Consider the following 70,163-nt stretch of genomic DNA (forward strand, 5'->3'; position numbering starts at 1 on the left):
AGAGAGAGAGGGGGAGAGAGAGAGAGAGAGAGAGAGAGAGAGAGTGAGACAAGAGAGAGAGAGAGAGAGAGAGGGAGAGAGAGAGAAGGGAGAGAGAGAGAGACAGAGAGAGAGAGAGACAGAGAGAGAGAGTGAGACAGAGAGAGAGCGAGAAGGGGAGAGAGAAAGAGAGAGAGAGAGAGAGACAAAGAGAGAGAGACAAAGAGAGAGAGAGAAGGGGAGAGAGAGAGAAGAGAGAGAGAGAGACAGAGAGAGAGAGACAAAGAGAGAGAGAGAGGAGAGAGAGAGAGAGAGAGAGAGAGAGAGAGAGAGAGAGAGAGAGAGAGAGAGAGAGAGAGGAGAGAGAGAGAGAGAGAGAGAGGGAGAGAGGAGAGAGAGAGAGAGAGAGAGAGAGAGAGAGAGAGAGAGAGAGAGAGAGAGAGAGAGAGAGAGAGAGAGAGGGAGCGAGAGCGAAGGAGAGAGAGAGAGAGAGAGAGAGAGAGAGAGAGAGAGAGAGAGAGAGAGAGAGAGAGAGAGAGAGAGAGAGAGAGAGAGAGAGAGAGAGAGAGAGAGAGAGAGAGAGAGAGAGAGAGAGAGAGCGAAGGAGAGAGAGAAAGAGAGAGAGGGAGAGAGAAGGGGAAATGGAAATGGAGGGAAGAAAGGATAAATAAAGAGAGAGCCAACGAAGGCGAGGGAGACAACTTTTCAAACGTTCTACTGGTTCATCAGACTCCGTACTGACTGTTGGTTGTGTGGGTCTTTCTCGTTGATTTTCTCCAGGACATTGATCTCCAGTTTAGCAGCTTGTCTGTACTTCTCCATGTTCTTAATGATCTTCAGAGCTACACGTTCCCCAGCCCTGAGAGAGAGACAGAGAGAGTAGCTAGCTAACAGTGGAGGCTGCTGAGGGGAGGATGGCTCATACTAATGTCTGGTATGGAGTCAATGGAGTGGTATCAACCACATGGAAACCATGTTTTTGATGTGTTTGATACAATTCCATTGACTCCATTCCAGCCATTATTATGAGCCGTCCTCCCCTCAGCAGCCTCCACTGCTAGCTAACTACCAGCACACGCTCCACCTGATGCTCTACGAGTGTGTGTGTGTGTGTGTGTGTGTGTGTGTGTGTGTGTGTGTGTATTTTATAAATGCCTCTCGTACCTGCGCCGGTCCACACACCGCACCACCTTCCCAAAGGTGCCCTCTCCCAACGTACTGATAATCTCATCTGATGGGGAAGAGGGAGAGATAGAGGGATGGGGATGAAATCAAAGACTGGTAGAGTAGAGGAGTCTACCTCACACAACAGAACCAATAAACGGTTTGACTCCAATGGCACTAACAGAGGAAGGGGCCAGAGTTTATATTCCGACCTATACCCCTCTTTGTGAGAGTGCTCAAAAACATTCACCTATCCGGTCTTTTCAATGTGTGAAGACTAGACATAAACATAGAAGATAGACATAGAAGATAAACATAGCCTACATCTCTCTTGTAGAACGTCTCCATTCTGGTAGGCCAGGTGACCATCGTCAGGGGCATTCTCGTTCTTCCCTGGCCCCTCACTGCTGTTCCGCTAGGGGTCAGAGGTCAGGGGTTTAGAGGAGGGGTCAACAGGGCAAAGGTCGTCAAGCATAGTTGGACTGAGCCTCTCAATAACACACACACACGCACAGATGCAACACACACACATACACGCACGGGCACACACAGACACATAGCTGACATAACAGCTGCTTAATGATCTAAAATGCTTGTCAGCTGAGGACTAGTGTTGCAAGCCCACGATGATGTTATCCAATTCCACAGGCTCTTTCTAACTCCCTTTTAAGAAAACAGTCGACTCCTGATTAATGTAATGACTTGGGACTGCCACCTGTAGCAAGTAAAAATTGTTTATTTTTATTTGAACTGGTGAACTGAACTGCACTTAAACAGAGTATGCACTAGTGGACTATATCAGTAGTGGACTATATTATCTGTACTACATTAGAGTGGATCCCTAAACCCTCTCCCTGTCCTGTCCTGTTCTGTCCTGGTGTAAAGGGGCTAAATGAGAAATTTCAAGTGACTGGCTGGCCTGCATGGAGCAGCTCTGTGACTATTTCCATCTACATTCTAAGACTGTTATTAATATCAGAACATCACAAGGAGAAAGAGTGCTGAGAGAAAGAGAGAGAGAGAGAGAGAGAGAGAGAGAGAGAGAGAGAGAGAGAGAGAGAGAGAGAGAGAGAGAGAGAGAGAGAGAGAGAGAGAGCTGAGCAGGCAACGTTCTCTGATTTAGGGTGGCTTACAGACTGAATGTAGATCACACACACACACACACACAGACTCTCTCTCTCTCTCTGAGGTGTGGTAGAGAGGCAGAACATAGGTAGAAAGAGTGAAGGGTTGCCAGGAATAAAACTGCACTGTATCAAGCTTCACAAAACAAAACAAACTAAATGAATTGAAACATAAAGGAAAAAGCCAGTGAACATATGAACAGTGCCTAGCATAGGAAAGGAGTGGAGGGAGGGAGGAGGAAAGGATGGAAGAGAGGAGGAAAGGATGGAAGAGAGGAGGAAATGAGAGGAGAGGAAGGGAGAGAGAAGGAAAGGAGATGAGAGGAAGGGAGAGAGAGAGAAGCAGACAAGGAGGAAGAGGAGTGAAGATGCAGATGGGTACTCACAGAGAGGCATATACAGTCCAGAAAGCTCTTATATACAGAATACAACTCTGTCTTCCCCATAACTCAGAACAGAGAGAGAGAGAAAGAGAGGGAGAGAGAGAGAGAGAGAGATAATTAAGAAGATAGGGGAAAAGGAGGGGAGAGGAAGATACAGGGTAGGTAAAGAAGACAGCAAAGAAGGAAGGACAAAGTCCACAAACAGTGAAACAGGAAAAGGAGAGGTAACAGAAGAGAGGAGACAGGAACTAATGACAGAGCAAAAAGGAGTGCAGAGAAAGACAGAACTAATACTAAGAGTGAGACAGAATAGACCAAAGTAAACAGAGGGAAGACAAAACAGCAAAAAGAAGAAGACAGTAACAGAGAAGAGACAAAGGTAAGAGAGTAAAATACAAATGAAACAAGATGAGAAAGACAGATTAGATGGAACGATACAGACGGAACAGAGAAGCAAAGAGACAGACAGAGAAGGAGAAAGTAGATAGGGAAGGGGGAGGAGAGGGAGAAAGAGGAGAAGGAGAGATATGAGAAGGATACAGGAGAACGAGAGAGAGAGCTGTGACGGACACTAATAATAACCTTTGGTCACACCCCCCTGGGAAAGTCCTGAGACCAGAATCAAGATGTGTAGGTGTGTGTGTGTGTGGGGGGGCATATTTAGTTTCCCTCCCTGACACTCCTGTCACCTCCTTAACCCCCACACTCTTGCATAGTGTTTTTCTACACCTGTCCTCTGTGTATACTGTTGAAGAAAAACTCATTCCAAGTATCAAGCAGAGCTCATTTGCACGTTTTTAAGAGTTTTTCAAGCAATTGCAAGGAAGTTAACTCTCCGGATGTACCAGGGAGGAACTTAAAAATGTACAAATTACCCAGTCATTTATATACTTCACCTACACAAAGAACTGCTTACATGAGGGAGGCAAGCTTACATGAGAGATAAGGGGTACTGAGCTCTACTCCCTTAAAGCGTTAAAACAAAAGCAGGTTCTAACCAGTTCTCACAGCCTACAGTTGAAGTCGGAAGTTTACATACACTTAGGTTGGAGTCATTAAAACTCGTTTTTCAACCACTCCACAAATGTATTGTTAACAAACTATAGTTTTAGCAAGTCGGTTAGGACATCTACTTTGTGCATGACACAATACATTTTTCCAATAATTGTTTACAGACAGATTATTTCACTTATAATTCACTGTATCACAATTCATTAGGGTCAGAAGTTTACATACACTAAGTTGACTGTGCCTTTAAACATTTTGGGAAATTCCAGAAAATGATGTCATGGCTTTAGAAGCTTCTGATAGGCTAATTGACATCATTTGAGTCAATTGGAGGTGTACCTGTGGATGTATTTCAAGGCCTACCTTCAAACTCAGTGCCTCTTTGCTTGACATCATGGGAAAATCAAAAGAAATCAGCCAGAACTCAGAAAAAAATGTGTTGACCTCCACAAGTCTGGTTCATCCTTGGGAGCAATTTCCAAACGCCTGAAGGTACCACGTTCATCTGTACAAACAATAGTACGCAAGTTTAAACACCATGGGACCACGCAGCCGTCATACCGCTCAGGAAGGAGATGCGTTCTGTCTCCTAGAGATTAAATCAAATCAAATAAAATTTTATTGGCCACATGCACCGAATACAACAGGTGCAGACATTACAGTGAAATGCTTACTTACAGCCCTTAACCAACAGTGCATTTATTTTTAATAAAAAAGTAGAATAAAACAACAAAAAAGTGTTGAGAAAAAAAGAGAAGAAGTAAAATAAAATAACAGTAGGGAGGCTATATATACAGGGGGGTACCGGTGCAGAGTCAATGTGCGGGGGCACCGGCTAGTTGAGGTAGTTGAAGTAATATGTAGATGTGGGTAGAGTTAAAGTGACTATGCATAAATAATTAACAGAGTAGCAGCAGCGTAAAAAGATGGGGTGGGGGGGTGGGGGGGGGCAGTGTAAATAGTCCGGGTAGCCATGATTAGCTGTTCAGGAGTCTTATGGCTTGGGGGTAGAAACTGTTGAGAAGTCTTTTGGACCTAGACTTGGCACTCCGGTACCGCTTGCCGTGCGGTAGCAGAGAGAACAGTCTATGACTAGGGTGGCTGGAATGTTTGAAAATTTGGAGGGCCTTCCTCTGACACCGCCTGGTATAGAGGTCCTGGATGGCAGGAAGCTTGGCCCCAGTGATGTACTGGGCCGTACGCACTACCCTCTGTAGTGCCTTGCGGTCGGAGGCCAAGCAGTTGCCATACCAGGCGGTGATGCAACCAGTCAGGATGCTCTCGATAGTGCAGCTGTAGAATTTTTTGAGGATCTGAGGACCCATGCCAAATCTTTTCAGTCTCCTGAGGGGGAATAGGCTTTGTCGTGCCCTCTTCACGACTGTCTTGGTGTGTTTGGACCATGATAGTTCGTTGGTGATGTGGACACCAAGGAACTTGAAGCTCTCAACCTGTTCCACTACAGCCCCGTCGATGAGAATGGGGGCGTGCTCAGTCCTCTTTTTTTTCCTGTAGTCCACAATCATCTCCTTTGTCTTGGTCACATTGAGGGAGAGGTTGTTATCCTGGCACCACACGGCCAGATCTCTGACCTCCTCCCTATAGGCTGTCTCATCGTTGTTGGTGATCAGGCCTACCACTGTTGTGTCGTCGGCAAACTTATTGATGGTGTTGGAGTCGTGCCTGGCCATGCAGTCATGGGTGAACAGGGACTACAGGAGGGGACTGAGCACGCACCCCTGAGGGGCCCCCGTGTTGAGGATCAGTGTGGCAGATGTGTTGTTACCTACCCTTACCACCTGGGGGCGGCCCGTCAGGAAGTCCAGGATCCAGTTGCAGAGGGAGATGTTTAGTCCCAGGATCCTTAGCTTAGTGATGAGCTTTGAAGGCACTATGGTGTTGAATGCTGAGCTGTAGTCAATGAATAGCATTCTCACGTAGGTGTTCCTCTTGTCCAGGTGGGAAAGGGCAGTGTGGAGTGCAATAGAGATTGCATCATCTGTGGATCTGTTGGGGCGGTATGCAAATTGGAGTGGGTCTAGGGTTTCTGGGATAATAGTGTTGATGTGAGCCATGACCAGCCTTTCAAAGCACTTCATGGCTACAGACGTCAGTGCTACGGGTCGGTAGTCATTTAGGCAGGTTATCTTATAGTCCTTGGGCACAGGGACTATGGTGGTCTGCTTGAAACATGTTGGTATTACAGACTCAGTCAGGGACATGTTGAAAATGTCAGTGAAGACACTTGCCAGTTGGTCAGCACATGCTCGGAGTACACGTCCTGGTAATCCAGGGGGTGCCTTGCAAGCCAAAGAACACCATCCCAACCGTGAACCGCGAGGGTGGCAGCATCATGCTGTGGGGGTGCTTTGCTGCAGGAGGGTCTGGTGCACTTCACAAAATAGATGGCATCATGAGGAAGGAAAATTATGTGGATATATTGAAGCAACATCTCAAGACATCAGTCAGGAAGTGAAAGCTTGGTCACAAATGGGTCTTCCAAATGGACAATGACCCCAAGCATACTTCCAAAGTTGTTGCAAAATGGCTTAAGGACAACAAAGTCAAGGTATTGGAATGGCCATCACAAAGCCCTGACCTCAATCCTATAGAAGATTTGTGGGCAGAACTGAAAAAACGTGTGCGAGCAAGGAGGCCTACAAACCTGACCCAGTTACACCAGCTCTGTCAGTAGGAATGGGCCAAAATTCACCCAGCTTACTATGGGAAGCTGGTGGAAAGCTAACCAAAACGTTTGACCCAAGTTAAAGAATTTAAAGGCAATGCTACCAAATAATAATTGAGTGTATGTAAACTTCTGACCCACTGGGAATGTGGTGAAATAAATAAAAGCTGAAATAAATCACTCTCTACTATTATTCTGACATTTCACATTCTTAAAATAAAGTGGTGATCCTAACTGACCGAAGACAGGGAATTTCTACTAGGATTAAATGTCAGGAATTGTGAAAAACTGAGTTTAAATGTATTTGGCTAAGGTGTATGTAAACTTCCGACTTCAACTGTATGTGTCTAAAATAGGGGAGTGATAAGATCTTCAGAGCCTAAACAGACAGAACAAGAGTTCGGCCAATAACAAATCAGTCCTTTAAGCGGTGTATGAAGAGGTTACTGGACAGCAGGGACAATTACCAGTGAATAGCACTATTCAACTCAAGCATTTTCATAGCATTTAGACTGTAACAAAACCATTTTGCCCCCACAATACTGTACATATACACTATATATACAAAAATATGAGGACACCCCTTCAAATTAGTGGATTCTGCCATTTCAGCCACACCTGTTGTTGACAGGTGTATAAAATCGAGCACACAGCCATGCGATCTCCATAAACAAACATTGGCAGTAGAATGGCCTTAATGAAGAGATCAGTGACTTTCAACATGGTCAGTTCGTCAAATTACTGAGAGCAATATAGCTTTAACAGGCTAAATGGGATTATATTGTCATTAACCAGAGAAAGAATGAAGTGGATGTGATTTATCATTAAAACATTCACTTCAGCATAGTAATTCATCAATTTATGCTTGAAATTGTCAGTTAAACTGACTCAATTATACATATGATCTGGACGGTTATTTGATTCTGTCTGTAGTTGCCCTAAAGTAGTTACATACAATAAATACATTACCACTCTAACCCCCAAAGCTGACCCTGTGCCTTCCACCCAAAATACTGAGCTGAATAACATTAATCTATATCATAGTAAATACAGTCAAACGTCAACAGAAAATAAGATGTTAGTCATTTTATTTTACCTTCATGTTTCATGGAATGTTATAAGAACAGTTCAGACTTTTTATTATAGCTTTTGTGGTGTTCATCTCACATAGGGAAGAGTAGGAAGCCACTGAAGGAGCCATGTTTATCTGAATCATCATAGATCCTGTAGCCTGATGGGAGGCACATGTAGACCAAGTCCCCCTCCTCCAGTTCTAGAGTCAAAGAATTGGATAGATACTGTCGCCTTTGTTGACTACTGTACTGTCCATTCCACATTATACCCTGGTCATTCTTGAACAAACAGAAGTCCATGTACTGTGATGTGGTGGCATCCATGCCAGAGAATCTGATGTAGTAGACTCCTCTCACTGGAGCAGCAAAGACACCTGCATCAGAGGAAAAACAGAGAGAGATCAGTGTCACACTGTCAGTCTCTCAAAGCCATTAGTGACGTTGGACTCTGTATCTGGTGCCTATGGACATGTGTGTTCATACATGTAGATTGTGTAAGCAAGCAGTAGGCTACCTGTAACTGGGCTGTAGGCCTGGCCAATGTTGGTGATGACGTTGGTGTAGACCAGTGAGGTTTCAGTGTTGAAGGGTCCCAGAAACCCTCCTGTTTCAGACAAACCAGCAAAGAACGCCACCTTTGGTCTGTCTGTCAACAAGGGAGTAGAACATTCATTTGTAATATTGAGCTTGTAATACTACACAGTCTGTAATAACACTAGGGACAGAATATTCCGAATGATCAACTTTGTTTGGAAAGATACACAACCACATTGCATTACATGGTAACAGGTGATACCATTCTGAAGTCTGTTTGTCCTCCCTGCATTCTCGCTCTTCATCTCCTCCACCTCTCCCTCACTGGCTGTCACTATGGTCCCCATGGCTGACAGTTCTGCTGCATGAGCTGAAATTACAAATATAGGAAAAATGCTGGGAACCTGTTTCTTGTCTGATTTGGACAAAATATTTAAAATCCTCTTTAGATACTGTATTTTAAATCTCTACATTACATGTACTCAGTCTTCTGCTTCTCCACCTGGCTCTCAATCTGGCCTGCAACGCTACAATATCATAGAAAGAAACTGTTGAACATTTCACCACTGCTCTCCTGATTACAGTGATCAAATAAGCTACAGCTGTCTCACATCACCTGCGTTCCCTCTCTCCAGTTCCTCCACCTTGTTCTTGTAGAACTGTAGTTCATTCTTAGTGACACTCAACTCCACTCTCTGGTTCACCACATCTTTCTGCAGCTCCTCCACCTGGCTCTCAGTCTGGCCCCCATGTTCCTCAGCTCCACCACCATGTCTCTCAGCTCCTTCAGCTCAGTCCAGATGTCAGGCTAGGTGGTCAACTGTTCAGCATCACTCTTTCATCCTTCACTGTGACCCTGTTCAGTGATGTCATTCTCCCTAACCCCTCCACTCTCTCCCTGACCCCATGTCCCAGACAGACAGAACAGCAACACCTGCAGAGCTACAGCACCCCTCATTCTGAAACAATGTCTCTTCAGAACTAATGTAGTCTACTGGGCTCAGTCCCCTTCTTTATATACACACTGGTCTTGGTGGACCAATACATGGGAATATAACAGGTGTCCTCGTGGAATATTTTGAGAACATAGCCAAGGATTGTGGGAAGTAATAGAACACAGGTAAAGATTATTTATTGCCAGTTCGTTCAGATTGAGGGTTGTTTAAGACCATGGGAGAATCACACCTTTTATTTAGTTACCACACCCCTTTTCTGCTTTCCATGATGTTTCTAACAGAAAGCTACCTATTCTCTATTGCACGATCTGTCAAAGTTGTCTTGAAATAAATTATCATACAGCGATAAATAATGCTAATTTATTCCACAAAAGCATTAGAACAGTTGAGTCAATTGCATTTCATAAAAGTCCAACAAGCATGTTTGTATGATCTGTACTCAATGAAGGAAGAGGGAGATCTGATTAAGATTTGGACCAGGAAAGAAAACAGGGATGAGGGAAATACGTTTTTTTTTTTTTTACAAATAAATCCTTTAGAATGCATTGTATATCTCTTCCACCTCAGTGTTTTTCTACACTAGTAAAACCAGGAGCCGACACGTTCCAAACCAACCAGAAACTGGGTACTATTATCCTCCATGAGTGTCCGTTCCGCAGCTGTGTCTCCTATACAGAGTTCAGAGCACACTTGAATCTGTGTGGAAGTCTGGGGCATCTTGCTGCATTTGTCACCATTTATCCAGTCCATCACTCTTCTGGTTGTGCCTGGTTGGCTGCAGTTGAGTCTGTTCTCTTTGTCTGAGTCAGCCGGTCTGTTTAGTCCATTTACACACACAAACTCTGCTTTACTGCTGAGCGCATGGCAAAACTGTTTTAAGGAAATCCAAGTCATCACAAAAGAGATTCTATGAAGTAGAGGAGCAGGTAGAGGTGATGGTTCAGGGGAAAGGGAAGAAGGGGGACTGGGGCTCAATTTGGAGTGTAAAAGATCTTCATTATGGGGCCATCCAGAAGGCCCTCGGTGTCAGGGGAGGGGAGACGGGATGGGGTGAGTATGAGGTTTAATCCTCCTGTGTTATGGGGCCATCCAGAAGGCCCTCGGTGTCAGAGGAGGGGAGACAGGATGGGGTGGGGTGAGTATGAGGTTTAATACTCCTGTGTTATGGGGCCATCCAGAAGGCCCTCGGTGTCAGGGGAGGGGAGACGGGATGAGGTGAGTATGAGGTTTAATCCTCCTGTGTTATGGGGCCATCCAGAAGGCCCTCGGTGTCAGGGGAGGGGAGACAGGATGGGATGAGTATGAGGTTTAATCCTCCTGTGTTATGGGGCCATCCAGAAGGCTCTCGGTGTCAGGGGAGGGGAGACAGGATGGGGTGGGGTGAGTATGAGGTTTAATCCTCCTGTGTTATGGGGCCATCCAGAAGGCCCTAGGTGTCAGGGGAGGGGAGACAGGATGGGGTGGGGTGAGTATGAGGTTTAATCCTCCTGTGTTATGGGGCCATCCAGAAGGCCCTCGGTGTCAGGGGAGGGGAGACAGGATGGGGTGGGGTGAGTATGAGGTTTAATCCTCCTGTGTTATGGGGCCATCCAGAAGGCTCTCGGTGTCAGGGGAGGGGAGACAGGATGGGATGAGTATGAGGTTTAATCCTCCTGTGTTATGGGGCCATCCAGAAGGCTCTCGGTGTCAGGGGAGGGGAGACAGGATGGGGTGGGGTGGGGTGAGTATGAGGTTTAATCCTACTGTGTTATGGGGCCATCCAGAAGGCCCTAGGTGTCAGGGGAGGGGAGACAGGATGGGGTGGGGTGAGTATGAGGTTTAATCCTCCTGTGTTATGGGGCCATCCAGAAGGCCCTCGGTGTCAGGGGAGGGGAGACAGGATGGGGTGGGGTGAGTATGAGGTTTAATCCTCCTGTGTTATGGGGCCATCCAGAAGGCTCTCGGTGTCAGGGGAGGGGAGACAGGATGGGATGAGTATGAGGTTTAATCCTCCTGTGTTATGGGGCCATCCAGAAGGCTCTCGGTGTCAGGGGAGGGGAGACAGGATGGGGTGGGGTGGGGTGAGTATGAGGTTTAATCCTACTGTGTTATGGGGCCATCCAGAAGGCCCTAGGTGTCAGGGGAGGGGAGACAGGATGGGGTGGGGTGAGTATGAGGTTTAATCCTCCTGTGTTATGGGGCCATCCAGAAGGGCATGGGCTGCTGTGACTGTGCCTGCTGTGTTTTGGCACGTTGGGGAGGCGGAGGGGGGCAGCGGTACCCCAGAGTCCAGCCCGAGGATGACGTGGGGGTGGAGTGGTGCGCCCCAGCGACGTTACCATGGTTACCTGCCCCCAAGGTTTTGGGGGTGGAGTGGTCCTCCTCTTCGTCCGAAGAGTCACCAGTGTACGCCACGAGCCCAGTCTTCATCCTCTTCACTGAGGTATCTGAGAGAGATGAGGGAAAAAGAGGAGAGAGGGGTGGGGGAGGAATGAGGGAGAAAGAGGAGAGAGGGGTGGGGGAGGAATGAGGGAGAAAGAGGAGAGAGGGGTGGGGGAGGAATGAGGGAGAAAGAGGAGAGAGGGGTGGGGGAGGAATGAGGGAGAAAGAGGAGAGGGGTGGGGGAGGAATGAGGGAGAAAGAGGAGAGAGAGGGGGGAGAGGGGGTACACATACACACAGAGAGACAGAGAGAAAGAACACAACCAAAGACCAGCACAAAGGTTTCAAAAACAACAGTTGGAAGTTAATTGTTTACCAACAGATAGGGAGAGACAAACAGTTAATAGATTGCATTGTGTTTGGCAGCAGGGGTGAGTTAGGTAGAAGAGGGGCATGTGTCAGCAGCGGCAGTCATTGGTCGGTGGGGAGCGGCAGCATTAGGGCCGTCCAATCACGATGCAGGACAGCGCCACAGGAGAAGAGCCCCACCCCCATCCGGCATCCCCCCCAGAGAGACATGGAAGAGAAGAAAAACACAGAGAAAGAACACAAAAAAAGAGAGAGTCTTGTTAGTGAGGGGGTCACACACAGGCACTCCAGTCTGATGACGTCATCAGAAAGGGACGGCTGGCGAAGGGACAGCACCTGCTAGAGCGAAAGAGGTGGACTCCCAATCTCAAATGTATCCCTAGCCCCCCTAGACACCTCCTAGATCTCACATGATCAAATAACAGGTGTAAGCAGTATGGTAATAACTCCACCTTTCCCTTTTACAGGCAAATTGCAATTTGCTACATATTGCTTACACCTATCAAATAAATATAAATATATAATATGCCATTTAGCAGACGCTTTTATCCAAAGCGACTTACAGTCATGCGTGCATACATTTTTTTTTGTGTATGGGTGGTCCCGGGGATCGAACCCACTACCTTGGCGTTACAAGCGCCGTGCTCTACCAGCTGAGCTACAGAGGACCACGTCCTCTCAGACCTACACAGTGCCTAGGGCTAGGGGTTGATTTAGGATCAATGACAGAGTTACTTGAGGCAGTGGGGGATCGAAGCTTACCCCAGTTGTTGATTCTGAACTGACCGACTTTCTACGAACGTTCAACTCAGAACTTATCGAGGAACACTATGCCTGTCTGATGTAATTTGCTATAACCTGTTATGTCACTTGTGAGAACAGCATGTCTGCATGCAAAATGCTATTTGACTCAGACTACTGACAACCAAGGGGGGGTGGGCAGCGTGCTTATGGCTGAGAGGCCATGGATGGGGAGGGGTGGAGGACAACCAGAGCTGGAGGGGGGGGGTGGGGCCCTTACCCAGGGGGCCTTGCAGCGGCCTCCTCTCCTCCATCTTGGGTGTCACGCCTCCGTTCATCGGAATGGGTGGTGGAGGCATCAACTGCCTACTGCTGGGGAGGGGGGAGGAGAGCGAGAGAGGTCAGTGTTGCACAACATTTTACATTTACATCATTTAGCAGACGCTCTTATCCAGAGCGACTTACAAATTGGTGCATTCAACATATGATAGCCAGTGGGACAACCACTTTTTTGTTTTTTCTCAACATCAATCACAAGCAAACAAAAGCCTGTGTGTCCAGCATCTGGAATGAAGAACACTGTTTTAAAGGAGAGCGACTCGTCTCCCCCATCTCGTACCTGTCCGTCTCCCTCGGCGGCCCGGAGGAACTCTGTGGCGGGGGTCCTGAAGCCTCGGGGCCGGGGCTGCCCACAGGGAAGCCTGCACCTAAATTAGTCATATGAATGGGTCCATGCTATGAGCAGAAAAACACACAGGCGCATTAGCACACATCCTCCCAAGTAGCCCCTCCCCTAAATTACTATTATTGATAGTAGGCCTACATAAGAAAACTATGCAAGTAAGCATAGAGTTATCTAAACTATTGAATGTAACTGAGATGCAAAGTTTAATCCCAAAATGTTTTTTCCTTTTCACTACACTTTATTTAAGCAGTTGAGAATAAAAGTTATCTTTTACATTTATGCATGCTCCGATTGCACATAATCAGAAAATAGGAATGAACTGTATTAAAGTAACATATCATTAAATCAAGTGGACACATTTCAATTAGGGCTGTGACAATACCAGTATTGCAATATTTTCTCCATGGCAAAAATGAAAACACAATGCAGGCCAAACTTTCAGTCCTTTAAAAACCTGCTGTATGAAAAACATTGTGTGCTATAGCTTGGAAAATAAATAAAATGTGACTCTGGTTGACAACATAATGATGTTGGTTTCCAACATTAGGGCTGTTTTCCTAAAGAAGCTAAATCTGCTTTGTGTTTTGTTTCCTTGCCATGATACCAACTAGTATCGTCTCGGCCCTAATTTCAATATATTGAAGTACATTTGATGATTATCCAACAATACCTTTTCAGAATCTCCATAATCTGAAAGTTTTAATAATCCAATAATACATGGACTCAGATAATAACAGCTAATGGTTACAATGAACGTCATAAGATCTACTAGGGGGAAAAAAACAAGTTGACACTGAACAGACAGACACTTAGGCCCATTCAATCTCACTCAACAAGCAAACCTTTTCTATAGAGTGCAGACTCGCAGAATTACAGACAAGAGACAGACTGAATTTATTTGTATGATTCTCACTAACAGAACGAGGAACAGATATCAGATACATGGAGAGAAGACAAAACAGGAAGACAATGATAGAAGCAGAATGGACAGACGGAACGACGACAGGACATAAGAAAGGTGGAAGAATAAAAGAATGAGAGAGAGGTAAATCACCTGGTATCCCAGCAGACCGCTGTCCCTCTCGTCTGGCACCTCCTCAGTGAAGCGTCTCTTCTGTGGCGGATTGGCTGAGACCACGGGAAGCGGAGCTTTGGGCGGAACCGGAGCGGCGGGTGGGAAAGGAGCAGGTGGGAGAGTCTGGAGACAAAAAGGGAAAAAAACTACTTTGATGCAATGCATGTTCAATACATCATATATACAACCTATCAAAAGAGAATGTTTGCTCATCTAGTTTCATAACTCAGATGTAATAATCTCAAAGTACTGTATTATAGGTCCATACCAGTCTAAATGTGATTGGCCACTCTTACCTGTTGTAAACTGACAGGTGCAGGGGGGGGGGCGTACCGGTTGGGAGGGGGGAGACCGGCGGGCACCCCAGGGGGAATGGGAGGGGGCACAGCGTAGGGGGGAGGAATGGGCTGGGGGGGAGGTACAGGGAGGGGGTAGCTGGGCTGGTACCCTGCTGGGGGGTAGTAAGAGGGCTGGGGGGGCATCCCGTTGGCCATGGGGGGCTGCATAAAGCCTGGACGAGGAGAGGAAGAGCAACACGTCAGTACGTGATGACACATCCAAGAGATTCTTAAAAAAGAAAGAAAGCGAGAGAGAGTATGTGTGTGTGTGTACCGGGAGTAGGCATCATGGCACTCATCTGGTTGAGGAAGCCAGAATACTCTGCATGAACCTGGAGGGAAGAGACACAGTCACCGATCCACATGGCAAACAGAGCCCATCTGCATAATACAATGCACTTCACATGGGACAGCTTTAAAACACGGCTTTGCTGAAAGTAGAGCAGTGTACAGGGAACAAAGAACCGAGTCCCAGTCAGTAAACCATTAGACACTCACCGTCTGCAGCAGGTTGTCACACAGGGTCTTAGCTGCAGCAAGGCCCTCTGGTTTGGGATGACTGGGGAAGAGAGGAGTTAAGGTGTGCCTGGCTTCTAAGCGCTGTGTCTCTGAGCTAATACAAGTGAACATGGACTTTAGTCCCCCAGACTATCTATTAATACTGCTATTTACCTGATGTAGATGTACATGGGTTCTAGGCCCTCTCTGAGTTTAAACATATGAACATGAGTCTAGTCCATGAGACTTACCTGATGTAGATGTACATAGGTTCGAAGGCCTCTCGGCCAGAGGTGGGCTCCAGACAGCCGGATCCCTTCCCCCTGAGGAAGACCTTGGCCCCGGTCTCAGCCTGGATGTGCTGCAGGTAGGAGCTGCCTGGACCTTCCACCCTCTCCTTTACTGAGAAGCCCTGGATGGCATGCTCCAGACCCACAAACAACTTGTCCTGCACATAGTGCATCTGGAAGGAGAAGGATATGGATGTGAGTCTTATAGATTCATGAATGAGGAATATGGTTTAGTTTGATTGGATAAATGTATTTCTGAAGAGATATACATGAAAAGGGACTGTTCAGCTTGGATCCCACCCCCCCACCCCTCTACCCGACACACTCACAAAATAACATTGACACACACTGAACGACAATCACACACACAAACTCTGTTTTCCCATTATCGCCGGCCGTCAGCTAATCAGCCGGTTAAAGACTCATTTTCAGCCGGCTACTTTTTCCACTTCATATTAACTAGGACACTTTTCATTTAAACGTTTCAATTCGCTAGTGCCTCGAGCCTTCTCCTGATAGAACAATATGCATCTTCTAGCGATCTATTAATAGGATAGGTGCCTGTCAGTCACAAAGCGAGCAATGGCAGGGAAATGCAGTCTGCTGTCTGTCCTGCCTTCCGGTACAATTTCTGTGCGCTGAGGTTGGTTGCAGTCAAATTTCTTTACACGGAGGAAAGAGAAAGCATGATGCTCGTGAATTTGCACGTCCCATGTAATGTAAGCGGTAACGAAATCCAAGACTTAGCCTAATTATTGTCTTCTGGCACATTCTTTTCTTTTGCGTGTTTCACATAGCCAGCCATGCGGAACCGTGGCCCATAGTAGGCTATTTACTGTGCTTTGATTGACAACTGAACAGCAAGTGTTGACTAGTTTATAAAAAGTGTTAAACTGACTGAATAAAGTCGATCTCTTATATCCCTTCGCCATTCAGAAATCATGCAACGTGGTTATATGTCCATGGTATCGCATCGGGACGAGTAAACCAAAAGATTCCCTAGGTTTACTTTCCTAAGATGTCGGGGCTTTCCAGACTGACGGCGCAGTGGTCTAAGGCACTGCATCTCAGTGCTTGAGGCGTCACTACAGACCCCCTGGTTCGATTCCAGGCTGTATCACAACCGGCCGTGATTGGGAGTCCCATAGGGCGGCGCACAATTGGCCCAGCGTCGTCCGGGTTTGGCCGGTGTAGGCCGTCATTGTAAATAAGAATTTGTTCTTAACTGACTTGCCTAGTTAAATAAAGGTAAAATATATATATATTTTTTTAAAGACATTGTAAATAACACTTTAATCTCAAGAGAAGACATGTTAAATGTTTCTCTTACTTAGAAAATAGTCCTGATCATATAAGCCTAGACGATATCCCAAACAACTATTTCATACATCTTCAGGAAATTCCATTGCCCTGGCTGGCTAGTTTTTCTATTTGGCTGGCTACTCTATGTAGTTGTGGAAAACACTGCTTACCCCAGACTGGAAGTGTGGTCTGTGATGGTGGTTGATGGGGGGCAGTGAGGGGGGCGGGGGTTTGTGTTGCTGGTAGACTGGGACTGTGGCTCCGGTTCCGCTGTAGGAGGTGGTGGCAGCCTTCACCACTCCGTTCGTGATGATCTCCTTGATGCGGTTCACAGCTCCTGGAGAGAGCGAGAGATGGACTGGATCGTCACAACATAGAAACTCAGGAAAGACGGTCCCTGGTGATCCTGATGTTCAGAAATGATGATCATCTTAAATCAAATTAGTATAGGTAAATAGAGATGTACTGACTGTCGACAAGTTCCCTGGTCTGGCCCTGGACGTGGAGATAGAGGGGTCGGTCCCTGACGACAGAGAGAGAAGCAGTCAGTCAGTAGCCTAAGCTTTGGTTGTACAATGCAATCAGACAACAGATCTAATTGTCTGTATGGACAAAAGTAAATAGCAAGTAACCAGTAACCTCCTTGGTAGAGCAATGTGGTAATAAAGCAAGTGTGAAGCAGGACTCACCCTTGTGGAGCCTTGTACTTCTCCACTGCTGCCATGTATCGCCCCCTGGTGGACACAGCAGCACCGCTCACTTTGCTGATCTTCACACAATAGAATGAAGTAGAAGCTGGTCATTTACTGTCCTCAAGTGAGACACTAAGTCCCATATTGGTTTACATGACACTGATCCAGTCTGTACATGTACGTGTCGCACAGAGAAAGAGCTGGATAAACATAGCAGTAAGTTTGACTGTTGCCCAGATCAATCAATCAATCAATGGGTCTAAAGATCATAATGATGTCATGGGCTCTGACCTCGTCCTGTGTCTGTCCGCGGGTCAGCAGGTTCCGGCAGGGGAGAGGAACGTCGTTGATCTCCACCTCCGCCACCACCAGGTCATCCTTCGTTTTCATAGGGGGCTGGGGCTTCCCTGCACCCACAAGCTGGTGACGACAAAGATTCATTTTTATATGTACCGCATGCTAACAATTACAACAATATCTCTCTAAAAAGAGAGAGATGAAGAGCGAGGGGATTACAGAATTGGTAGGCGAGAAAGGGACAGACAACAAAGACAGAGAGAAGAGAGATTACAGGTGAGAGACAAACAGTTTGTTTTCAGTGTAAGAGGTTTCCTTACCCTTACCCTGTCTGGGGGTCCAGTCGGTCCAGGGGGTCCTATCTGGGAGGGCTTGAGCTTGCCCTTGGCTACCAGCATGGCGTTGATCTTAGCTGCCACAGCAGCTGCAGCGTCCAGAGCCCCCGTAGGAGTCGCCTCCGCCTCCCCCATCTGGTCTGAACCAGGACCTGGGCCCGGCTGGTCCCATTTACTACGGCGACTGAGGAACAAAGAGAGAGGCGGGGCGGGGTACAGAGAGTGGGGAAGGGTTGTGAAAGAGAAAGGCAGGGGAGATAAGAGGGAGAGAAAGAGGTTAATGGTAAGTGGAAGGGATTGGAGAAGCAGAGAGGTCAGAGGGAGAATGGAGGGCAGTGCAAAAGCAGCAATCAGCAATAACAAAGCCCCTCCCCACCCGTTTCTGTAAAATGCTGAGGGATGGACAGAGCTATGGATGCAACAACTGATCATCCATGATATCAAAATGATAGTTTTAACAATTTGAGGCTCTATAGTGTTGGTTTACATTTACTTTTTGTTTTACTCCCATGTGTGTAAAAAATAATAATTATACCGTTCAAAAGTTTGGGGTCACTTAGAAATGTCCTTATTTTCGAAAGAAAATCAATTTTTTCCACCATTAAAATAACAACAAATTGATCAGAAATACAGTGTAGACATTGTTAATGTTTTAAATGTCTATTGTAGCTGGAAACTGCTGATTTTTAATGGAATATCTACATAGGCCCATTATCAGCAACCATCAGTCCTGTGTTCCAATGGCACGTTGTGTTTGCTAATCCAAGTTCATCATTTTAAAAGGCTAATTGATCATTAGAAAACCCTTTTGCAATTATGTTAGCACAGCTGAAAACTGTTGTGCTGATTAAAGAAGCAATAAAACTGGCCTTCTTGAGACTAGTTGAGTATCTGGAGCATCAGCAATTATGGGTTCGATTACAGGCTCAAAATGGCCAGAAACAAATAACTTTCTTCTGAAACTCGTCAGTCTATTCTTGTTCTGAGAAATGAAGGCTATTCCATGCGAGAAATTGCCAAGAAACTGAAGATCTCGTACAACGCTGTGTACTACTCCCTTCACAGAACAGCGCAAACTGGCTCTAACCAGAATAGAAAGAGTGGGAGGCCCCGGTGCACAACTGAGCAAGAGGACAAATACATTAGAGTGTCTAGTTTGAGAAACAGGCGCCTCACAGGTCCTCAACTGGCAGCTTCATTAAATAGTACCCGCAAAACACCAGTCTCAACGTCAACAGTGAAGAGGCGACTCCGGGATGCTGACCTTCTAGGCAGAGTTGCAAAGAAAAAGCCATATCTCAGACTGGCCAATAAAAATAAAAGATTAAGATGGGCAGTCAGATATGGCTTTTTCTTTGCAACTCTGCCTAGAAGGTCAGCATCCCGGAGTCGCCTCTTCACTGTTGACGTTGAGACTGGTGTTTTGCGGGTACTATTTGGTAAAAGACCAAGTCCATATTATGGCAAGAACAGCTCAAATATGCAAAGAGAAATGACAATGAATCATTACTTTATGACATGAAGGTCAGTCAATACGGAACATTTCAATAACTTTTAAAGTTTCTTCAAGTGCAATCGCAAAAAATATCAAGTGCTATGATGAAACTGGCTCTCATGAGGACCGCAACAGGAAAGGAAGACCCAGAGTTACCGCTGCTGCAGAGGATAAGTTCATTAGAGTTAACTGCACCTCAGATTGCAGCCCAAATAAATGCTTCAGAGTTCAAGTAACAGACACATCTCAACATCAACTGTTCAGAGGAGACTGCGGGAATCAGGCCTTCATGGTTGAATTGCTGCAAAGAAACCACTACTAAAGGACACCAATAAGAAGAAGACACTTGCTTGGCCAAGAAACACGAGCAATGGACATTAGACCGGTGGAAATCTGTCCTTTGGTCTGATGAGTCCAAATTTTAGATTTGGTTCCAACCGCCGTGTCTTCGTGAGACGCAGAGTAGGTGAACGGATGATCTCTGCATGTGTGGTTCCCACCGTAAAGCATGGAGGAAGAGGTGTGATGGTGCTTTGCTGGTGACACAGTCTGTGATTTATTTAGAATTCAAGGCACACTTAACCAGCATGGCTACCACAGCATTCTGCAGCGATACGCCATCCCATCTGGTTTGCGCTTACTGGGACTATCATATGTTTTTCAACAGGACAATGACCCAACACACCTCCAGGCTGTGTAAGGGCTATTTGACCAAGGAGGAGGGTGATGGAGTGCTGCATCAGATGACCTGGCCTCCACAATCACCCGACCTCAACCCAATTGAGATGGTTTGGGATGAGTTGGACCGCAGAGTGAAGGAAAAGCAAGTGCTCAGCATATGTGGGAACCTTCAAGACTGTTGGAAAAGCAATCCAGGTGAAGCTGGATGAGAGAATGCCGAGAGTGTGCAAAGCTGTCAAAGGCAAAGCCTGGCTACTTTGAAGACTCAAATATAAAATATATTTTGATTTGTTTAACACTTTTTTGGTTACTACATGATTCCATATGTGTTATTTCAACTTTTTGACGTCTTCACTATTATTCTACAATGTAGAAAATAGTAAAAAATAAATAAAACCCCTCAAATTAGTGACTGATAGTGTGTGTGTGTGAGTATATATATATATATACATACACACACTAAACTTTTTGGGTGACGACCAATTTCACATATAAATGTTAGTTATACATTTGAACGCAAATCTAAGAAGGGGTAGATCTGTTCTGTGTGCACTATTTATATGCTTCCCATTCTTAAATTTCGTTTTTGCGTCTTTTACTTTTGTACACCAGCTTCAAACAGCTAAAAATACAACATTTTTGGTTATGGAAAATATATTTCATAGGGGTTTAGATGGTACAATGATTATCTACACTGTACTGTTTTGTTCAAACTGAAATTAGGTGAGCTATTACAATTATAGCAATCAGGAAATGGCGGAGCGATTTCTGCATAAATTCTATTTTTCAAGAATTCATGGGTACATATCATTATTTACAAGTTTAAAAAAAATTGATGTAGCAACTGCAGGTAGCCCCTTTAATGACCACATATAAATGACAGGGTTCTGAGAGTTCGTAGGCTAGCTAGGTAAGGTACGCTAGCTACATAATTGGGCTAGCTAGCAAGTTAGCTTAGTCTTTGCCATCTAACGTTAACATTAATTGAAGTAACACTGTGGCTTGTTTTCATGTTGTTGACTTACTAACGTTAGTTATCCAACAGTTTTGTTACTAACGTTACTGTGCTTACTTACTTCAGTTCGCTAGCTAGCTAACAAACAAAACTAGCTAACTACAGTACTAGCAATGTTAGCAAGCAACCATAGCTAGCTAGTTACTGTAACTTACCAAAACAACATTAGTTAGTTAGCTAACTAATAACTAGCTAGGTAGCCAACTCGCATCGATTTGCAAAATAGAAACTTAACACCCGGCGCTCTTAGCTAGCTACATGTCATAACCAACCACTCTTTCTAAACTGGGCAGCGACAGCTAGTTGGCTACCCATACCCCACGTAGCTAGCTACAAGCACTCCGCCATTACACATTAGTTAGCTAGCGTTGTGCTGCCTGCTGCTCAGTGTTGAGCAAATCTGCAGTAAAATGCACCGTGATAACACAACGTTCTATGTTCTTTTAACTCACCTGCCGTTTTGTGGTCCACCAAATGACATCAATCTCCTATTTGGTTGAATTTCTCTTCGCGTAAAAACACTAACGTTAATACAAACTCCACTAGACTTTCAAGATAGCTTGTCCAGACAGTGTTGTAGTGCGATTTCGTTCCCACTTCCGTTTTTGTGGGAAAGGGACCGGTGTTGTGTTGAATTTTGCTTTCCTCACACATATGATCTTATATATTGTGCGACGCTAGGGGGCGCACGACGCCGGCTGAGCAGCTCGAGCTGAGCAGGTCGCGTCTCACGTGATGATGCAGTCCTGCAGCTGCCTGTTCTCATCGCTTTCCTGGCACCCCAAGTGAGTGTTGCGGATAGGAACCAGATTAATGACGGTTCAGGTTTCCTAAATGAAAGCCCGTAGCACACAGCTTGGTCCACATGAAAATGTAGGACCACCAGGGACCAGACATCTTACAAGCAGGATGCTGAGGTTATGATGCCAGAGCCAGGTAAACTATGGAAACTATGGTTGTGAGCCAGGTAAGCGGTGGTTGTGTTAGCACGTGTTGATGTGTCTCTGTGGTAAAAAAAATAACATTGGCCCCATTGCAGCTTCTTGCATGAGTAAAATGTATTGTTGTCAACTTTTTTCAAGTTGTGTGGTCCTTTGTGGACCTTTTAATTAGCCCAATTGACTGTTTATTTACAATTTTCAGTAAACTGATTTCCCGCTCCAACTATAGGCTATTTCTTAAAAACCCGTTAGCCTAGTTACCGTTGCTAACCATTATTTATTTATTTTTTAGAATGAAGGAAGTCACTCTGAATAGCTCAGGAATGTCTCTCCTTCATGTACTTTGTAAGTAGGCTATCAGCCAAGTTTAAACTTTTATAATCATCTTGGCAATTAGATCATAGATCTGCAGGCTAAAATGTAATACCCAGTGCCACATAGGCTTAGCCTAATTTACTATATGTCTGTGTTTTGGTGATCAGGTCCAAGCCTTATTATGCATAATGTCTTGTCAATTCTGTTCTAGTGTTGAGTACACTGGTGGCCTATCCATCATCAGGTGAGAATAATTTAAATACCACACACTCTTCATTTTCAGACCATTAATCATATTCCAGATCAAGTTGTCTGATGTAGCAAACTGTCTCAGCCCAGGCACAGCTGTCCTCTGTGGTACTGAAGGCTAACCCATGCCTACTCCTGGTCCAGGGAGAGGTTCTGACCCTCACCTGCCTGGCTGGGCTGGTACCAGGGAACCATAATAACAGGGAACCTCCCCTACCGACCCCTGCACCTGCCCTGACATACAGCATTGTGAGAGAGAACGTGACTGTGGCCAGTGGGTCCCATGTTCTGCAGATAGACAAGATAACTCAGAGCCAGTCTGGCAGATACAGGTGTACTGTTACTGACCACACAGGTGCACAGAGACACAGCAGAGAGGTGCAGGTTACTGTGGAAAGTGAGAACGCAGTGGGGGGATCCTAATGTAGACTTTAGGTGGGGCAGACTGGGCACTGTCTTGAAATATACACTTTGGGTTCTTTGCCAAAACATAGCCCACTGTTTGTTGAAATTCTAGGCTTCTGCATGTGTTCACAGAGGTTCTACTGACGCCCACTCTGAGCGTGGAGCCAGGACGACAGGTGTACACTGAGGACACAGTCACCTTGGCGTGTCAGTTACCTGGCCACTCTGGGCTGGGCTGGCAGTTCTACTGGCACAAAGACAGGTGTGACCTCCGGCTCCCTCTTTATGTTGCTTCTCTGATGGTTTATAATGGAGGTTGGGAGGTGTGATAGATTTCAGTTCAATCTAATAGAATGTGGGTGTTAGGCTACATGTTGTATCCATCACTCCCTGAGTGATTATAGTAAAACATGTGTACATGAACTGGAATGTACTGACAAGTGGAACAGACTAATGTTCATAACACTATATTAGGCAGGACACAGGCCCTGTGGAGCAGCTGTGGGCTAGTGCTGGAGGCGGTGGTGGAGGTGGGGCGGTCTACAGACTGTGGCGTGCCTCTGTCACACACACAGGCCAGTACTGGTGCAGAGCAGGGAGAGGACAGCCAGTCTTCTACACCCAATACAGCCAGGCAGTCTCTGTTAATGTCATTGGTGAGGGGAGAGTGTAGCACATGAGTAATGGGTGTCTTGTCTTGCAAGTGGTGGCATGCTCTTTTTCATAGATTTACTTGAAAAGCCCCACTCATTACTCTAGCTCTTGTCTGTGACAGTTGGAATATATTTCACTTCTTTGTAATCTATCATTTACTCAACTTCCTCCTCTAATCAATCTGTGTGATCAATATGCTCCCCAGAGCGCTTCAAATCAGTGACTTTGTCAGCATCTCCTTCGACCGTGGTCAAAGAGGGCGGCGCTTTCAACCTCACCTGTGAGGTCCAGCTTAGCGACAGCAAACTGAGCCAACATCATGGTAACCACGGTCTACATAGTCACCCTGATCCTGACCGTAACCAGACCACAGTGGTTGTAACATTCTCCTTCCTGAGGGACGGCTGGCCGGTGGTCAGGGACTCTGTCAGTGGGCTGTACAGCGTGGCGAGGGCTTCTAGCTGTCACATGGGGACCTACAGCTGTGTGGTCAGAGCAGGCAGGGCCAGGAGGAGCAGCCAGGAGATCAGCATCACACTAGACAGTGAGTTCATACTGTATCACCTGAAAGTTTAGTTTGCCAATTGCCATAGGTTGTCATTCCTCATTGCTGGTCTGAAATCATGTTCATTATTCTGGTGCCAAAACTGCCAATCTTTACCATTCACTTTGTATCCTGATCTCTCTCATGCTGCCGTCATCCAGACCTGTCTCTGATACTGGTCACCTGCTTTGGTACCTTCCTGATCCTCTCCGTGGCCCCGTTGGCATTTTTTGTGAGACAATACGTGATGAGACGTAAGCGGCAGCATAGTGGATCTCAGTCTGACTCTTGACTCTCTGGGACTGAGTCAGTTCAACACCTATCTCTTCTTTTTGTGTGACCATGCAGTATGGCAGCTCAGAGGCAGAGGACAAGGAGAATTGCAGTGCAATGAGCGCAGTACAATACAGGGACCAAAATGAGAGGGAGGACAGGTGAGACGTGTTGTGAGAACCCATGTAGTTCACATGGCTGTATTAGTGCACAGATGTAGGATCTTAATTTGATCAGACGTTTTATTGTAATCTTGCAGATGTATCTGGACCCAGCTGACTTGAGCAACTTTCTATCGTTTATTACAACATTGAAGGGTAGAATAATAAACATAAAATTCTTTGGAGAATTTTGACCGAATAATGTTTTCGTTTTATTTTCACCACAATGTGGCACTCAAATAATACATTGATTCGACACAGCAACATTCCTGTATTTTCAAATAGAGCCAACACTTTTCTCATAACACATAAAGTTCCATATTTTTAAAATAAATAACTGCCCACCACCAGTTGATTAAAAGTGAGTGACCCTCAACAGTAAAAGGCAAGCTATAATATGTTTGCCCTTCTGTTCCATTTGGTGGTGAACTGTTAGACCTAAAGTGTCATATGATGAATGAGCCAAGATCTGAGAATTGCATTATGTCTCCAAATATTTTGAAGGGTAGGTTCAGGAATGGGGTTCAGATGAGCTAAGTGTCAATAGGTCAGAAGTCAGGGGAACTTTGATGCCCAACTTGACAAGGGAGTACTGTTTATGGGCAGATACAGGGAAAGAGGGAGAGACAGAGGGATACACTGCTTGACTTAAACATTTTAGCCACTTGTCCTTAAGTATGACAGATTCTTTACTTGTCCGAAAGCTCAAGTCATTTGTCCCCCCCCCAAAAAAATTGGTCTGTAACACAATGGGCCAAAAAGGTAATTGAAAATTGTACTAAATACAATTAATTATTATAGTATTTGGTTGTAATTGTAGGCCTAATGTTGCAATATTTTATAGGCCATGAAGAGTGACCCCCCCCGACGTCGATAGAAGAGCACCATTTTTTTTTACCATGCTGCGCGATGCTCCTCAGTTCGGCAACAAAAACAATAACGATGGTGGGGTGGCCAGTGGCGCTGTTTGCCCCTACTGCGGATTCCATCTTTAAGGCTCGCCTGGAGGACTCTTCATAGCCTATACAATATTGCAACATTAGGCCTACAATTACAACCAAATACTTTTTCTTTCTTTATAAAATAATTTCCTCATTCAATGAATCAGGGATCAAATGGCTTTAGTAGGCTACTTCAAAGCAAGGTAACTAACTAAGACATGTTGATCTATAACCTTGTAAGGCTAAAATATTCAGGTTTTAGGGGAGATCTATTGACAGCATGGGATTTATTTGTCAACTAGGCTATTCTAAGAAAATATTTTGAAGTTGTGAGAATGACATGGCCAATGTTGAATAGAGGGGAATCCCAGCTTTCCAACAGTGGCAGAATTATTTTTCTGATCCCAATATTCAGCGCTGGAGAGACGGTTTTACAACCGGAGTATGTTGCATTGGTTTATTAAAGGTGGAATCTGCAGTAGGGGGGAAAAGGCACCCCTGGCCGCCCCACCACCGTTGTCATAATTTTTGTTGTCAAGCTTATGGTCACGCGTCACTTTACACGTACCTACATGTACAAATTACCTCGACTAACCTGTACCCCCGCACATTGACTCGGTACCGGTACCCCCTGTATATAGCCTCGTTATAGTTATTTTATTGTGTTACTTTTAATTTTGTTTTTTACTTTAGTTTATTCAATAAATATTTTCTTAACTCTTTCTTGAACTGCATTGTTGGTTAAGGGCTTGTAAGTAAGCATTTCACGGTAAGGTCTACACCTGTTGCATTCAGCGCATGTGACAAATAAGATTTGATTTGATGGTTTAAAAAGAAAACGGACGCATTAAGGATTCCAGCTTTAAGGCACCCGTTCATCAACTGCTTGTCGGTCATTTGCGGTTTGAGTGCCGGTGAGATTAATACATGTTAATGTAAAGCGTTAGCTGCCGAGATAACTAGCCAGGCTACACGATATGTAGTTAGTTGTTATGTAGTTATCTAATTAGTCTGTTGCCTATCATTATTGTACAGTGAGGGGAAAAAGTATTTGATCCCCTGCTGATTTTGTATGTTTGCCCACTGACAGAGAAATTATCAGTCTATAATTTTAATGGTAGGTTTATTTGAACAGTGAGAGACAGAATAACAACAAAAAAATCCAGAAAAACGCATGTCAATAATGTTATAAATTGATTTGCATTTTAATGAGGGAAATAAGTATTTGACCCCCTCTCAATCAGAAAGATTTCTGGCTCCCAGGTGTCTTTTATACAGGCAACGAGCTGAGATTAGGAGCACACTCTTAAAGGGAGTGCTCCTAATCTCAGCTTGTTACCTGTATAAAAGACACCTGTCCACAGAAGCAATCAATCAATCAGATTCCAAACTCTCCACCATGGCCAAGACCAAAGAGCTCTCCAAGGATGTCAGGGACAATATTGTAGACCTACACAAGGCTGGAATGGGCTACAAGACCATCGCCAAGCAGCTTGGTGAGAAGGTGACAACAGTTGGTGCAATTATTCGCAAATGGAAGAAACACAAAATAACTGTCAATCTCCCTTGGCCTGGGGCTCCATGCAAGATCTCACCTCATGGAGTTGCAATGATCATGAGAACGGTGAGGAATCAGCCCAGAACTACAAGGGAGGATCTTGTCAATGATCTCAAGGCAGCTGGGACCATAGTCACCAAAAAAACAATTGGTAACACACTACGCCGTGAAGGACTGAAATCCTGCAGTGCCCGCAAGGTCTCCCTGCTCAAGAAAGCACATATACATGCCCGTGTGAAGTTTGCCAATGAACATCTGAATGATTCAGAGGAGAACTGGGTGAAAGTGTTATGGTCAGATGAGACTAAAATGGAGCTCTTTGGCATCAACTCAACTTGCCGTGTTTGGAGGAGGAGGAATGCTGCCTATGACCCCAAGAACACCATCCCCACCATCAAACATGGAGGTGGAAACATTATGCTTTGGGGGTGTTTTTCTGCTAAGGGGATAGGACAACTTCACCGCATCAAAGGGATGATGGACGGGGCCATGTACCGTCAAATCTTGGGTGAGAACCTCCTTCCATCAGCCAGGGCATTGAAAATGGGTCGTGGATAGGTATTCCAGCATGACAATGACCCAAAACACACGGCCAAGGCAACAAAGGAGTGGCTCAAGAAGAGGCACATTAAGGTCCTGGAGTGGCCTAGCCAGTCTCCAGACCTTAATCCCATAGAAAATCTGTGGAGGGAGCTGAAGGTTCGAGTTGCCAAACGTCAGCCTCGAAACCTTAATGACTTGGAGAAGATCTGCAAAGAGGAGTGGGACAAAATCCCTCCTGAGATGTGTGCAAACCTGGTGGCCAACTACAAGAAACGTCTGACCTCTGTGATTGCCAACAAGGGTTTTGCCACCAAGTACTAAGTCATGTTTTGCAGAGGGGTCAAATACTTATTTCCCTCATTAAAATGCAAATCAATTCATAACATTTTTGACATGCGTTTTTCTGGATTTTTTTGTTGTTATTCTGTCTCTCACTGTTCAAATAAACCTACCATTAAAATTATAGACTGATCATTTCTTTGTCAGTGGGCAAACGTACAAAATCAGCAGGGGATCAAATGCTTTTTTCCCTCACTGTATAGGCTTGGCCTACCTGCTGCAATGTCTCTCTCTCTCTACTCTGACCGACTCGCACTAGCACACGTAGGTGATGCGCACAGCTGCACACCATTACTTTTCCAGGATTTTCATGACTGTACAAACCCTGTTTGCTGACCAAAACTGTGCTATAACTATGCAAATAACTCACTAATTAGCACGGAATACCAACAAATGTGCACACGCGGCTACACACGGCTCTTTGCTTTGATCTCAAAAGCTCACAACCCGGGATGATTGAAAGACTCCTCCTGTCAATTCAATACAATCCTACTCGATGCGCTCTGCAGAAATTAGGAGAACAGCAGTACATCGTGTCCAGGGGGGACAATGATCCAATTCTGATCCAATTCTGATCAGAGTAATTGTTTGATATTGTGATTTGTGCGATTGTTTTACTTGTCCATTCGGACAACTCAACTCTATATTATTCTTGTCCAACATTATTAAATGTTTTTACTTGTCCCAGACAAGGCAACAAGCGTTAATGTCAAGCCCTGGAGAGGGATGGAGAGACATGCCATATTTACAGTCTTTCCTAGTAAGAGCCGATGTGCGAACTGCAGTGCCTATGTAGGTTTATGTAACCTCCAGCCTTCAAAGCACACAAGCCTGGGTCTCGCCTGATGTTGGCGGCTGACAGGGAAGTGTGAAGACAGGGGACGTGGCGGGGAGGAGGGTGCCTCATGGTGGAGGTGCCATGAGGTTAACAAAGAGACACTTTATTTTCCCTGGTTTGAGTGTTTGCTGTCAAACCAGCAATTACGAGTAGGGGAGTTTTGAACAGGTTTTCGATTGCATTCGCTAAAATAAACCCTACCCTGATACTTTGATAAATGTTGTTACCACATTAAATGATGTAGTAAGTAACCATGTGTCAGTTGTTGCTGGTTGTGATGCTTCAGGGAGTCAATATATTACGTTTCTTTGCTCACACAGCTTGGCCTACAGGACATGAGGAACTACAGGACATGAGGAACTACAGTAACTCTTACTGCTTATTTTGATAGCTTGAGTAAAGAATTAAACCTTTTTTAGTAGTCATGTTTTTCATAATTTTCCAGCATTGATGGACGTGCTTCTGTCTGTAACCTTTATAAAGTCATATGGGGTGAGAGAAGGGACAGGGAGGCAGAGAGAGAGGGAAACAGAGAGAGTGGCAAAGTAGAGAAAGAGAGTGATTTGAGAGAGGGAAAACAGATGGGAAGATTGCATTTTGGAGAGAAACAGAGCGAAAAGAAGAGGAGGAGTGCAAGGCGAATCTTTTTTGTGCGTGTCTGGAGAGAAGGGAGCCTCTTATACCCCTCACAGCATGAGCTTGGCCCGGGCTGCGGCCCAGTCTCGTCTGCACAGCAGGGGCCTTTCCTAAGCAGGCTGCCCAGGGGAGGGGCACCTGCTCCAGGCCCAAACACTGGCTGAGAGAAGGGTCTGGAGGGTGGGGCGGAGGGGCGAGGGGATGGAAAGACACTCAGCAGTTCCAGGAAATAGACATGTGCTGGATTTAGGAAACTCTCAGGTAACAGAGCACCGCTCCTGAAAGAAAATATTTGTCTTCTTGCTCTCCCTGCGGACGAGAGGAGAGGAGGACGAAGACACTGCTGGCCGTCTCGGGGTGAAATAAGACGTTTCTGTGGAGAGCAGGAGGGCAGAAGTTATGGTTGGACCCGACCTGCAGGGGCTGGTTACTACCAACACAAACCCACAGTTTATGGATTGGCTAAGCCTCCGACTGAGACAATATTTTCCGCCGGTTTGGTTGGGTCGAATAAACACAACGTGTTTGAAGTTTATCAAACACTCAGTCATCCCAGCAGACCTGAGGGATAACTTAATCATCTGATATATGGAGTATGAGAATACACTGACACCCAAGGCCTGTCCAATATGCCTGACACGGGCAATATTCAACGACCAGCTCCACACTGTCAAATCCCCAATGGCGAAAATGGAGAGAAATGTCTGTTTTGGATGAGCTTCAGTTTAACCCCCCATTTCTGTCATTTTGTTGTAAGTTTGGGATCCGTGGAGCACATTCCCACATGAACCCTACATTCGTCCCAAGAGCATGCCAATATGTTTTTCTTTGTACAGCATCTCTGTCAAATATGCTGTATCTCCCCTATAACATCTAGTCCGAGAGCCCAGTTGGACTTAGAAGGTCTCTGAGTCCATCTAGTTGTCTGTGACAGTAAGGGTCTCAAGGTGGATGGCTATTGCATTAACTTCACAGAAGAAGCGCCCCCCACGGAGTGACCGCACAGGGCGCTGGATAATAACTGCGGTAGGAACGTCACGCTCCGAGGTAACCCAGGTAAATGGAAACACATGGCGGTGAAGCCCGAGACTTCAGGAGGGGCTCCCAACCATACTGACAGAACGGCCAGGATGCACATTCAGATGGCTAGAACAGTTCTGAAATCCACAGGATTTTCCACAGTTCACCCAAATCGCCATGAAAGTGAATGCGTCATTTGTTGACATCACGTAATTATTGGAGCCACTTTGGTTTTGGATGTCTCCAGAGGGTCTTGTTGCGTGTATGTTGATGATGGTACCATGGAAGAGGGCGTTTTCCCATCAGCCAACCAATCCAACAAACTGCTCATCACCAATGTTTCTCATCATCAGTGTTTAAGGAGTCTGGTGTTACCAATATGTCTCTACAGGACTGACCAGCTCCCTCCTTACCCCCTGTGTAGGTCCACTCGCTCTGCGGATTTGAGATTCCCCATCACTAATTACATTTAGGCCTTTCTCAATACTAACCAAGAAACTGTACATTATTTATAATGAGAGATAACTGGAGAAAATCAGACCTCTCTGAAATGAAAATGGATTGCCCTCCTTCAGTAAAATATATTTTTACCCGACCCTCCCTGAACTCTTGGGAAAAAGCAAGTGACCCTCCACTATACCCATAATAATAATTAAAACATAAAGCAGATAGCAGAGAACTTGCCTACTGTTTACTCCCACTCCTAGGACAGACCAGAGCCTTAGATACAGTTTTAGAAACTGTTCTTTGTTTTGTAAGCAACATGGCAAAGTACAGTCGTGGTCAAAAGTTTTGAGAATTACACAAATATTAATTTTCACAAAGTCTGCTGCCTCAGTTTTTATGATGGCAATTTGCATATACTCCAGAATGTTATGAAGAGTGATCAGATGAATTGCAATTAATTGCAAAGTCCCTCTTTGCCATGAAAATGAACTTAATTCCCCCAAAAAACATTTCCACTGCATTTCAGCCCTGCCACAAAAGGACCAGCTGACATCATGTCAGTGATTCTCTCGTTAACACAGGTGAGAGTGTTGACGAGGACAAGGCTGGAGATCACTCTGTCATGCTGATTGAGTTAGAATAACAGACTGGAAGCTTTAAAAGGAGGGTGCTTGAAATAATTATTCTTCCTCCGTTAACCATGGTTACCTGCAAGGAAACACGTGCCGTCATCATTGCTTTGCACAAAAAGGGCTTCACAGGCAAGGATATTGCTGCTAGTAAGATTGCACCTAAATCAACCATTTATCGGATCATCAAGAACTTCAAGGAGAGAGGTTCAATTGTTGTGAAGAAGGCTTCAGGGCGCCCAAGAAAGTCCAGCAAGCGCCAGGACCGTCTCCTAAAGTTGATTCAGCTGCGGGATTGGGGCACCACCAGTGCAGAGCTTGCTCAGGAATGGCAGCAGGCAGGTGTGAGTGCATCTGCACGCACAGTGAGGCGAATACTTTTGGAGGATGGCCTGGTGTCAAGAAGAGCAGCGAGGAAGGCACTTCTCTCCAGGAAAAACATCAGGGACAGACTGATATTCTACAAAAGGTACAGGGATTGGACTGCTGAGGACTGGGGTAAAGTCATTTTCTCTGATGAATCCCCTTTCCGATTGTTTGGGGGATCCGGAAAAAAAGCTTGTCCGGAGAAGACAAGGTGAGCGCTACCATCAGTCCTGTGTCATGCCAACCGTAAAGCATCCTGAGACCATTCATGTGTGGGGTTGCTTCTCAGCCAAGGGAGTGGGCTCACTCACAATTTTGCCTAAGAACACAGCCATGAATAAAGAATGGAACCAACACAGTATCAAAGGCAGCAGACAGGTCTAGAAGGACAAGAGCAGAGGAGAGAGAGTTAGCTTGAGCAGTGCGGAGAGCCTCCGTGACACAGAGAAGAGCAGTCTCAATTGAATGACCAGTCTTGAAACCTGACTGGTTTGGATCAAGAAGGTCATTCTGAGAGAGATAGCAAGAGAGTTGGCAAGAGAGTTGGCTAAAGACGGCACGCTCATGGGCAACGAAACATATTGTTTTCATTAAAAGAAATCCTAGCAGTAGCAAGCTTAACTCCGGTCCTCCTTCTCATCTTCATGCTCTCCCTCTTAAACAGAACAGAACATCAGTAGGCCAAGTCCGTGCACACAGATATTGCATTTTTTTGACAAATAACATGTATTTCCGGAAGAAGCCTTTGACTCGCCTCCTGAAGTGCCACTGTACACAGCACAGCCATTGGTTAGGCAGCACAAAAAGCTTTAGGTCTACATCAGCAAGAACAGGGCAGGCCAGGGCTCATGATTGGGATAGCCTATCCATTGCTGTGTGTAATGCAGTATAGCCTAGTTGTGCACAATCCCAGCAGCACAAAACATGGGAAGGAAGTACATTTTCTTAGAAAATGCCTTCAGAAAGTATTCACACCCCTTGACCTTTTCTACATTTTGTTGTGTTACAGCCTGAATTTAAAAAAATACCCCATCATGTTGAAGTGGAATAATGTTTACAAAGGAATTAAAAATGAAAAGCTGAAATGACTTGTGTCAATAAGTATTCAACCCCTTTGTTATGGCAAGCCTAAATATGTTCAGGAGTATAAATGTGCTTAACAAGTCCCATAATAAGTTGCATGGACTCACTCTGTGTGCAATAATAGTGTTTAACATGATTTTTGAATGACTATCTCATCTCTTTACCCCACACATACAATTATCTGTAAGGTCCCTCAGTTGAGCAGTACATTTCAAACACAGATTCAACCACAAAGACCAGGGAGTTTTCCAGTGCCTCGCAAAGAAGGGCACGTATTGGTAGATAGGTTTAAAAAAAAAAAGCAGACATTGAATATCCCTTTGAGCATGGTGACGTTACTAATTACACTTTGGATGGTGTATCAATACACCCAGTCACTACAAAGATACAGGCGTCCTTCCTAACTCAGTTGCCGGAGAGGAAGGAAACCGCTCAGGGATTTCACCATGAGGCCAATGGTGATTTTAAAACAGTTAGAGAGTTTAATGGCTGTGATAGGAGAAACATTTGGATGGATCAACAACATTGTAGTTACTCCACAATGCTCCCGAGTGGCGCAGTGGTCTAAGGCACTGCATCTCAGTGCTTGAGGCGTCACTACAGACCCCCTGGTTCAATTCCAGGCTGTATCACAACCGGCCGTGATTGGGAGTCCCATAGGGCGGCGCACAATTGGCCCAGCGTTGTCCGGTTTGGCCGGTGTAGGCCGTCATTGAAAATAAGAATTTGTTCTTAACTGACTTGCCTAGTTAAATAAAGGTAAAATAAAAAATAAAAATAAAATAATTGACAGAGTGAAAAGAAGGAAGCCTGTACAGAAAACAAATATTCCAAAATATTCCTGTTTGCAACAAGGCACTAAAGTAATACTGCTAAAAATGTGGCAAAGCAATTAACTTTTTGTCCTGAATACAAAGTGTTATGTTTGGGGCAAATCTACTACAGCACATTACTGAGTACCACTCTCCATATTTTCAAGCATAGTGGTTGCTGCATCATGTTATGGGTATGCTTGTAATCATTAAGGACTGAAGAGTTTTTCAGGATAAAAAAGAAACGGAATGTAGCTAAGCACATGCAAAATCCTATAGGGAAAACCTGATTCAGTCTGCTTTCCACCAGACATGGGGAGATGAATACACCTTTCAGCAGAACAATAACCTAAAACACAAGGCCAAATCTACACTGGGGTTGCTTACCAAGAAGACTGTGAATGTTCCTCAGTGACCGAGTTACAGTTTTGACTGAAGTCTACTTGAAAATCTATAATAAGACCTGAAAATGGTTGTCTAGCAATGATCAACAACCAATTTGACAAAGCTTGAAGAATTTTGAAAAGAATAATGGGCAAATGTTGTACAATCCAGGTGTGCAACACTCTTAGAGACCTACCCCGAAAAGACTCACAGCTGTAATCACTGCCAAAGGTGCTTCTACAAAGTATTGTCTCAGGTGTGTGAATATTTATGTAAATGAGATATTTCTGTATTTCATTTTCAATAAATTAGAAAAATAACAATAGCGAGGTTATATACAGTGGGGGGAAAAAGTATTTAGTCAGCCACCAATTGTGCAAGTTTTCCCACTTAAAAAGATGAGAGAGGCCTGTAATTTTCATCATAGGTACACGTCAACTATGACAGACAAAATGAGAAAAACAAATCCAGAAAATCACATTGTAGGATTTTTAATGAATTTATTTGCAAATTATGGTGGAAAATAAGTATTTGGTCAATAACAAAAGTTTCTCAATACTTTGTTATATACCCTTTGTTGGCAATGACACAGGTCAAACGTTTTCTGTAAGTCTTCACAAGGTTTTCACACACTGTTGCTGGTATTTTGGCCCATTCCTCCATGCAGATCTCCTCTAGAGCAGTGATGTTTTGGGGCTGTCGCTGGGCAACACGGACTTTCAACTCCCTCCAAAGATTTTCTATGGGGTTGAGATCTGGAGACTGGCTAGGCCACTCCAGGACCTTGAAATGCTTCTTACGAAGCCACTCCTTTGTTGCCCGGGGGGGGTGTTTGGGATCATTGTCATGCTGAAAGACCCAGCCACGTTTCATCTTCAATGCCCTTGCTGATGGAAGGAGGTTTTCACTCAAAATCTCACGATACATGGCCCCATTCATTCTTTCCTTTACACGGATCAGTCGTCCTGGTCCCTTTGCAGAAAAACAGCCCCAAAGCATGATGTTTCCACCCCCAAGCTTCACAGTAGGTATGGTGTTCTTTGGATGCAACTCAGCATTCTTTGTCCTCCAAACACGACAAGTTGAGTTTTTACCAAAAAGTTCTATTTTGGTTTCATCTGACCATATGACATTCTCCCAATCATCTTCTGCATCATCCAAATGCACTCTAGCAAACTTCAGACGGGCCTGGACATGTACTGGCTTAAGCAGGGGGACATGTCTGGCACTGCAGGATTTGAGTCCCTGACGGCGTAGTGTGTTACTGATGGTAGGCTTTGTTACTTTGGTTCCAGCTCTCTGCAGGTCATTCACTAGGTCCCCCCGTGTGGTTCTGGGATTTTTGCTCACCGTTCTTGTGATAATTTTGACCCCACGGGGTGAGATCTTGCGTGGAGCCCCAGATCGAGGGAGATTATCAGTGGTCTTGTATGTCTTCCATTTCCTAATAATTGCTCCCACAGTTGATTTCTTCAAACCAAGCTGCTTACCTATTGCAGATTCAGTCTTCCCAGCCTGGTGCAGGTCTACAATTTTGTTTCTGGTGTCCTTTGACAGCTCTTTGGTCTTGGCCATAGTGGAGTTTGGAGTGTGACTGTTTGAGGTTGTGGACAGGTGTCTTTTACTCCTGAGTGGCGCAGTGGTCTAAGGCACTGCATCGCAGTGCTAACTGTGTCACTAGAGATCCTGGTTCGAATCCAGGCTCTGTCGCAGCCGGCCGCGACCGGGAGACTCATGGGCGGCGCACAATTGGCCCAGCGTCGTCCAGGGTAGGGGAGGGAATGGCCGGCCGGGATGTAGCTCAGTTGATAGAGCATGGCGTTTGCAACGCCAGGGTTGTGGGTTCGATTCCCACGGGGGGCCAGTATATAAAAATATGTATTCACTAACTGTAAGTCGCTCTGGATAAGAGCGTCTGCTAAATGACTAAAATGTAAATGTAAATGTATACTGATAACAAGTTCAAACAGGTGCCATTAATACAGGTAACGAGTGGAGGACAGAGGAGCCTCTTAAAGAAGAAGTTACAGGTCTGTGAGAGCCAGAAATCTTGCTTGTTTGTAGGTGACCAAATACTTATTTTCCACCATAATTTGCAAATAAATTCATAAAAAATCCTACATTGTGATTTTCTGGATTTTTTTCTTCTCAATTTGTCTGTCATAGTTGACGTGTACCTATGATGAAAATTACAGGCCTCTCTCATCTTTTTAAGTGGGAGAACTTGCACAATTGGTGGCTGACTAAATACTTTTTCCCCCCACTGTACAGGGGGTACCGGTACCGAGTCAATGTGCAGGGGCACCGGTTAGTCAAGGTAATTGGGGTAATATGTACATGTAGGTAGAGTTATTAAAGTGACTATTCATAGATAATAAACAGAGAGTAGCAGCAGCATAAAAGAGGGGTCGGTGGGGGGGCAATGCAAATAGTCTGGGTAGCCATTTGATTAGATGTTCAGGAGTCTTATGGCTTGGGGGTAGAAGCTGTTTAGAAGCCTCTTGGACCTAGACTTGGCACTCCGGGACTGCTTGCTGTGCAGTAGTAGAGAGACCATTCTATGACTAGGGTGGCTGAAGTCTTTGACAATTTTTAGGGCCTTCCTCTGACACCGCCTGGTATAGAGGTCCTGGATGGCAGGAAGCTTGGCCCCAGTGATGTACTTGGCCGTACGCACTACCCTCTGTAGTGCCTTGCGGTCGGAGGCCGAGCAGTTGCCATACCAGGCAGTGATGCAACCAGTCAGGATGCTCTCGATGGTGCAGCTGTAGAACCTTTTGAGGATCTGAGGACCCATGCCAAATCTTGTCAGTCTCCTTAGGGGGAATAGGTTTTGTCGTGCCCTCTTCACCACTGTCTTGGTGTGCTTGGACCATGTTAGTTTGTTGGTGATGTGGACACCAAGGAACTTGAAGCTCTCAACCTGCTCCACTACACCCCCGTCGATGAGAATGGGGGCGTGCTCGGTCCTCTTCTTTATCCTGTAGTCCACAATCATCTCCTTTGTCTTGATCACGTTGAGGGAGAGGTTGTTGTCCTGGCACCACATGTCCAGGTCTCTGACCTCCTCCCTATAGGCTGTCTCGACGTTGTCGGGGATCAGGCCTACCACTGTTGTGTCATCGGCAAACTTAATGATGGTGTTGGAGTCGTGCCTGGCCATGCAGTCATGAGTGAACAGGGAGTACAGGAGGGGACTGAGCACGCACCCCTAAGGGGCCCCCGTGTTGAGGATCAGCGTGGCGGATGTGTTGTTACCTACCCTTACCACCTGGGGACGGCCCATCAGGAAATCCAGGATTCAGTTGCAGAGGGTCCAGGGTCCTTAGATTAGTGATGAGCTTTGAGGGCAGTATGGTGTTGAACGCTGAGCTGTAGTCAATGATTAGCATTCTCACATAGGTGTTCCTTTTGTCCAGGTGTGAAAGGGCAGTGTGGAGCGCAATAGAGATAGCATCAACTGTGGAATTGTTTGGGCAATATGTAAATTGGAGTGGATATTGGGTTTCTGGGATAATGGTGTTGATGTGAGCCATGACCAGCCTTTCAAAGCACTTCAAGGCTACAGACGTGAGTGCTACGGGTCGGTAGTCATTTAGGCAGGTTATCTTAGTGTTCTTGGGCACATGGACTATGGTGGTCTGCTTGAAACATGTTGGTATTACAGACTCAGACAGGGAGAGGTTGAAAATGTCAGTGAAGACACTTACCAGTTGGTCAGCGCACGCTCGGAGTACACGTCCTGGTAATCCGTCTGGCCCTGCGGCCTTGTGAATGTTGACCTGTTTAAAGGTCTTACTCACATCGGCTACGGAGAGCGTGATCACACAGTCATCCGGAACAGCTGATGCTCTCATGCATGTTTCAGTGTTACTTGCCTCGAATCGAGCATAGAATTAATTTAGCTCGTCTGGTAGGCTCGTGTAACTGGGCAGCTTGCGGCTGTGCTTCCCTTCGTATAAGCTTCCGGGTTAGAGTCTCGCTCCTTGAATGCGGCAGCTCTACTCTTTAGCTCAGTGCAGATGTTGCCTGTAATCCATGGCTTCTGGTTGGGGTATGTACGTACAGTCACTGTCCACGATCATCTCCTTTGTTTTGTTGACGTTGAGTGAGAGGTAATTTTCCTGGCACCACACTCCCAGAGCCCTCACCTCCTCCCTGTAGGCGGTCTCGTCATCGGAAGAATACCGGTACATATTCCAGTATGACCAAAATGACATTTAATCGATTACAAATTACATGACCCTCCCCTGGACTAAATAAAAAAATACTAAACACTCCCCCTGACTGAAATAGAAAAAGCATGACCATCCCTGATTTTCCTCCAGGAAACAATTGTGTAAATGTAAACTGTTCCCTTATGTCCTGCAATGCCACATGACTTGAATGGTCAGAGAAAAAACATCATTCATAAGTAATGTAATATTAGACAGGCCTTTTACCTTCAGCAATGAAATAAAAAAGCCGACTTGATGGATCAGTGTTAACCCTCAAACATCCATCTAAAGCCGAATACCTCTGAGGGTCTGGAATTTAATAAAGTGTCCTTCTGTCTCTGTTTCTTTAACTCTGGAGTTAATGGTCACATCATACAGAGGACAGAACCATAGTATGGTGATAGAACTGATATGATAAAATGGATAGATTTATTATATTATTTCTATAGGATGTTATGACTAAACGTTGTGTTGAATCAAAGAATTTATGAGATTATTAGAATAGTTTGGGATTAGTGGTATCACATCAGTTTTAAACATGTCAATTATTGCATGCAGTGTATTCGGAAAGTATTCAGACCCCTTGACTTTTTCCACATTTTGTTATGTTACAGCCTTACTCTAAAATGTATTAAATTGTTTTTTTCCCTCGTCAATCTACACACAATATCCCATAATGACGAAGCAAAAACTGTTTCTTAGAAATACATAAGTATTCAGACCCTTAACTCAGTACTTTGTTGAAGCACCTTTGGCAGCAATTACAGCCTCGAGTCTTCTTGGGTATAACACTACAAGATGGCACACCTGTATTTAGGGAGTTTCTCCCATTATTTTCTGCAGATCCTCTCAAGCTCTGTCAGGTTGGATGGGGAGCGTCGCTGCACAGCTATTTTCAGGTCTCTCCAAAGATGTTTGATCGGGTTCAACAAGTCCAGGCTCTGGCTTGGCCACTCAAGGACATTCAGATACTTGTCCCGAAGCCACTACTGCTTTGTCTTGGCTGTGTGCTTAGGGTCGTTGTCCTGTTGGAAGGTGAACCTTCGCCCCAGTCTGAGGTCCTGAGCGCTCTGGAGCAGGTTATCATCAAGGATCTCTGTACTTTACTCCGTTCATCTTTGCCTCAATCCTGACTAGTCTCCCAGTCCCTGCCGCTGAAAAACATCCCCACAGCATAATGCTGCCACCACCATGCTTCACCGTAGGGATGGTGCCAGGTTTCCTCCAGACGTGACGCTTGGCATTCATCAGACCAGAGAATCTTGCTTCTGAGAGTCTTTAGGTGCCTTTTGGCAAACTCCAAGCGGGCTGTCATGTGCCTTTTACTGAGGAGTGGCTTCCGTCTGGCCACTGTATCATAAAGGCCTGATTGGTGGAGTGCTGCAGAGATGGTTGTCCATCTGGAAGGTTCTCCCATCTCCACAGAGGAACTCTAGAGCTCTGTCAGAGTGACCGTCAGATTTTTGGTCACCTCCCTGACCAAGGCCCTTCTCCCCCGATTGCTCATTTTGTCCGGGCGGCCAGCTCTAGGAAGAGTCTTGATGGTTCCAAACTTCTTCCATTTAAGAATGATGGAGGCCACTGTGTTCTTGGGGACCTTCAATGCTGCAGAAATGTTTTGGTACCCTTCCTCAGATCTGTGCCTCGACACAATCCTGTCTCGGAGCGCTATGGACAATTCCTTCGACCTCATGGCTTGTATTTTGCTCTGATATGCACTGTCAACTGTGGGACCTTAAATAGACAGGTGTGTGCCTTTCCAAATGATGTCCAATCAATTGAATTCACCACAGGTGGACTCCGATCAAGCTGTAGAAACATCTCAAGGATGATCAATGGAAACAGGATGCACCTGAGCTCAATTTCGAGTCTCATAGCAAAGGGTCTGAATACTCATGTAAATAAGCTATTTCTAAAAAGCTGTTTTCGCTTTGTCATTATGGGGTATTGTGTGTAGATTGCTGAGGATTTTTCTTTTATTTAATCCATTTTAGAATAAGGCTGTAACGTAAGAAAATGTGGAAAAAGTCAAGGGGTCTGAATACATTCCGAATGCACTGTATATTAAAAAGGTATGCAACATGTTATCTCTCTATAATTTAGTTTGATTACTTCAGTTTTTCTAACCCTGCATCACCAAGTCCATTGTTCTTCTCCCCTCTCTTATATGCACCCACGCAATACTTCTAAACAAACTCCTTCACGCACGTACACCTCCACCCCCCAAACACCACCCAGCCCCTATCCCAAACACCACCCAGCCCCTTATCCCTCCCACCCCCCCAAACCTCACTCCTCTCTGTCAAACAATAATATTTGCTCATCTGCATCAAAGAGCCGCAGGGTTTTGTTGGGTGTACAGTACAGTCAGTGTTTGAGCCAGACACAGACAGACAGGCCGTTTCTACAGGGAGACACACAGAGAGAGACTGCCCAGCGAACACACACAGGGAAGAGGAAGACCTGAGAGACTCACAGACACGCTGACACAGACACACAAATAAAAGTATGAGTGCAAACTCAAACCCAGGGATTTTTCCACTCCACACTTTCTTCTTGGCCAACCCTTCACTGCTTTTTTCTCTCTCTCTCTTTCTGTCGCTCCTTCTCCTTCTCGCCTTCTGTCCCCCTCCTTCCCCCTTGCTTTGCTCCCTCTCTGACCATCCCTCATTTTCTCACTGTCTCTCTCTCTCTCTGGCTATCTCTCTTTCTCTCCCCTCTCCTCATCTGCTATGGTCATAAACACCATAAAACCGTGGGTATGAGATCTGCATTTTCAGTTATGTTTTCTGAGGGGTCAAGGAGGAACACATCCTCTCCTCTATGGAACAAAAAACCTGTGACATAGACTCAAGTGTATAAAGCATGTTTTTTATTTCAGGTTATATATTATATAATATTATACACATCAAACTGGATATAAATACAGGTGTCATCATCACCATGCAAAGCATTGCACAGTTCATTACAAAATAAAACTCCAAACCCAACATGCAGGTATTGATAATAAAAAAGGTCTGTAGTTTTAAAAGCATATCAAGCTTTACGGGTGCATGACACAAGGTCCCTACCCCCTTAAACATCATCTCTGTGTCAATAAACAACTTTTTAACGAAAACTCTCCAAATATGTCATGACCAGTGACAGTCAGTTGCTGTTCAAAAGCAAAACATTTTCTTTGATGGCATTCCAGACTTATAGAAGAGCGTTGTAATTTTACTGGAAATGCACGGGTCCACGAAAGCCCCCTAAATGATAACATAACACACAAACTCTGCTTCCCTGTTGTCATACTCCACTCATGGCCCCTATGTGTATGTATTTTAGAAAATTCATACAATCAATGAGATATTTCTCTTAAACAGTTTTGAAGCTTTGACACAACAGAGATTGTATTTTCGCTCAGCCCAAGTCACATTTTTAATCTCCAAATAGGAAATATGGTCCGATCACAAACGTGCACACAAAGTGCTATCTTTGGTATAGTTCTTATGGAGTAACAATCACACAGTGAAATACCCTGTGATATTTCACGGGGAGACGGGGTTGTTTGAATTGGACAGTTTGTAAGCAGCCCCCACCAGCCCCCATTGCAGTCTGTTGTACCGGACTGTCTGTGTTGTCACTAACACTATTGCGGACTGCTCTTGCGACAGAGCTGATTCGCTGACGTCGGTGTCTGCCTGTTCCTCCTGCGTTTCCCCCCTGTGAGCAGCGTGTAGAAGAACGGGTTCACGCATGAGTTCCCGTACGTCAGCCCCGTTAGGATCCGGTTCACCGTCACCTGGGTACCCACCGGTACTGTCCGCAGCATGTCGGGCCGGTATAGCGGCAGCAGCTGCCACACCCAGAAGGGCAGGAAACAGGCCCAGAAGGCCAGGACTATCCCCAGGATGAGGAGCAGGACCTTGGGCCTTGGGGCCCGCGGAGGGTAGGACGTGCTACCCCCACTGGCCCAGGGACGGGTCTGGGACACCCAGTAGAGACGGCCCAGAGTAGCATACAGCGCCCCGATGGCCAGCCCCGGGCCTATCATACTGGTACAGAACAGCACGCTCATATACACCTTGGAGCTCTGCTCGTCCCAGGCAGGGACACACAGCTGGCCCTCATCTCCGTACTCCAGGTGGAGGGTGATCATCATGGGCAGGCTGAGGGCCACCGCCAGGCCCCAGGCTAGGCCCACACGGAGTAGCCCAGAGGAGGGGGAGGACGAGGTGGCCAGTGGGTTGGCCACAGCCCGGTAGCGGTCCAGACTCATGGCGGTGAGGGTGTAGATGGAGGCGTGCAGGGTGATCAGGTCCAGGCTGAAGAGGAGGCGACAGCCCAGCTCCCCAAACGCCCAGTCAGCCGCCAGGCTGTCGTACACGATGAAGGGAGCCGTGAAGAGGTAGAGGAGGTCCGCCAGAGCTAGACTCAGCACCTGGAGATGGAGGGAAGTTGAGGAAGAGGAGGAGGTGGGAGAGGAGGAAGGGGAGAGGGAGGGGGGAGAAGAGGAGGAGAGGCAGGATGGTAACGGTACTCCTCTCCCTCCTAAACAGCATCTAGAACATCCTCGCCTCCTTCTGCCTCTCCTGCGTCTGAGGAGGAGGCCCATGGTGTAAAGGTTCCCCCCAATGCCCAGGAGAGCCAGGAGGGACAGGAGGGAGCAGAAGAGAGCTGTTGAGGCCAGGCTGGGGGAATGAGAGATGGATGGAGAGGAGGAGGGGAAGGAGGAGTTTGGGATGAGGGGGGAAGTGTAGGATGGAGAAGGTGAGGGAGGTAGGGAGCTAGAGAAATCCATACTTTTTAGTTGAGACTTCTGAAATGGTGGTGGTGTGAAGGTTAGCTGGGTTTATATAAATGTCAGAGGGAGAGGAACTATTATTTTGAGTCGACTTGGCTGGATGGGAGGGTTTTGGTGGACAATGGTAAGAAGTAGGGAAAGATAGTGGGGGGTGGGGGGGAGGTAGAAAGAGGGAGATGGGGAGCATGGTTGAGAAAGGGAAAATGGGAGCGGAGAAAGTTATACTTATTAGCATTGAAACACCGTAAATGGCCTTCTCAAAACCATTTATTGCATTTAATTATTTACCACACAACTGTATTCTGCCTCTTTTTGGGCATTTTGTTTTTGGCATATGGATTAATGTTCTGTCAATGTATTTGTGTGGTAGGCCCAGTAACAGATGCAATTTAGAAAGGCATCATCATAGGAGTCATATTGGCAAAGCTTCAATTCTAGATAAATTTATAGTGCTTTTTCACACTGTTTCATAAAATAATTAATAGGCTTTTCTGTGTAGGGGTATAGAGCCAATTGTAGGCCATAAATCTACTGATGAACCCGCTGCACTGCTGTTAAGGTCACACGGCTGGAGATGGGCAACGATTTCATGGCACGAAACTAAATGGGGAACCGACGCATAAAAATGTTCACCGCGCGCCTCTTGAAGTTGAACATGAAGGCAAGCAAGCTGACGCGTTTTTCGGCCCTTGCTAGATTTATTTCAACGTGCGCATTTGCACACCGGGGTCACGAGAATGCGGAGACTCGGGCGTCACGCTGTCACCACATTTTTTACTTAACAGAACATATTCCTCACCGGTTTATGAAATTCCATCGGCTTGCTACACCGCTGTGGCTGGTGATCTAAGAGTAAGACAGGAGACAGAGGTAACCCATGCTGTAGGCAATACAATATCAGGTTTTGTTTGGCAATCGGTGATTTATTAGGACATAAAATGAGGTTTGAAAACCACTGTTTTATTAAACAAAACATTGCGAAATTACATTAGGCTAATTATAAGAAGTTAATACTTGTTATAAACACACTAGTATAGACTTGTTTGCAACGTGGTTTCCTATAGGTGAATCCAAATAACCTATCCAACCCAACTTATAGCTCTCGGTGTAGTGGTAATTGTGGTGACTGTAATTGTATGCGGTAACATCAGAGCAGACTCTAGGGGGTAAAACTAGAGTGCAGAAAAAAGCCTATGACACATGTTGGCTCCGCCAGTACCGAGGTTAAGAGCTACTGTTGAACTATGGAGGGCCTGCCGAAACCCCGCTGTGGCGCATGCCCCACCGGGTTTAAGGTGTCCCTTTAAATAACATCTCTGTTAATATCTCTGACACATGGACATTTCATTCAGACTGCTGCATTTTTACTGGAGGTTTCTTTCCTTAGATTGATGCTTAGATATTGTTTAATATTTTAGCCTAATTTTGCTTTCTAAAAATGTTATGCCAAGGCTACCACATCATAATCTAAAACTAATAGGCTAGGCCTTCTAAATGTAGGTGGCAGGTATTATTTTATGAAAATATTTGTGCAAGTTCAAAATATTAAATTTAATCAGATAACTTACATTTGAATTTTATTTTATTTTTGACAAACAGGCCTAAGCTAGGCCTACTGTCAACACAGTGACATCTGCATATCTGAAATGACTGATTTAAGAGTAGTGTAGGCCTAATGATGACTTGTTAATTATTCATAATACATTCTCTAGGCTAAATGGTCAGATGAATAGGTAGGCTATCCACCCAGCATTAGACAATTCTTCCACAGAAGTGAATATCCAAGACCAGAGCCCTTTATTACAGATGGCTCTACCCAAGACAACAAATACGCAAATAGGCTATATAATGTTTTGAGTTGTCTTTACCTTATTCAATCCAATTCCGGTAGTTGCAAATCACATCATAATCCATTTCATTTGTCTGAATGTCCGATTCAGTTTCCATTTAAAAATCCACATAGGCCTATAGTTGGTCCAGTATTTGTCTTTAGAAAAATCTTCTAAATTATGTATTACTTGTTGTCAGACAGGTGATGGTTGATGTATCTAAATTCGTTCCTCATAACTTTATGCCCCGCTAGGCTATGTCTCCTCTCCTCTCCTCTCCCTCCTCATAGTGTGGCTCTCGCCCCCTCGGCCCAGTCTCTGGTGTGTCTACGAGTCCACGGGAGGGGAAGGAGGAGAAACAGACCCACTCACAGAGTAGAGGAAGAGAATGATAGGGAGAGAGAGAGAGGTCTTTCACCCTTTACTCATATATTGTTGACACATAGAGTTCCATACTTTGGCTGAACATTTGTTGTGGTTTGTTTTATTTATTATATTGGACATCTGGTTTTATTAGTCAGTTATTAAAGCTCGTGGTTAAAGTAACTATTATGTCTGTCATTCATGCAGCCTATAATCAAGTACTTACAGTAAATGGTGATTGTCAAATGGTGAAAATCTGGACAACCTTCAGAGGTTTGGGCAACCTTCAAGCTTCTCTATTGCATATCTAGATAATATTTATTCTATTCTAAATTGAATTAATGAATCCATTTGGAAATGTAACCTATTGTTTGCTTGAATGAGTGTGTCTTGCAATACTTTAGGTTTATATGAAGTGTTCTGTATTTACAGCCTAACATTTCATATTATGGTCAAAACAATGGGCTCCTTTACACTTGAACTGGGCTTTCTTGTGTTACTATGTGCGTTTTTAGATTAGCTGTATCTGCTGGAAAGAGAAGGTGAGGGTTGAACAGTGTTGTTGCATGATAATATTTTGATATAATAGGTTCAATATTTTTGAGCCAGGTCCAGATAAACCTCCTGGAAAGATTTCAGAATTCAAGCATTTGACCATAAATGGTACCTCAAAATCAGACTGCGGTACATTTCAGATGCCAATGAGTCAGGGATATATGATGTCTAAATGTTAAAAGTCCTCCATAAAGTATAGCATTGTAGATTTATATCAGCTGGATGCTTTGGTCTCAGCTGTGATTCCAAGAGGAGGAATAAATTGGGGATCTGGAATTCTGATGAGATTACTCAGCAAAAAGATTACTGTTGGAGGGTAAAAAATAATACCAACCTTTCAATTAAGAGATCAAGAACATCCCTTTTAAAGTCAAATAAATATTTATCTTAAGAACCCTTTACTGAAATAAAAAGCAATTGTATTTTATATAGGATGTTATATTACTACAAATACTTAAATGTACAGTATATTGCTCCCTCATAGCCTAGGCCAAGACATACTAATGCCATTCACTGTGAATCAGTGAATCTCTTTGAAATGAATTATGCAATATTTATCCTGCCAGTGCAGTAAACAGTAGGCCTAATTACTTTATAACAACATGACATGACACAATTATTAACAGCACAAGAACAAAACCAATGGTGGGTACACTAGACTAGAGTACAATACATATTGTACCAACATTGTTGCTATGAATGAACTAAATTGTACATTCATTACAGACATTAGGGTACAAGGGTTTAATGGACATGCTCCTTCTAGTAAGAATCACGATGACGCACGAGAATAGTCTTTCAGTGAAATTTACACTGGTGTGTTTCTTCAACTACAAAGTCAATCACCCAATTGGGACTGAATAAGATAAGGTCAAGGGCGGCAGATAGCCTAGCGGTTAGAGCGTTGGGCCAGTAACTGAAAGGTTGCTGGTTTGAATCCCAGAGCCAACAAGGTGGAAAAAATATGTTGATGTGCCCTTGAGCAAGGCACTTAATCCTAATTGCTCCTGTAAGTCGCTCTGGATAAAAGCATCTGCTAAATGACTAAAATATGAAAATGTAACTTTATCGACCCCAAAAGGAATCAATCCTCAATTGCGCCAATCCAACAGACACAACTACAATCTGCAACATTCTGCCGCAACATACTGTATATTGAATAAGTAGCTAGATTACACATACACACTGATCTTGATATGCATGTTAGTTCCAGTATCTTCCAGTAAAAATGTATGACTCATGAGGCTTTACAGGACAGGAGGCAGACGGACAGACGTGCTGACACACCAGTGAGACGTCGTTATTTGCTGTCATTTCGTAGAGCGCTGCAATAACAAACACACTTCAACTTCAGCCCAATGTCAATACTACACACACACACACACACCCAAACACACACACACACACACACACACACACACACACACCCAAACACACACACACACCCAAACACACACACACACACACACACACCCAAACACACACACACACACACACACACACACACACACACACCCAAACACACACACACACCCAAACACACACACACACACACACACACAGCCTCTCTCTCACATGCACACACACAGCTTTATATGGTGGTGGGATGTCTGAATTCTGAATTACAGTACGGCAGCTAGTGCCTCTAACAACATATTTCCATGTCAGAAAGAAGTTCAAATAGCAATGATTTGGTCATTAAGCATAGAAGAAACTTCTAACTCACATTCAGGCTTATGTGCGGGAATTGAAACCACCATCTTGGGTCTGCCAGCACCACTCTGCCCCTAGCAACTCAGCCACATTGACCTGGCTGGCTGTGTGTGGTAGTATTAAACGGTGGACTGTAAGCCTCCTAGCATGATTATTGTATGTGATACCAATGCAGAGGTCTGGTCTTGATGTCCCATACGTGTGTTAGCAAGAGAACACAAGACAGACTGAGACAGGCCGTAAAGACGACATACCTAGCCCCGCAGGGTGGGAGGAATTTGAACAAATACCTGGCACGGGCATGCCAAAGTAGGGGGAGAGGGGCTAGGAGGGAGAGGGGCTAGGAGGGAGAGGGGCTAGAAGAGAGGGGAGGGGGAGAGGGGCTAGGAGGGACAGGGCTAGGAGGGAGAGGGGTTAGGAGGGAGAGGGGCTAGGAGGGAGAGGGGCTAGAAGAGAGGGGGAGAGGGGCTAGGAGGGAGGGGAGGAGGAGAGGGGATAGGAGGGACAGGGGCTAGGAGGGAGTGGGGCTAGGAGGGAGAGGGGCTAGAAGAGAGGGGGAGAGGGGCTAGGAGGGATAGGGGCTAGGAGGGAGAGGGGCTAGGAGGGATGGGAGGGGAGGGGGAGAGGGGCTAGGAGGGACAGGGGCTAGGAGGGATGGGAGGGGAGGGGGAGAGGGGCTAGGAGGGACAGGGGCTTGGAGGGAGGGGGCTAGGAGGGACAGGGGCTAGGAGGGAGGGGAGGGGGAGAGGGGCTAGGAGGGACAGGGGCTTGGAGGAAGGGGGGCTAGGATGGACAGGGGCTAGGAGGGAGGGGAGGGGGAGAGGGGCTAGGAGGGACAGGGGCTAGGAGGGACAGGGGCTAGGAGGGACAGGGGCTAGGAGGGAGAGGGGCTAGGAGGGAGAGGGACTAGGAGGGACAGGGGCTAGGAGGGACAGGGGCTAGGAGGGATGGGGGCTAGGAGGGAGAGGGGCTAGGAGGGACAGGGGCTAGGAGAGAGTGGGGATAGGAGGAGTACAGGGACATAGGTTTGCTCCGATACAGACAGAACCATGGATTGAAATGGTGATACAATGTATATAGACAGGGATGAAGAAAGGTAGAAGTGTAAAAGGAAAGGTAAAAGATGGGACAGAGTTTGGATGCTCTGGGTGCCTACTGCTCTGGCTCTCAAGTGGACAGAGTTAGAGACAAAGATAGAGATGAAGGGGTATGGAAGTAGTTAGAGGTGTCAATGTTGGCTCAGACAAATGAGGAAAAAATTGAGAACGACAAGAGGGGAGAAATGGAGAGAAGGGGAGATGAGAGAGGGATGAGAAGGGAAGGTAACTTGAGATGGTATGCTGCATATGTCCTTCTGTGGTACACGTCCAGCCCATCAATCTATCTGTTTACATGACAGTCCTGTCTGGTGTAATCTCTAATTACATGCACTTGAGCTATGACTGCGGCATCTTAACCCACTCTACAGTTGTTTCATTGAACATTTGAGGGACGAAGGAATAACCTAATTCAGATATGTGTCCAGATCAATTATGTAATATCTTATTTTCTGACCTAATATCTATTTATTTCGTCATTGGAACTGACCCCAAACCGGGGGCTTCATTCTCCTCTCAACCATTGTTGTGCTGATCACATCTATGCTCTATAACGTTACATTTACGTTTTATTAGGTTTTGTCTGGAAGGGACCTGAATCTAGCTGTCGCTTCGAGATGGACATCACCTGAGAACCTGGCTGGTCTAAACCCTTGGATGACAGAGGTAAGTTGTAATATGCCAAGGTAGGAACCATATTCTTGAGGCAGCTGTCACAGTGGCCATATCAGGCTGTCATGACCATGATAATGACAACAGACATTATATTTCAGTATTTTATGACAGCCAACAGTCATCCGTATTGTTCTGATGAATGTCACGTGTGTGTCTGATGTATGTAATTCATACAGTGTTCTGTAGGCAGCTGTAAATCAGGTGTTAAGCCTACCATGGGACCCACAATCCTTCTGAGGTGTCTTTGTAGGCTACTGCTGGGAGTTCCAGAGGTTATGACTATAAAAACATAACTGAGCTTGAAACCACACACACACACTCTCCTTGGAAAAACAGTTTTTTTTATTTTTCTTCATATCAGCATCTGTGAGCGGTAGTCACAAGTGATGTAATGTTAGTAGCCTCTCATGACAGAAATTAAAATACACCAAATAATCACCAACGGCTCCTCGTGCTGTCCTTGCGCTATATCTTCATTATGTTAATTAATTTATTCCTGTTTCTTAGCGACTGACTGACAAATTGCCCACCTGTTGGCCGGCTTCCCATACTAATAATTAAATGGGCGGACATCTTTCCTGCGTGACAAACGGTTGTTTCTTCCGGCTGATTAGCCTCGCTCACGATGAGTTATTGATCCCCCCCGCCCACAGGCCTGTGTAGTGCTCTAAACAAGACGTTTCACTTTCACTAATCCACAGAGCAAGGGTTGTTTTGGCTTTATTGGGTTGTCATTTACCAGCACAACAGATGCCGATATTTCTTTCAGCGAGACTGGCCTCTGCCAATAGGTCTAGATCTTTATGGCACAGGAAGAGTTACCTCCATATTGGTAGTCCTTTCCCCCTCAATTGCTACTGTCCCATTCATTCAGAGCAACAATGATGTGGCCAGTCTCTGTGGAAAGGTTGACAGCGTTATTGGACATTTGACTGCAGCCTCGCAAATCGATGTTTGTGTCTTTTGGACAAACGTCAAATATAGCAGTGAGTTTGTGAGATCATGTTGGAAGTGGCATCCCACAGGAGTCATGTGAAATGCTTATTGCTGAATCACTTACATATGAAGTTTCTAGTCTCTTTTGACAGGCAGTGAAGTCTGGAGAACCTTAACGCCACAGATTGAACCAAGATGTTCTCTCCTCCTCCTGAATCCTGGAGCATTTGATTTGGACATTCTGTGACCATGACAAAATCTGGAAACTGTTACTGGGCCTGAGTCTCTCTTTGCCCCATCTGCAGAAGTCAGATCAGAACTTTAGTAAGCCCCTGTGGAATCTTATCTCTGCAGCCAAGGTCTTACTGGCGAGGAGGGAGTTGGTCTCCAGCACTGTGATGAGCAGACCAGTGGAACTATTGGACATATCCGTCTTGTCTTCTTTCTCCCAGATGCTGAGAGGGTTATAAAGCATTTATTAATGTAACAGTTGTTTAACTATCTATTATGATCATTTTAATGTAATAATGATGTAATAATAATAGTATTGGTGTAGAATGTAATATATTTAGTGTCAATCACAAAAAAAGAAACCCTTATACTCTGAAACAAGCCCAGAGAGGAAAGTGACTCGAAAATGCTCAAATAAATGGAATGTTCTCCCAAGGCAGAGGGAAATAGGGCTTAGATTCCCTGTTAAGTAGTTTATACTACACTGCTCAAAAAAATAAAGGGAACACTTAAACAACACAATGTAACTCCAAGTCAATCACACTTCTGTGAAATCAAACTGTCCACTTAGGAAGGAACACTGATTGACAATAAATGTCACATGCTGTTGTGCAAATGGAATAGACAACAGGTGGAAATTATAGGCAATTAGCAAGACACCCCCAATAAAGGACAGGTTTTTCAGGTGGTGACCACAGACCACTTCTCAGTTCCTATGCTTCCTGGCTGATGTTTTGGTCACTTTTGAATGCTGGCGGTGCTTTCACTCTAGTGGTAGCATGAGACGGAGTCTACAACCCACACAAGTGGCTCAGGTAGTGCAGCTCATCCAGGATGGCACATCAATGCGAGCTGTGGCAAGAAGGTTTGCTGTGTCTGTCAGTGTAGTGTCCAGAGCATGGAGGCGCTACCAGGAGACAGGCCAGTACATCAGGAGACGTGGAGGAGGCTGTAGGAGGGCAACAACCCAGCAGCAGGACTGCTACCTCCGCCTTTGTGCAAGGAGGAGCAGGAGGAGCACTGCCAGAGCCCTGCAAAATTACCTCCAGCAGGCCACAAATGTGCATGTGTCTGCTCAAACGGTCAGAAACAGACTCCATGAGGGTGGCATGAGGGCCCGACGTCCACAGGTGGGGGTTGTGCTTACAGCCCAACACCGTGCAGGACATTTGGCATTTGCCAGAGAACACCAAGATTGGCAAATTCGCCACTGGTGCCCTGTGCTCTTCACAGATGAAAGCAGGTTCACGCTGAGCACATGTTACAGACGTGACAGAGTCTGGAGACGCCGTGGAGAATGTTCTGCTGCCTGCAACATCCTCCAGCATGACCGGTTTGGCGGTGGGTCAGTCATGGTGTGGGGTGGCATTTCTTTGGAGGGCCGCACAGCCCTCCATGTGCTCGCCAGAGGTAGCCTGACTGCCATTAGGTACCGAGATGAGATCCTCAGACCCCTTATGAGACCATATGCTGGTGCGGTTGGCCCTGGGTTCCTCCTAATGCAAGACAATGCTAGACCTCATGTGGCTGGAGTGTGTCAGCTGTTCCTGCAAGAGGAAGGCATTGATGCTATGGACTGGCCCGCCCGTTCCCCAGACCTGAATCCAATTGAGCACATCTGGGACATCATGTCTCGCTCCATCCACCAACGCCACGTTGCACCACAGACTGTCCAGGAGTTGGCGGATGCTTTAGTCCAGGTCTGGGAGGAGTTCCCTCAGGAGACCATCCGCCACCTCATCAGGAGCATGCCCAGGCGTTGTAGGGAGGTCATACAGACACGTGGAGGCCACACACACTACTGAGCCTCATTTTGACTTTTTTTAAGGACATTACATCAAAGTTGGATCAGCCTGTAGTGTGGTTTCCACTTTAATTTTGAGGGTGACTCCAAATCCAGACCTCAATGGGTTGATAAATTTGATTTCCATAGATAATTTTTGTGTGATTTTGTTGTCAGAACATTCAACTATGTAAAGAAAAAAGTATTTAATAAGATTATTTCATTCATTCAGATCTAGGATGTGTTATTTTAGTGTTCCCTTTATTTTTTTGAGCAGTGTATCATGCATAATATAAAGGCCAAACCTCCTTGGTTGCTGCAAGCACTTTGGTGATGATTGCAAAAATGGCTGACATCTGCTCTCTGGTGGTTATGTGTTGCTAATGCACCCTCCCTCTACTCTACCCATAGAAACACCCTATAAAAAAGCATAGCCTGCCCTTGGGCTGGAAATGCCAATTACAGATCTTTAGGGGAAGCATGTTCTGAATGATGGGATGTATCTTTTAATTGAACCAGGTGTGTATATACGGGTGGGCCTGGGTGGGTGCCCACTGGGAGACAGGCCCACCCACTGGGAGACAGGCCCACCCACTGGGAGACAGGACCGCCCACTGGGAGACAAGCCCGCCCACTGGGAGACAGGCCCGCCCACTGGGAGACAGGCCCGCCCACTGGGAGACAGGCCCGCCCATTGGGAGACAGGCCCACCCACTGGGAGACAGGCCCGCCCACTGGGAGACAGGCCCGCCCACTGGGAGACAGGCCCGCCCACTGGGAGACAGGCCCGCCACTGGGAGAAAGGCCCGCCCACTGGGAGACAGGCCCGACCACTGGGAGACAGGCCCGCGGACTGGGAGACAGGCCCGCCCACTGGGAGACAGGCCCGCCCACTGGGAGACAGGCCCGCCCACTGGGAGACAGGCCCGCCCACTGGGAGACAGGCCCACCCAATCAGATTGAGATGAAAAAATAAATGGTAAAGACAAAAAAGAAAGGATGGTCTTTACTTGTCAGTGTTCCAAACGGGACATTATTTGTATTAAACTTAAACATGCAAACGGCATCAGATATAATTCATAGCAAGCAGTTTAGTCAGATTTGATGAACTGGAATGACATTCACTCTCACAGGATGGGTTGCCAAAAAGAACTAACTGAAAGCCACACCCCCAATAAGCCACAAATATGACTGCATTGAGGCATATGTCACTGTGCTTCTATGGCTGTATATACACCATGCCACTGCCTATATAATTTGTTCATTTAGCAAACAAGACCGCTCATAATCCAGTGCCTTTATCAAAGTTAACACACCTATATTTTAGCTTGAATTAGCTTTTAAAAAATTGTTAGTGGCTATGCCACTGAATTGAACTGTTCCATAACACCATGCCTCCCTTCTCTCTCTATTTGCTGTGCTGATCATTAACTTTCATATTCGAAAGCTGTTGGAAGAAACATACTTCATTATTGCTTCTCTCTCTCGCTGTCCTTCTCTCTCTCTCTCATGACATGTACACACACTCTCTCTCCATCTCTCTCAATTCAATTCATTTAAACTATCTCTCTCTCTTCTCTCTCTTTCCTGCTCCCCTTCTCTCTCCCTCTCATGTACACATTTATTTCTCTCTCTCTCACTCGCTGCCTGGAGAGAATTTTCCATCGATCAATTACAATCAGTCTACTTTTCTCACACTATGCAAGGACAGACTGACGGCTAGATGGACCAGTAGCAGAACGGTACAGAACTACAGCTAATGTATTGAATCACTGGTAGGCCTATTCATCCTTCATATCTCATTCACACAGTGATGCGCTAATTTACTCATTATGATTGTACAGTATGTGATTAATTAGCCAACTTCAGTCAGAGAAAAGTTAATGCTTTCTTGCCCCGCGTCATGATATGACCATTGGATTCAGACCATAACCTCCTTTCCATCACCTTCCGGCGTGCTACTGGCTGACTGATCGATCTTATTTGCATTGGATGACAGAGGCTATGATATGACATCATAGGTCACTCCTTGTTGAATTTGACCGAGATTAAAACAGATTAAGTATCAGTAAATACAAACACACACGCACACACACACAGCCTACACATACGCATATATACACACACGCCTCCTGCACAATGGCCTTTTCTTTGCATGACAAACATTTACATTATTATTGACACCAGAAATTAAGGTAACAAAATATGGTTTTGCTGCTGAGTAATCTACCCATTACGCAATGCATTCTGCTTTTGCGCATTGACGTTGTATGACCAATATTCTCCACTTTACATTTAAACTTTAGAGAATAAAATAATATGCAGAGTGTATTAGTTTTACTGTCACAAGATTAGTTTTACTGTCACAACACAGCACAGGTGGGAGATATTTGAAGTAGCCAGTTGTTGCTGGAGAGTGCGAGGGAGAAGGAGCCAGTCAGAGCGCACGCGAGACGTGGCCGGTAGCAGTCAGTCAATGAGGGTAATATCCCGGTTGGAGCCAGCGCACCGGCATACAGAGCGAGAGGAGGGCACCCGTCCCGTACACTTTACAGTAGGTTGACTACCTCCTGGGTTACAAATTCATATGAAGAAAAGTAATCAGGTGGTCCTGAATTGCAGAATTGCTTTACAATTACAAAAAGGCGAATAAAACGGTGAGTGATAATTATTTTGCATAAAATAAGTTGCCAAAATACACATTTTTGTATTGGACAAATTTGATCATCATCCTCTGGCTGTTTCAACCGATATAACTGTTTTGACATTTGTGCACAGGCTTCCATAAATGGTAGCATCATGGACATTAGAGATAACCTTCTGTTCATAGTTGACAAACGAATATGATGTTGTTTATGTCGCAGTGGAAAAATATGTTTGTTTACACTGTTTTAAAGTTATCTCTGTTAGAGACGTGGATAGATAGTGGACACTTGAAAATGCCTTGCATCTGTTCATTATTTGACAATTGTTTTGTGCAGTGTTTTACAATGTGAATCTGTCAATTTTAATATTGGGCAGGTGTTTATTTAATAGATGGGATGAGGAAGCCGCTATAAACATTCTCAATGTCTGTTTTGTGTTATGTTTATTTTTAGTTGGCAACATGTTATTAATAGTAATTTGTTTTGGTCTTGATCCTAAGTAGAATAGTAGGGAACATATTGTCCAGAAGGATTTGGTGGAACTGCCCTTCAAAGTGACAGATTTTCACCCCACTGTAGACATATATGTACATTGTATACTGCTAGGTTAAAGGAACAGGAAAAGAAAGGCCTATACTGCTGTGTTTTTATGGCTGATTATTTTGGGTCATTTGTACGTTTTGGGAACCACAGGCTTAGGGTAATTTGATGGGGTTTCTACGTGACCTCTGTCTGTGACTCGGCTGTTGGGAAAACCCTTTCTTATCATTTTTTCTAAAAGTTACTTAAAACATAATTGAAGATCAGTACAGTATTACTTACTCTCTTACTGTAGTTCAACCAATCAGAATGTATATGATGATAATGCTGAAATCATTGTCATAATCATCATTTTCATCATGCACTGTAAGTTATGCTGTTATCTATGTGTGGGTCCCTGGGCCATGTGAGCCAGTGTTTGGCAGCTCTGTGAGCGGGAGCGCTGTACTTGGACTCGGGGCCAAGGATTACCCCTCTACCATCCACTCTGTCCATTGAAGCTAGGGATATAGTGAGAGGTTAGAGAAATAGAAAGGGGAGGAGGGCGAGAAAACGGGATAGTTTCACAGACCGACACACCTTCTCGCGTGCCAAATCTCTCTCGGTCATCATCAGATGATTGTGTTCTGTGAAGCATAGTGAGAGGAGGAATTACAGAGAGAAAGAGAAGGACACAGAGAGAGAGAGAGATAGAGATAGAGGAGGAGGAATTACATAGAGAAAGAGAAGGACACACACAGAGAGAGGAGGAATTACAGAGAAACTGAGAATCACACAGCGAGAGGAGGAATTACAGAGATAAGGAGAATCACACAGAGAGAGAGGAGGAATTACAGAGAGAAGAAGGACACAGAGAGAGAGGAGTAATTACAGAGAGAAGGAGAATCATACAGAGAGAGAGGATGAATTACAGAGAGAAAGAGAAGGACACAGAGAGAGAGAGAGAGAGAGGAGGAATTACTTAGAGAAAGAGAAGGACACAGCGAGAGAGAGGAGGAATTACATAGAGAAAGATAAGGACACAGAGAGAGAGAGAGAGAGAGAGAGAGGAGGAATTACAGAGAGAAAGAGAAGGACACAGAGAGAGGATGGAAAGAATAATGAAGAGATGATGTGACCTGAGATTTTTGGGTTACAATGATGCTGAATTGAGTCTGTATTCAAGACAGACGTAAACACAGAAAGAGATGGAAATTGAGAGAAAAAGAGGAACAGAGAGGAGAAAGAGGAAGGGAAAGAGTACTCCAAATTAGCCAAAGGTATTATTGACATCCGGGCGCTCTTCCGGTGTCATGAAGATGGCGGCGTAATGTTTGCCCACCTCTTTCCTTCTCTTGTTTTGCCGAATAACTTTGGCAAAGTTAGCCGACGTTGACCGTCATCCTATTTTTCCTCAAATTACTAATGTTGTTGGATCTCATGCCTGTATTAATTCCACGTGTGTCTGTATAAATGTCCAGTGTGTGTATTATTAAACTGAAAGATGGCAGGTTGTAATCAGTTCCAGACCTTAGTGGTTCCATGATGACCTGTCATCACAATGTGGTGGTCCTGATGGTATGAAGACAGAACACACTTACTACTGGAACATAGTAGTGTAACAGAGAGACAGGGAGGGGAAACCAACCAGGAACTAACCAGGGTGACTGAGCACAAGTTGCTGCTACCTTAGTACTAATGTATATGTTAATATCTGACGTGTTGTTATGTTACTTTACTAACAGAAAGGCGTAGGACGAGAGAGAGAAGGGAAGGGCTGGCTGGAAGCATAAAGAGGTTTGTCCACAACAAGTTAAACATAACGAATCAGTCTATTTTAAAAGACTGATTAAATTAGTCAAAAGTCAGCTGAGTGTTCTTAACCCCGCTTCCTGATTGAATATTTTGTGACCATCGGATGACCCTGATCACTACGGTACACAGTATAGAGGGATGGATGGAGCGAGGGATGGAGAGAGGGATGGAGAGAGGGATGGAGAGAGAGGGATGGAGCGAGGGAGGGAAAAACGTCCAATTAGAGGGAATAAGGCCCAGTGCCAATGCACATAATTGTATGTGTGAGTGTGTGTTTGTGAGAGTGAGAGTGTGTATGTGTGAGTGTGTGTTTGTTTGTGAGAGTGAGAGTGTGTATGTGTGAGTGTGTGTTTGTGAGAGTGAGAGTGTGTATGTGTGAGTGTGTGTTTGTGAGAGTGTGTATGTGTGTGTCCAGACCACTGTGTTGGCATGGGCCACCATAATGACGTCACCTTTCCTAAGACCTGAGGACAGATGTTAACTCCCAGGGCTAGCCGCCAGGTTAGGTACATTTGGAGACACACAGGTTCCACTCAGACTCATCAGCCGAGGCCAGAGAGATTAGACCCGACTAGCCGCATGTCGAGATGTCCAGTGTTTAAAACGGGTGAACAAGTCCATTCCTCTAGGGCAGGCTTGATGGTTACTGTAAGCAGAGCCCAGGCCATAGTGGTGCACGATGAGACCGGTAAAGACGCTTCAGTTAATAGTGGTCTATTGATCCGATGGGACAAGAGCTAGAAGTTCACACGCTGTTGTTGTCATATTTAAATTGCCATGGCTTCATGTAGACTGCCAGAAACTTTCAGAGATATAGGCTTCTATGACTTTGTTATGTCACTGAAAATGGTTTTGAAATCAGATTGACGTTGTAAATAAACAAATGAGAAGAGAGAAACTGAGAGACTGATGGCTAGAGAGAGAGAGAGGGAAGGAGAGCAGGAATGAGCGAGGGATAAAAATGGAGGGAGCTGGTAGAGAGGGCCATGTGACATGGAGAGGGCACCATTTTGTGGCCTGGTTTCAGGCCCACGCTGATCAATGACACTATTGATCCTCCATATCTGGCTTGTCACACTCACATCACAGCCAAGAAACTCAGGCCAGGCCAGCAGTCAGGGTTTTAAACAGACAACATATATCACACTCAAGTCACCTTATTATATACTCCCCAAAGTGCTAACTAACACACTGAATAGAAAGCAATTGGAACTATACCTTAAGGTGTCTGTCCTATATCGGTATGGCTCTCCACAGTCAATCAGTCAGTAAACTGGGGGCTTGTAGGGAGAGGTCAGGATTTCAGGTCTCCGTGACTGATTCAGTCTGTCAACAATGTGACTTGATGATCCAACTCAGTGGGCGGAGCTTTCTTTCAACTTTGATTCTAGGAAGTGTCCCGTGTGTCATCGTGAAAGTAGCTTTTGTTTTAGAAAGCGTGTGAGAGAGAGAAGAGAAAGGAAGTTTATCCTGTGGCTTATTGAATGACATTGAAATCATATTCACAGGGAACCATAATCTGGATACATAACACCTTAATATGGGAAGATAATCTGTCTGTGTGTAGAGAGAGAAGGGAGGGAGGGAGGGAGGGAGGGAGGGAGGGAGGGAGGGAGGGAGGGGGAGAGTGGATGGAGAGAAAGTGAGACAGAGAGAAAGTCACAGGATAAACTTCCCTTGTCTCTATCTCTCTCTTCATATCTTGAGAGGGCATATGTGATCCGATTAGGGTCGTCCAATATGGCTGTTGCTCCACAGGCCAAATGATGACACACTGTACCCTACACACACCTCTAGTGCATTATCATATCAGGCAGCTCTGCATATCTGACACTGTCCAGGTGTCGTAGGAACTGACAACTTCACAAGAGTACTTTTCCCAGACACCCGGCATGGCCACTCACACAGGGGACATTTGAAGCATTTGCCACCTCACCACGATAAGAGGTGTCACTCTCTCGCTCACACAAACACACACTGGGTTTTATCTGGATCAAAACGGTCTTAGGTGGTGGGCGTGGCAGGGGACGTGACAGGGGCACGGTCTGCCTGTCGGCGTGGCTGAATTTTAGAGAACAGTTTTGCAGTTTTAAAGCTAATTTCCTGCAATTCTACACATTTTGCCATGGAGCTGAGAGAAAATGTTGCCGTTTTAAAGCTAATTTCCTGTAATTCTATGCATTTTGCCATGGCTAATGCTGTTATATACACTACCGGTCAAAAGTTTTAGAACACCTACTCATTCAAGGGCTTTTCTTAATATTTACTATTTTCTACATTGTAGAATAATAGTGAAGACATCAAAACTATGAAATAACACATATGGAATCATGTAGTAACCAAAAAAGTGTTAAACAAATCAAAATATATTTTATATTTGAGATTGTAAACCACAGACAGTGTCACCAGCAAAGCACCCCCACACCATAACACCTCCTCCTCCATGCTTTAGGGTGGGAAATACACATGCGGAGATCATCTGTTCACCCACACGCGTCTCACAAAGACACGGCGGTTGGAACCAAAAATCTCAAATTTGGACTCCAGACCAAAGGACACATTTCCACCGGTCTAATGTCCATTGCTTGTGTTTCTTGGCCCAAGCAAGTCTCTTCTTCTTATTGGTGTCCTCTAGTAGTGGTTTCTTTGCAGCAATTCGACCACAAAGGCCTGATTCACACAGTCTCCTCTGAACAGTTGATGTTGAGATGTGCATTTACCTTCCACTACATCCCTGGTCCTAAAAGATCACGGTCCTGTACAAGATGGTGCAAGTGGCTGTACAAGTAGGCAACTATAGACGCAGCTGACAGACTTCTTGTCGGCTTGCGAGATGTCGTGTCTACAGACCCCCCCCTGCCATTTTGCCAAGGCAGAGATGAGTGGCCGAAACCGAGACGCACGGGACAGCAGTGGAGGCATTAATTCTGGCCTAATGACAATCGCCAAATGTCTTTACACTTTTTGGTGTTTTGTGTAACAGATGTGTCTTTCCATTCACCACTTTGTTTGGAGGCTGGAATTGTGTTGTGAGTGGAGGAACGTGCGCGGGTAGCCTAGTAAATTAGCCCTTTGAAGTGATTGTTTGACAATCGGACGATAACATGGTGACTGGTAATACATTGGTAATACATTTTAAAAGTAAAATGACAAATCTTTATGACTAGGCCCACTTCGATGCTATTGAATTAATAGGGATTCTAAATATAATTCTATGATTAGGCCCCACAGCCGGCCCGCCCATTAGGCAGGATTAGGCAGGATTAGGCAGGATTAGGCAGGATTAGGCAGCCGCCTAGAGCTGCTGTTTGACGAGGGCTGCGTTTTCTGAGCTAAACTGAGTAAGACGCACCTTCAACAACACATAACACCTCACATTATTCTGCCCAAAAACAATGATAACTTCACTCACCCAGTGGCATTAGGGCTATATAGGTGAGCTCTGATGCCGACCCATGATAAGCAGTGCCCACTTTGCCAAAGGCAGGGGCTCAAAATATTTAGCTTGGCCATGCTTGGTGCTGAAAATAATTAATTTTAAACAATTGTCTTAATTTTAATTAGACTTCACTAACAACAAGAGGGCTTTGTTGGAGCTTATTTCTTCCTATAAATAAAAAGAAGAGGTAGGCCCCATAGATTTGTCAGTATAGCCAAATCCTCCAATACTGTCACCATGCACTCGTATAGTCTGAGAAGGGCTTGGTGTGTTTGGTTAAAACCAGGCTCAAATAGAGTGAGGGTATACCATACCCTTTGTTAAAGAAAAGGGCAAGAGGGATAACTATTGTTAGCTTTATATTTTTTAATAAATAAAAAGTATCCAGATAATATGAAGCGTTCTAAAACAATGCTTAATGATGCTTTATGCTAGAAACAAGCTTTAAAAAGCCCACAAAAGGCTTCCCGAGTGGCACAGTGGTCTAAGGTACTGCATCGCAGTGCTTGAGGCGTCACTACAGACCCGGGTTCGATCCCAGGCTGTGTCACAACCGGCCGTGACCGGGAGTCCCATAGGGTGGGCACAATTGGCCCAGCGTCGTCCGGGTTAGGGGAGGGCATTTACTTGGCTCATCACGCTCTAGCGACTCCTTGTGGCGGGCCAGGCGCCTGCAGGCTGACTTCGGTTGTCAGTTGAGCAGTGTTTCCTCCGACACATTAGTGCAGCTGGTTAAGCGGGTGGGTGTTAAGAAGCGCGGTTTGGCGGGTCATGTTTCGGAGGACGCATGACTTGACCTTCACCTCTCCCGAGCCCGTTGGGGAGTTGCAGTGATGAGACAAGATTGTAATTGGATCGCAATTGGATATCACAAAATTGGGGAGAAAAATAAAAATAAAAAAACACAAAAGATGTGACTCATGCATATGGGGATATATTGATTCGTCTCTATGACATGCTGAGCTGTGGCCTTCAATATTCGAGGAGACAAAAAATTCACTTTGCTTTTTTGTCCCTATTAATTGAGCTTTTCATTATCTGAAAAGAGAAGATGTTTAAACCCAGGCAGCTTTTAGGTAAGGACATCTGTTGTTGGGTTAAGTAATGGACGAGTAGCCAGCAGTCGAGCCTCTGTCTGGGTGGAAAGGAAACTTTCGAAAGTGCCATGCTTAGATTCATAAGGATGTCTAATATTTTATTATTTGCAAACAGCAACCGTCTCGTTGCAAACAAGACACTCTGGTTTGACATTGGAGAAATATGGTAAGAATGCTTATTTCTCAGTCTGTTCTATCCTAAAACTTATATTTTCATTATTCCCCTGTCTTTTGAGACTTTTTCAGAGGGATATTTTCTCTTTATTGCAAGCTGTTTTCCCCAATCAACGCACAAAGAAATATAAAAAAACAAATTTAATAGAGACATTGGTGATTTTATCAGTGTAATCAGATTAAAAATATTTGGATATGTTATTGACATTGACATATAGCCTACTAACCAGATGTGTTGAATTGTGTTTAGTTTGTAGCATAGGCATATGAATTGGGCTGCTATTATATTCTGCCAACTATAAGGTGAGAAAAAAGAATTGGCCCAATTTGCCGACCCCTGCTGTAACCTACACTATTCTAGTTTAGCGGGGATAGAAGGGAGATGGCAATTTCCTGTCTCCCTCAGGGCGGCAGAACGTACAGGGCCGCTCTGCTGCAGATACATTTGTTTGGTGCACGCACGTGCAAGCACAGGAGGTCCCATACCGGGAAGAAATTAAATATACTTTCATCCCTGGTTATAATAGTGGCCTAGTAGGCTACTGTGGCTATTTGATCATAATGTAGGCCTACCAGAGTGGCCTACCATTAAAAAAAACTATGGAGACAATGCATCCCATAACATTTTAACATGGAAATAGCTGTTCTATCATTCAGCCTACAGTAGCAGACAATGTGTGGTGTTCAATGTAGGCCTACATTCCATGAGACTTTTGAAAAAACATGTAGGGATTTACATTAACCTGCTTATCCACTTGTCCTTCAGACAAGGAGGTGACTGAAAATTTTATGTTGTTTGATGCAAGAAACCACTTTACAAAATAAAATGCATTATTATTCCCATACCATTATTACAGAGAATCAGTCAAATTATGCTACTCTCTGCCTATTGGCTACTTAGCTTATTCAAGCCTGTCTCAAAATACAACACTGCCCCAAAATACAACACTGCCCCTTACAGAAAAAAAGCTCTTTACCTGACTTGCTTTTCAAAGATGGATAGAAATGTACACGTTTTGTGCTCTTGTAGGAAGCAACCACTCCCCCATTGCTGACTAGAAATGAGCTATAACTGGGGTAATAACTCACTTACTTACACACCTGGCTACATGGGACTCTTGCTTTAATCTCAAAACAACCACATCTACTCGTGACCACTCATGCTGTAAACACAGTCCAGTTCAAAGTGAATGGCACAGATCCATATAAGGCAATGGTTTATTTGTATATAGGCCTACTGCAGCTCTGATTGGTTATGGTGCACCGGTCTGTGTAGAGTATGGGCCTGAGTCGTGCCTGTCAATGCAATAGAATCCTACTCCAATGCACTCTGCCTAAAATAAAATCTCTTGCATAGTTTGTTTTGTTTCGGTATGTTACATTGAATGTGGCTCACAATTCGCACAGTAGAGGGAAACGTTGGTAGTGTTAACTAAAGGGGAAAACTAGAAAGTTGAGGTGTTTAACCCCAAGCCACCCTACTGTCCTAAAAATGGAATACGTTTTTGTTTATATTGGTGGTGGTTTGTCTCAATCGCCCACTGGAGTTTATAGTTTACCCACTTTTTTTTACCACTACATCAATGTTTAGGACATATCAGTTGCTCCTTGAAACTAGGCTTATAGGTGGTTAGTTGATAAAGCCCTCTGTGTAGAGGACAGAATGTGATGTTCTGATGGCTGTTCTGTGTCTGTCCAAGAAGATAATCAATTGACCCACTGATAATGAAGTTAACAAACACAACAGAGCAGGTCACATTCTGGGCCTAGCTTACATAGAATATACTGCTGCAGGCGAAGGTCAGGGTCAGGCATCGCAATTTCACAGGGACACCTTCCCTGTCAACACTCTCTCGCTTTTTCTCTCTCTCTCTCTAGCTGAATCCCAAATCACCCCCTCGGCCCTCCATTTGCGCGTTCACGCGCCTCTCCACCATATGCACAAGTGTACCAAAGCTGAGGGAGGGAAAATGATGGTGGGTGTGGGCTAATTAGACCCTCTGATAACCACTCCAACCGAGCCAGCAACGCTGCCGGGTTCAGAGTGAAGTGGAATCCCACAAGGCACCACCTTATTTTTTCACACAAAATAATGTAGGAGATGTGCCTAATTATATGCCACATGCATTTGTTTATGTCGGATTTCGAAACTTGACACAAAGATGAAACTGTTACTGAGGTTTATATCTTGTAAATTCGAATTTCATGCTTGTTTTATTATTTAAAAGTGGAACATGAATTTGAGTGTGTCCCGAAGTTGATGGGTTTATTGATCCCATCGCCACACTCTGGAAGTCACCCTCGGAGTTTCGTCAGCAACACGTGACAACGGAGGGCCCTCCGAGCGAGTTGGTAGGGGCGAGGGGGTGGTTTGGGATTCACAGTCTCACTTTCTCTCTCTCACACACACACACCCTAATTTCTCTGGATCATATTGGTTTCTTATATGAAGACTGTACCTGTCTATAACTTTGTGTCTATCACTCCTGTGTGTACAGTTACCTACATGTACTGTATCCTACCTGTGTGTCTGCATACTACAGCCTATCACCGACCGGTATGTGTACAGTTAAAGTTACCATTGTGTAGTGGTTCCTACCTGTGTGTTGAGTTACCTACTATATCCTACCTGTATGTGTACACTCCCTCTGGCCGTAGTTTAGTGGTTCTTATATAAAGACTTTAGCGGATTATCAGAGTCATGGTGGGATTACTGCAGTCACGAGCACAACTGTAATCCACAGCATTCCGTCACCACCACCGCCACATAGATCTCAATACCATTCCCGCTCCCTGTCCCAGTCTCAGTCGTCATTCCAATCTCAGTAAAAAAATAAAAGGAATGGTAATAATTCACTATCAGCTCTCTATTACAGCTACATTCCCCCCTCATCCCAATCCTTTTCCTTTTCATTTCTTTCTCACTTACCTACGGTTCACCCCCTCTTCTCTCTCTCATTCTATATCCTACGGTTCACTCCCTCTTCTCTCTGTCTCATTCTATATCCTACGGTTCACCCCCTCTTCTCTCTGTCTCATTCTATATCCTACGGTTCACCCCCTCTTCTCTCTGTCTCATTCTATATCCTACGGTTCACCCCCTCTTCTCTCTGTCTCATTCTATATCCTACGGTTCACCCCCTCTTCTCTCTGTCTCATTCTATATCCTACGGTTCACCCCCTCTTCTCTCTGCCTCATTCAATATCCTACGGTTCACCCCCTCTTCTCTCTGTCTCATTCTATATCCTACGGTTCACCCCCTCTTCTCTCTGCCTCATTCTATATCCTACGGTTCACCCCGTCTTCTCTCTGTCTCATTCTATATCATACGGTTCACCCCCTCTTCTCTCTGTCTCATTCTATATCCTACGGTTCACCCCCTCTTCTCTCTGTCTCATTCTATATCCTACGGTTCACCCCCTCTTCTCTCTGTCTCATTCTATATCCTACGGTTCACCCCCTCTTCTCTCTGTCTCATTCTATATCCTACGGTACACCCCCTCTTCTCTCTGTCTCATTCTCCCTCTTTCTCCTTTTCCTTTCTTTAGCAGCATGATTAATCAAATGTTGCCTCTGTAACACATCAGTATTCCTCTGTAGTTGTTTCCATATGATACAGCACCATGTACAGTAGCATGGCAGTGTCCTTTAGCATTACAATGGAATGGCCCCAGGCTAGTTGTATAGGGGATATGTCATTCCCTCGCTGTGTCACAATTCACAAATACATGTGTGTTTGTGTGGTTTGGTTTTACTATCCTTGTGGGGACCAGAAGTCCTCACAAGGATAGTAAAACAAGGAAAATTGGGGACATTTCGCCAGTCCCCACAAGGAAAAAGGCTTTTTTAGGCTTAAGGGTTAGAGTTAGAATTAGGGTTAGAATTAGGTTTAGGGTTAGAGTTAGGGTTAGTTTTAAGGTTAGGATTTTGGGGTTAAGGTTAGCGTTAGGATTAATGGAAAATAGGATTTTGAATGGGAATCAATTGTTTGGTCCCCAGAAGGATAGTAAAATAAACATGTGTGTGTGTGTGTGTTTGCAATAACCTTCAAGATGTACAGTATTGGGGCCCAAATTCACAGCTTATTCACCTGTATGGGTCATAAAATATTACCATAAAGATATACAGTAAACTATCACAATGGAAATGGTTCTCTTATTCCACCCCTCTGTTTCTCTTTATTCCAGGTTCCATGTCTTGATGGAGACATTTTCATTTGTAATTCCCGAGACATTTCTTCCCATTCTTTCCAAGAAGTTGGATACACAACATCAGCATTCCCAGTAAACTGAGCACAATAATATTTGTTGTGCTACAAGAGATACACCAGATCACCCAGACAGATCAAGTCTCAAGGAACAGGTAACTGATTAGATTATTTTCTTGGTTTTAATATTGGTTTTCATTGAGCTATTACAAATGAAGATGAAAACAGTAGATGGTTAGAGACGGTGAGTCACTCCTGCTCTTTTGGTCTTTACCATCTTACCTTCTCAGAATGTCCACAAGACAAGACCTGTCTGCTTACATCATCAGAGCATCTGTTTTAACAAAAAAGCTCTGTATCTGTATTGTCATGTTATTCCCAGGTTGGCAGAGACACAGGAGAGGCGTCATGGGAGGAACAAAGCCAGATGGGATAAGAAATGTGATGACTGACTGAGCGAAATAAGAAAACGTCAGAGAAGAAGGAAAGAGAGAAGGATTGTGTGTTCTATCCTTTCGCAGAAGTGCAGCCTCTACATTCCTGTTACTATGCCTGAGAGAGGGAGGGCAGTAGACCAGTCCAAATGAACCCCTACGTCACCTCTCACTTTAGGAGGGATCTCTTTCCCCACTTTCACTTGTTGTAGAGGCTTCTCTTCTCTTCACCCCTCTCTTACTGTTTGTGTGACATGGGTACACCTGTCTGTGTGTAAACCTAGGACAGCAGGTAACACCTGTCTCTGTGTAAACCTAGGACAGCAGGTAACACCTGTCTCTGTGTAAACCTAGGACAGTAGGTAACACCTGTCTCTGTGTATACCTATGACAGTAGGTAACATCTGTCTCTGTGTAAACCTAGGACAGCAGGTAACATCTGTCTCTGTGTAAACCTAGGACAGTAGGTAACACCTGTCTGTGTAAACCTATGACAGTAGGTAACACCTGTCTCTGTGTAAACCTAGGACAGTAGGTAACACCTGTCTCTGTGTAAACCTAGGACAGCAGGTAACATCTGTCTCTGTGTAAACCTAGGACAGCAGGTAACATCTGTCTCTGTGTAAACCTATGACAGTAGGTAACATCTGTCTCTGTGTAAACCTAGGACAGTAGGTAACACCTGTCTCTGTGTAAACTTAGGACAACAGGTAACAACTGTTGCCTTGGTATTCTCCTGTGTTGTGCCTTTGCTACTCCTAGTCAGGGTGTTACACTGTAAACTGTCCTCAGTGATCTGGTCAAGGTGTTACACTGTAAACTGTCCTCAGGCAGCTGGTGAAGGTGTTACACTGTAAACTGTTCCCCAGGAACCTAGTAACATGTTTAGCTTGTTCACTGGGGGTCAAAGACTTGCCAGTGTTCGAAACCACAGTCCACTGGAAATGTGTACGGAAGGTAAAGTCTAATATCACAACCAAACCTTTTTTATGTAATGTGGATTTGCCCTGAATCAAACCTTTGAGTTTTCTTTGTTTTTGTTTTTATCCCTAAGGGATTTTGCATGCAACAAAAAAGAATTCTCCCTCCCCAAAATATGACCTTTGTTTGCCTCAGTGGGTCGTCGTTTTTACCCAGTCTTCCTTGCACGTCCTCTGCACATTATTCCCACATTTCCCCAAATATTTTCCAAAGGAATTAGACTGGAAGCTTTTCGGAAATGGATAAACGTGTGTGTTCTCTGTCAAGCAGGGTTGTTGAGTGTGACACTTGAACCAAGAGGAGAGAACTAAAGCCAAACCCTGTTTGGAAAAAAACAAGGACACAGCACCTCCCGTCCCAGGATTGGACAGGATTTGACCTCTGAAATAACATTTGATCTCTGAGTTTTCGTAGAGGTCATCCACAAGTGTATGCCCTGTGTGCCTGTTACCCCTCCCTTCTTTCCCCACAACCGGCCAATCGGATTCTGCTCCTCCTACACATACACATTCACTTTGACTCTATATAGGTGTTGTATAGAATTAATCCTGGTATAATATGTATAGGATGGTACACAAAAATAGGTACACAAAAAGTACACACACTCGTACATGCCTTGGCGTTCTAGTCAAGTAATTTCATTCTCTCTTCTTTTCTTTCTTGTCTTTTGTTCACTTGTGTCTTTCTCTCTCATCCCCCCTTTGTTATAGAGAATTATCCCATGCAGTTGTAGTGGAGAGTAAGTCTCCTTATGGTTGTATACATTTTTAAAACACTGAGTTAATCCAATGAAGTTGATCTGGTCAGTAGTCAGTCTGTGCAGTGTGTTTTGTACTGAATTGACAATGCCTTTGGGAGAAACACAGAGACCCTCAGGAATAGGATATCCTGTTTAAAAAAGCAGTCACCTGAGAGAGCAACAAACATATTTTAAATGTCTCTAAAAGTCTGCTTTTGTTGTGCCGAGAACTCAAATTACTTTTGAGGACTTTTGTGGCTTGGAAAAGATACTTGGATTTGAGGGGAGACTGCTGGTCACAGTCTCCCGCTTGTGAGAGACACTGAGTGAGTATTATTTACACAGTGCATGGCTAATGTAGCTCATAAATGTATTCAGAGGCCCTGTAGCAAAGGAAACATAGATATAAAAGGGTGGAGAAACATATTCTGACTGATAGGAAGTGAATGTATTGGAATTGTGTAACATTATCTGAATCAATAGTCTGAGTTCCTCCTCTGTTTCAATCTGCCCTGTGTATTTACCATGACCAAACCACTGGGAAGTGAAGATCTTGGAATGTAAGAAACAGCATGCTATTCTTTTCTCTGCTGGTTGCATGCTAGATATGTGTTAGAAACATAGAGACCGTTTGACTGTACTGTACCCTGGATCTACCCTTGGACTCTGTATTGTCATATTGCACTTTAGTGAATGTGGGGAGTATATATCCTCAAAACATCTCCTTACTACTACCCCATTGTATCCCCAGCTCTCATCCTTTCAAGCTTCTCAGTTTCTGTCGCCTGCTCAATGTGTTTCCCTGGTGCTGTTTCAAACTGTCAGCAAAACTCCCGCTCCCTCGTAAGATGGCCACAGACTATGGGTCACTCCTGTTGATACCTTGGACACGTTGTGTGTAACCTCCCTCTTCAGCCCAAAGGAGTGTAAGTACTACAGGGACTATACAGTATTACTACCAGACTGCCTATTTGCTGCTGTGGAATACGTTTCTGAAATGACACTGCCTATTGACCAGAGGAGTATATACAGCAACGACTTGACCACTGAGCTTTCCTTCAAGAGAATGGAAGGAAGACTGTGAATCAGGACACAGTAGAGGTGTGAGTAACCTTGACTGTTATTAAAAACTTGTTTAAGTGGAACAATGATCCGGGAACTGCGGGAAGTAATCTACTGCTGGATACAGTTTTTCCTCATGGATCAACATTTACCACATCAGATGGATTACTTTTCACCATAGAAACAGTGGAACTGGAAAGAAGTACAGAACACCAGGTTTTTATCAATACCTAGGTGGTCACAAACTCACAAACCACATAGGAGTTGAGACTACAGCGTCATCAGCGTAAGACATTGTATTTAGCACCATGGGAGCGGCGCGTGTTAAGCGACGTTTCAGTGCGGTGGTTGACGGGCTGGTAGACGAGGAGGAAGTCATAAAGCTGGCTCTGAGTGTTACTGACACAGCCAGGGCGGGGGGGAGCACGAGAGGCTCAGGGAGCCCCACCAGCCCCTCTCCCACCCACAACCGCAATGGCAAATCACTCCCCCTGCAGGGCAACGGCAGCAATGCACGGAGGGCCAGCAGAGCCCAGGAGGCAGGAGGAGGGGAAGGAGGGATGAGAGGAGGAGGGCACTCAGGACTGAGGGGCGGGAGGGATGGAAGTCTGGGGGGAAGGGAGAAGGCTGTTCGTCCTCGGACAGAG

At 45.0% G+C, this 70,163-nt stretch overlaps 3 protein-coding genes across 5 annotated transcripts in view; 1 reads left to right on the top strand and 2 right to left on the bottom strand.

The window, feature by feature from the left end:
* Positions 1-9,251: 9,251 nt before the first annotated feature.
* LOC311140268 (KH homology domain-containing protein 4-like) lies at positions 9,252-21,664 on the bottom strand. 3 transcript variants are annotated; one of them, XM_084175244.1, is made up of 14 exons: positions 21,533-21,664; positions 17,881-18,073; positions 17,549-17,677; positions 17,255-17,334; positions 17,036-17,088; positions 16,736-16,902; positions 15,225-15,436; positions 14,974-15,034; positions 14,750-14,807; positions 14,434-14,648; positions 14,117-14,260; positions 12,997-13,112; positions 12,658-12,746; positions 9,252-11,333 (listed from the first exon to the last, which is right to left on the bottom strand). In XM_084175244.1, the coding sequence occupies exons 1-14, from the start codon at positions 21,559-21,561 to the stop codon at positions 11,080-11,082; spliced, it is 1,800 nt and encodes a 599-aa protein (XP_084031370.1). In that variant the 5' UTR covers positions 21,562-21,664; the 3' UTR covers positions 9,252-11,079. The 3 variants fall into 3 exon arrangements, with proteins under 3 accessions (XP_084031370.1, XP_084031369.1, XP_084031371.1); XM_084175243.1 differs by having other exon boundaries at positions 17,875-18,073; XM_084175245.1 differs by lacking the exon at positions 9,252-11,333 and having other exon boundaries at positions 12,661-12,746; positions 12,997-13,084; positions 17,875-18,073.
* A 20,402-nt stretch (positions 21,665-42,066) lies between these two features.
* LOC311140274 (urotensin-2 receptor-like) lies at positions 42,067-43,218 on the bottom strand (the record flags this gene model as incomplete). Its single annotated transcript, XM_084175253.1, has 1 exon — positions 42,067-43,218. The coding sequence occupies one exon, from the start codon at positions 43,216-43,218 to the stop codon at positions 42,067-42,069; it is 1,152 nt and encodes a 383-aa protein (XP_084031379.1).
* Positions 43,219-69,824: 26,606 nt separating this feature from the next.
* The window catches only part of LOC311139338 (uncharacterized protein), a gene marked incomplete at both ends in the record, with an annotated part of 24,363 nt that continues 24,024 nt past the window's right edge, over positions 69,825-70,163 (top strand). The window contains 1 exon segment of the mRNA XM_084174212.1: positions 69,825-70,145. Within this exon segment, the coding sequence (XP_084030338.1) occupies positions 69,825-70,145 (321 nt within the window).

This window comes from Coregonus lavaretus (genome assembly GCF_964263955.1).
Source record: "Coregonus lavaretus genome assembly, chromosome: 13".
Classification (NCBI taxonomy): domain Eukaryota; kingdom Metazoa; phylum Chordata; class Actinopteri; order Salmoniformes; family Salmonidae; genus Coregonus; species Coregonus lavaretus.

Bases quoted from the DNA above. Each gene is read 5' to 3' on its own strand.
- LOC311140268 (XM_084175243.1), bottom strand. From the start codon at position 21,561: ATGTCATTTGGTGGACCACAAAACGGCAG. The intron at 17,089-17,254 runs GTGAGTCCTGCT...CTCTGTCGTCAG, and splicing joins AAGTACAAGGCTCCACAAGG to GGACCGACCCCTCTATCTCC. The intron at 11,334-12,657 runs GTAAGGGCCCCA...CATCTCTCTCAG, and splicing joins GCCGCTGCAAGGCCCCCTGG to ATACCTCAGTGAAGAGGATG.